The following is a 54,127-nucleotide window of genomic DNA, read 5'->3' as shown; positions in this document are numbered from 1 at the left end:
ACCTACAAACCACACAAAATGCTTCATTCAAACTTTATTATAGCGTACAAAGTATTTTGTCATTGCACACAGCAGGCCCCTCCCCTTACCCCCCCCCCCCCCACTAAAGATATATATGCACATATTCTTGTGCATAGAAATGTCCATCATGTACATATCAATCTAAAAAATTGATTATGAAACTCATTAATGTAAGATAATTGTAAGGATGTTTTAACAATGTTTATCCCACTTGGAATTGTCACAAGATTTTGCATGGTTGAAGAATAATCCATCCCAGCATTGTGTGTTTAATCTTACTGCAATACATCTCAGAGTTCATAAAGGTGAAAAGAGAAACTACTGGTAACCTCATATCACTTTGAAATACACTCCCCTTTTGTACCAAGAATAATGGTTGGTATTCTTTTTTGGGTCCAAATGATTTTCCTGCAAATCTATAGTATCTATTCCCTTCCATCATAAAGAAGTTTGCAGTTTCATTAATCTCAGGAAAGGTCTGAATTACCTACGTCTTAAAAAAAACACAGCTTGTGAATGGAATCTAATATTCAGGGATGCAAATGGGATGCACAAATTTTAAGGACTGTCCGCCACTTCTCTGCGAACAAATGAAAAAGGGCTCTAAGACTTGTGCGATGTATGTATACTTCCTAGGTCCCTTCTGCCAGGCAAGCGACAAAATTAACAACTGTCCAGTTTGTCAAGTTACAAGAGGCAGATTTTGTTCATCTCCTATATGTCTGATACAAAGATGTAACAGTAATGAGGAACCATGACATGGTGATGATGATGATGATAACAAATTGTACTACAGCCATGCTGTTGTTGTTGTTGCAGTTCTTCTTCCTCTTCTCCTTCTTTCACTTCTTCTTCTTTCCCCTCTCTGCCGTCTCCTTCTTGTCCTTCTTCTTCCTCTTCTCTGCCTCTTTTTTCCCTTCTTTTCCTTTTCCCTCTACTTCTCTTCCTTCTTCTTGCTTTCATTACATGTTAATACCGAGATCATTAGCAATAGAAATGACAGCATCGCTGACCTGTTTTAATCAGTAGCCCAATCTAGCAACCAAGACTAGGTACAACTTATGTCACTGTTGTCATCCAAGTAGCAGTTTGAAAAGACTTTGTATGAAATCATGAATAGGACAAAAAAGAAGAGTTTAGAGCAGAATAGAAGAGGAGCAGTAACATTCCACATTTTGTTGTCAGTTGGTGAATTTATATTCTTATGTATTTTCATATGCTCCAATGAGCATATTTGTTTCAGGTGTTGCTGTCTGATGGAAGTCGTGTCTTCAGTGTTAAAGATGTAATTGGATATCCATGTCTTTCAGTACTTGTGTTCATGATTATAGACTTAAAGGTACTAGTCAGCTCTCCTTCATCTTTTCTGTGATAGTGATTAAAATCATAACTACATTTATATTGTCTCACTTGGATCTGTGTACTGAGTGAAGCAAGTGCAACATTAGTCTCTATGGCATTGGAATCCATAATCTATTACAGGGGAACCTTTTAATGAAGAGGTTGGATATAACAACACCCTCTTACAAGGTGATTTTTTTCAGGTCCCAGCTCTTTGCAATTTTCTGTGTATGTACCCTGAGATAGTGGGAAACCTGATGTGACAAAGGTGGTAATGTCAGGGTTTTTTAGGTCCTCATTACAAGGAGGTTTCCCTGTACTGGCTGACATGTTAAAGCAACAGTATTAGCATGAAAAAGCTACCATCATTATATTTCACAGTTTGTACTTATATGATACCATTAGGTGTGTCCATCCCTGAACTCAATATGGTGTACATCCAGTACTAGCCAAGAGAAAGGAGGCGGATCATGGCTTTTCTGAAACTTTATTGCATATTTTAGATTTTTCTTTTCTAATTACAGTAGCTGTGAGCTAGAGTAATTAAATAGAGGTGCTCTGTGGACAGCTTTAAAAGCTTGATGTTAAATTGAATTGTGGGTTAGTTTACTCTCTGTGACCTGATCCTGTAAAGCTCATTGTGCTAAGATGGGAAGAAGAATTGTTTTCCCTGAAATTAGTTAACCTTTGAAGTATGTTCTAAATTTAGAGTGCTCTTGATGAAAATGCCTTTGTTAAGACATAGAATTTGTATATGTCTGCTGTTTTCACACTTCAAAACGAGTGTTTTTGGAAGCAGCATATATAAGATCACATTTTTTATTCGATACTGAAGAAAGGTTTGCCTTTCCGAAAACCACAAAAACAAAACAAAAACAAAACAAAACTTTAGTGCAGGTTTAGAACATACCCAGTGAACAGCAGTATATGGAACAGTGCTAGTTGACTTCTGTTTAAGAATAAAATTCTTAACTTGGATAGCTTTTCATGCACAGTTGAGTAAGATTACTTTTGCATATTTTCTGTTTTGCTGACTGTAGTCTGTATACGTAATAGCATACACATATATTTACGCAAACTAAGTATTATTATAGCAAACAAATCGTTAGCAGCTCATTTTCACACAAGCGGTAGCACAAAATGTAGGAAATTTTCCAATCTACAAGATATTCCATGTATAAGATATAACAAAGTTCTTCAGCCTTAATACCTAGGAATATCTGTATGACGTGTTATATGGAACAGTCATAAGTAAGCATCAATTTGTTATCTCAGATCCAAATGGTTTGTATTCTCTGCGAAAATCCTTTGAATAACACTGATTAAAAATTTGTTAATTCTCTGTGGAAAAGCTAATATAAGCAGAAAGAAAGAATTACAGTGTATATTGCTGCTATCAGATGGAAAAGTGTTATACAATGAATGTGATTATAAAAAAAATGTTATTGAAACCAAAGGAATGGTTTTATGACATACTAAAGTGAACGTAGACCACAGTTTTGTTTGTTGTTTGATTGTGTTCTGGCAGAAATAACATCTTGAACAACTTCAAATGAAAAACAGAAATCTGCATTAAGCCAGCCTTTGTTGTGAGTGAATAAAGATGCTTTTTATGCCAGATTATTGATATGCTATGTAATCGGAAATGTGCAATAAGGCGTAACTACTGTTTTTGTCGAAATGCATATTAAATACTGTAAAGGTTGATATCTTTTGCGTGATTAATTTTTCGCGCTGAGCGACTCAAAAACATACTCGCAGATTGTTGAATTTGTGCTGCGCAATTGTAAACCCATTCACAATGTGCAGAGAAAATTGTGAAGATATATATTTTTTTTTATTTAGAATTCGCGCTAGCCAGAAGTAGTGCAAAATACATGAAAATTAATGTACATGTACTGTGAAAATATCTGTGTTTAACAGTAGTGCGACATTGTAATTGAAACCCACTGCATGATGAACGCAGTTTGTAAAAGGTGCCTTGGTTGTCAAGGACATTGCAGAGACAATTTTGCTATGTGTCTTGGATGTGGAGCCAAAGTAGCATTAATACCAGCTGAGAGAGCTAGTGCTATCAAAAAGAGATTTCAAGACTTTGCCAGATTAAAAAAAAAGAGAAAAACTTACATGTGACATGGCAACATTGTCACTTCCACTCAGAAACTTCTCTACTGACCTTTGCTTGTCTGTGTTTAAACATGTTCGGTTCCTGTGTTCTAATCTGGGAAACATGCATTGAAACCTTCTGATTGGTCCTTTGTGTCCAGTTGATTAGGGATAGGGAGAGTAAAATCAGTGTAGCTATGCCCTTCTACCAGACCCTCCATTTTTTTAAAATTTCCTTTTTGGTGTATTTCTTAACATAGGTACTCAACATTACAAAATACCGTACCTGGTGCTTTTCAGTGGGATGGTTCCTCATACTTACAGAGACATATGGCATATTGCTACTAATGCACAATGTTTAGTACATTCTGTTCAGTCATGAACAATGTTGGTACCCTGTATAATCATGTCATAATTAAATTCAGGTTGTTTGATGATGAGATTTGTTGGTTGTGACCCTTGTGTGGGATCTAGCTTCATCATCACTCATTAATTTTGTTGGGACTTGTATAGAAAGAGAATAAGCCAAAAATGAGTTTCACTTAGCCATGCCCTTCATTTATCAAAAATTCTTGTGTTTATCAATGGTACTTGCTACATACAGCTGTACATGTATTATCATGCTTTGCACTTTGAAGAGCCAGTTATACTATATATACCCATTTTGTGCTTTAATGCTTGCCTTTCACATGTTAATCTTGCACAGATGTTTGAGACCAGATTGTCGAATGTGAAATGGACAGTTGTCATTCGATGTAGATTGATCAATATGCTGCTATGTACAGTGGAACTTTGTGATAATGAGGCCAGATTAAGCAAGATATACCCGATATAACAAGGTTATAAAGGTCTCATTCCTTCACTATTCTTTTGGTTATTTTTTCTTATTCCTGATATATTCAAAGGTGATATCCGATGTAACAGGAAAATTTTAGTGGTACCAAGTATCATGTTATGAGGTTCCCCTGCATACGTACCATGTCATAATATCCTATCCATGGTATGACTCACGATTCAGTGCAGACTGTATTACATATACACATTTTCTTTATTCTCTCTCAGCTGTGCTTTATTTCTATCAATAATGAAATACTATCCAATCACGACAACAGTCAGTTATAAAGCAAATATCGCGAGAGTATGATTGTTTAAACAGGTACACTGTATTACCCATCAGTGGATTTCCACATTAAAATCAAGCTCTAGCTACATTGTACAAATAAAGTTGAATTTAAGATAATGTTCAAAGCCTCAGTACCTTCAGCATGTCATGCTTCAGGGTCTCCCTCATTTCCTGTGATTCTGAGACATCATTTGCAAAAAACAAACTTTACATGAACACCAACTGTTCTTTCCAGTGTTCCCAAAAGATGTAAAGAATACATGTACAATGTACATTTGTTTGTATCTGTATGTAGTGTCTCGCTTATTGTGTGTGTGTGTACACACAAATGTGGAAATGTGAATTTTTGTCTTGTTTTGTAAAAATACATTTGGGGTTTGACCGAGAAAGTCTTTTATCAGCATTCCACTGTCTTCGGGCCTAAGCCACTCTTTGTTGTAATTACTGGTACAGACTTAGTGATAGGTTTTTAAATGAATGTCCATCGCTGGTCTGTATGGATGTGAGACATAGATTGCACTCGTTGGATGGTACTACAGTTACCATGGATGTTAAAATTTTTCACTAGAAAGTGGTATGACATTGACGTTTGTGATATCCTTCCATTCCTATGAGACAATGTGGGGTAATCTCCACAAGTCATTAGAAAATGTTGATCTCATTGCACTGCAGTTTGCTAGATTACTTTAATAGAAGTCTGCACTGATGCCTGTTTGAGCTACCCTCCATCAAACATTGTAACCAAGACAGTACTGTAGATTACCACAGATGATGTAGAATTACAATGTATTGCATTTACTCACCAAGGCAGAGAAAATGAAATAAACAGTTTATAAACCACTGCTCACTGTTATAACTCATCTTTTAATTTTTCTGCATTTTGTTTATCGCATGGACAGAGTGTAAAAGGAATGAATTTCATCAACACAAGATACATTATGGATCATAAATACATTGACAGCAGAAAAATCTCTGCTTATCAAATCAGCACACACATTCAGAGCAATGAGGTATGGTCGAAAAATGTACTGGAAATTATCCACATGAACAAAGTGTCAAAAATTACTAAAGGTTGCAGAAAAGAGGTGTTTGCATAAAATTACAAAGAATTTATGTGTTAGTTTCTGCAAGCTGGATATCAAGAGTGGAGCTGCAGCTTTAAAGCATAGTACTGTAGTATCTGTTATTTTTGTGAGGATTTAATTTTCACAAATTTCATGAATCACAGTTGGGGCCAAGAATGTAACAATACACGAAAATATCGCTACCTGATCTTGATCGCCGTTAATTTGTGAAGTGGACAGGCTGGCTTGGTTAGTACACTTACGATAGCCTCTGAATCAAATTGTGAAAACAACATCTTGCGAAAATGTCCATGACCTCCTCATTCGCAAAAATATCTGTACGCAAAATTAACAGGTTTTACAGTATTTGGGTGTGCTTCTTTGCACAGAAGTACATCAACAATCGTGGCACATTAATGGACAAATTAACAAAACTTGTACATAACTTCCCAGCATAGTGCATTCTCGTTCAAAGTATAAGTCCTATGCTCACAATGTCCATGCGTGAGTGCATGTAACACTCACACATATGTCAACCCATGTGTCAAGCACAGGTCAATGGCTTAAGAATTAAAGCAACAAATTTTGTAAAGTATCCTCACATTTCATAACATATCGAGTACCGTATAATTACCACCACTCCATTCCTTCAGTATCACCCTTTGAGAATATCTCTTGTGCTACCCAAAGAGACAGACCTATCACACAGTAATCAAAGTGATACACAGGTTTTTGAGAGCCAGTAAAGTTCATTGTGATTTTTAATAATCTAGTAGGGCACAACATTGTATGTAAATGCACATATAATGGAGTCATACCTCAATTTATTAAGCTTTTATTTCGCTGTATAAAGATAAAAAAAAAAAAAAATCATAATGCAAGTTAGAGTTATCTAAAACTGCACTAGATTTTGAAAGAATGAATCCAGGCATGAAAATTCATCAGATTTGGGTTTTACCTGCCCAATAATAGAAGTAGGCATACCCTATGTTAATATAATCATTTATTGCCTTTTCAAGAATAATTTCATGAAAATCATATTTATGCTTCAATTCAGTATCTAACGTGTTCGAGTTACTGAATTTAGTCGAAGTACGTATGTGGTATTTTAAGCCCTTTATTATACCTCTCATTGTCTCACATAATTATCATTTAAAATCACTTTGATATTTTATAAAATTATTTGACTTATAATGTTTTTCTTCTTACTTCTTAGTCACAGTATGTGGTACTTGATGCACTACATCACACCTGCCAAATTTATCTCATAATTATCATGTTTTATACATATGATTTTTTTTTTTTGGTCACCAAATTTAATTGGCCACCCACCAAAAAAAAAAAACAAATTTGATGGTTTTTGGAGGCCCAAATGGGTCATCTAAAGAAAAGGTTAATGTCACGCCTTTGAATAAGTATGACTTCCACTGAATGGCTTTGATCACAGTGGGAATAGATATATTAACCCCATAGCTTACATTCCCATATTAGCACTTGACATAATGCACTGCAGTGGTTAAAGTATAGTAACAAATCTTCTCTTGATAATTGCACGACTTTTCAGTGATTGACACATTTGGCAAACTATAAATCAAGTACCCAAACAACGAAATATCACATATCTGCATATTCACAAAATAAACAGCAAATTATTATTTTTAAGTATGAAACTAAAAATAAATACTGCTGCTTCTACCTTTACAAAGCACTCTGCACAAATCCATTCACTCTCTTTTTGTAGCCATTTTCACATCAGCAACTTTCATCTTATACTACAGTATCCATACATACCAGTTCTCAAATACTCATAAATAGTTCTCAAATTGTCCACATGGTCACTTTACAGCAGTTTTCTATGAAAACCCCAAAACAAAACAGACCACCAAGGATTTGCCTAAAGCTTGCACTATCAATCAACAACTCTGTGTTTGTCTCATAGAATCAACTTGAACAATATGTTGCTAGCTTTCTGCTCTTTTGATTAGTAAGGACACTTTATTACAGAGTTATGTCTGGAGACAACAGACAGGCAAGGGTGGCATGGTACAATGTACACTTTATAAAATAGCTGTATCATTCCAAGCATCATGACAGGTCAAAACATATCCAATTACACGCAACCTATTTTTTTTTTTTCACTGTCTGCACTAGAGTGCAGAAGGTGCGCAATGAAAGTGATATTGTATGCTTTCCAGTGTAAAGAGGAGGAAACTTAGTTTGCCAAAAAAAAATCATAACAAAAAACAACAACAAAATAAAAACTGAAAGCATTGCATCCATGGAAATGAATAACGACTGGAAGCAAAGCTGGAGCAGCTGAAATTGGGAAAATGGCAAAAAGTATGTAATTTTATGTCCCAGACAAAGAACTCGCTGACAAGGTGTAGAGAACCAAACTCCTCCTCCAAACTAAATATAGTGAAGTTTGCGAGGTACAATGTGTGGCAGAAAGTATACAAATGCATCTAGACTGAAACTGCAAAGGTCAAACTTGTTCATCCACGAGGACCTCACACGGAAAGGAGCACATTTGTCCCCAAAGCATGGAATTGTGACAAGGTCAAAAAACCTGGACCAATGATGGACGCATCTCTGTCTCGACCAAGACTGGCAAAAAGGTAAAGATCAGAATTAACAGAGACCTTGAGGAACTGCAAAAACTATTGATGGAATAGCAAAATATGTTTCTATTTCAATATTTCAATCTATGGGTCTTAAAATACCCATGTATTTCGTTGTGGGAAATCCATGATAAAAAACTTCGTCTTTGGACTTTGTGAAAATATAATACACTGGTTTGATAGCTTTTGTAGTCAGAGCGAGCAATTAATGATTATCAATGAAAATGACTCACAGGAAAGCGAGGTCATCTCTAGTGTCCTACAAGGTAGAATTTTGGCATCTTTTTTATTTATCGTGTACATGAACGACCTGCCTAGTGTCATTCTAAATTGTCAAGGAGTAATACATACGGTTGACACGTAATATATGCATACTTTGCATCTGATAATCTCACTGAGCTTGAGAAAGTTGTAAACACCAACTTCATATTTTAGAGCAATACACTGCATGTAACTGGGTCCCACCGAACAAACTTATGCTAAATGTTGATAAATGTCACTTTGTTATTAGGTTCAAAAAGCACTTGAAAAAAGTTTGGGGATGTTAACATTAAAATCAGCAATACCTCTCTTGAAAAAGTTAATTGGTGCAAGTACCCCGCAGTTACTAGAAACTAAAACTTACATGGAAACATCATGTCAATAATGTAAAAAGAACAGTTTTATGCAACCTTCATGTTTTAAAGAGGCCAACACATTTTCCTTGACCCACATTGTAGCTACAGCATTGACTCTTTATAACACAATGGTCTGATCCCACTTTAATCATTGCAGCACAATATGGAAGAAACCAATAATTCTAACCTTGTAATCTTGCAATCCTTGTCATCCCTAGGTTTCACACAAAGTGGGGGGAATGCACTTTTACTTACACCACATCTTCTTTATGGAACTCACTCACTCAATTCATTAAGAATAGTAATTCTGTTGAAGTATTTAAGAATAATCTTAAGAATTATTTGCTTAATTTTACTTATTATAATTGATCATCATTATTTCATATGTCCTGTAGGCCTACTATTTCACTTTGTCATTTTATTTCTCTCTTTGTACCTGTATGTAATTTTCATCTTGCACTTATGGTTGCATTGAGAGCATTAATTATTAGATAGATTTGGTGCCTTATAAGTCCTATCTTATCATCATTATTATTATAATTATTATCATTATCATCATCATTATTATCATTATTATTACTACTATTATTATCATTATTATTATCATTATTATTATTATTATTATTATCATTATTATTATTATTAGCATCATTATCATTATTATCATTATCATCATCGTCATCATTATTATTATTATCATTATTATCATTATTATTATTAGTAGTAGTAGTATCATTATCATTATTATCATTATCATCATCATCATTATTAACATTATTATAGATCATTATTATAATTACTCCTTCACTGAGTTGTCAGCCTGGTCTCGAAGAAAGAAGACCTCTACAAGATGGTTAAACTGAACTCGCATCAAGAAACAATTATGTGTCATGCAGGAACAGCTGGACCTCATGCAGATAGAGGTGCAGCTGCATCGCATGAGATGGAGAGAACAGAAGAGGAGGGTCAGAAAATCATGGACCTGGGCTTGGCCGAGTCCCGAGAGACGCCGTTGCTTTGGCTTATACGACCAGCTCATGGTGGAGTTACGACAGAAGAATGAGGGACCATTCGTGAATTTCATGCGAATGCCCCAACCTGGTTGGCACTGCTAAGACATTTCTACTTTCACAAATCATTTACGCCATTGCTCTCTAAAATACCATAATGCTTGCTATATGTCATACGCCACTTAATCCAAGAAAGAAATGATGGTTTCTCCATCCACTCAACCAGTACTACCCAGGCTCGCACCTCGTAGGCAACTCCCACGCAGTTGTGTTCGCGTACATATAGGCACATATGAGACACTATTATAGTGCTTGATGTGATATCGATAAAGAAGGAGGTAATGCAAATTCCTAAATGCATGTCATACTCTGGGTTCGTTGACTGCAGTAACTTCATGCCAACAAGTGAAGACCACCTAGCCACAGAAGCACTGGTGTTTATGGTGGTAGGTCTTACTGGACACTGGAAATATCCAGCGGCATAATTGTCTCGTGAACCATTTGATTGGAAACATCCAGGCTGAGATCATCAAGAATCTGATTAGTGCCTTGACCAATTTAGGCATGTAAGTTCATGGTGTTTGTTGAGATGGCTCATATGCCAATCAAGCTACAGTGGCTAGTCTAAGATGTGTATTGGATCCAGTAACCATTAGCGCAAGCTTCAAGCATCCTCAAGAAGAGCAAGTGCATTTCATCTTTGACGCTTGTCACTTGATTAAGTTGGTTAGGAATTGCTTCGCTACCTTGGGGGTGGCGTACCATGAAAGGAACATAATATCATGAGAGTACACTGAAAAGCTGCAGAATTACAAGAAACAGACAGTCTTCACCTAGCCAACAAGTTGATGATTAAGCATGTCAAATGGCAGCAATATAACATGAACGTGAAGCTTGCAATCCAGGTACTAAGCACCTTCGTAACTGATGCCATTGATTTTTGCTGGGAGGACCGACATTATCCTGACTTTGCAGGGAGTGAGTCTACCACAGATTTCATTATCAGGATGGATTTAAAGCTGTTTGACCTGGTGAACTCTAGGAACAATGCTGAAAATAGTGTAAGAAAAATAATTCAATGCTGAGAATTATGAAAGCCGAGAAGACTGGCTTCTGGAGACCAAAGAGTACATTGTGAAATTGAAAGACACAACAGGAACAACCCCTCTGCTATGGCAAAGAGAAAGACTGCATGGGCAGACTTCTTGGCGACCATTGAGTTAGTGCCCAGTATAAAAAAAGAAAAAGAAAAAAAAAGAAGAAACTTCTGGGTGGCCATCATTGTTTCAGGTATTTTCTTACTTACAAAATGTCCTAAGATCATCAATCAACCTTTTGACAATATAATGAAACAGCACATACGGACAATTATTCATGTGGCAATATTACAAGAACACATAATGAGGCATGGTCAAACAATTTAGTGTTCAGAAGCCAAATAAAAATGTTTACATTCTTTAGAGGTCCAGACTTGCAACCTTTAATTTTTTCATCACTCATCTGAGCAGCAGTTAGGGATGTACCTCGTCTTGTCAGATATGACCCACATGGACTAACTCTCTTCCTCCTATCTGAAATTCCAGCACAAACCAACTGACTTTGCAGCAGTGAAGATGACACCAAGTGTCAGGGATTGGATTGACACATATGAACATATCACTTGCATCAATCTGACCTGCTGTGTTGAAGCTCGAGTTCATGCACCTGTTTGGGAGATAACACCAGCATACCAGCACCAGCACCACACTTGAAATCATTCCATGACCCCTGTGTGATCCTCAACACCTTGGTTGCTCCTCCTGTATTCCCTGGATGACCTGCTCAGCCTGGGCGTGGCTCACACTGTGGACATCCATGTAGATCTTGGCCATGGCCTCTGGTAGGAGAACCTTGGAGATGTAGTCCATGTACTGGGGTCAATGTTTGGAGAGAGATAGAGAGAAAATAGGGGTAGAAATGTCACTATTAAAGAGAATGATGTCTATAATGACCATAATACTATTGGTTATTTGTACAGCGCACAGGTCCACCTTTCGATGGTCATGGCACTTTGCTACACACAATTAACTACACATGACATGACACATAGCAAAGAGAGGAGCAACTGAATAACTAGAAATACATGTAGGGTATGGATGATCAATGGTTGAATAGGTATTCATAGAATTCTACTGTAAAGCAAGATATTTGTGCAGCATGAAATTTTTCACAAAAATTGGAGCCAATGGCCTATTTTGTGGCTCGAAATGTTTTGTGAATTGCCACTGGAATCCAATGCATATACTTGTAGTGTAGACAAGAACTTTCACACATGCATTCTAATTTTGCCAATCTTGGCTCTTGCAAAATTAAAATGCATGCAAACACTTCTGGTTTTACAGTATCTAAATCTCTCTGTTATAATTTTCACATAAACTGCTGTTACCTTTTCTGTCTTCTTCAAGGAGGGTTAATGAACACTTATATAAGACACGCTCAACAATGCCATCAATGAAGGAGTGAACATGCATTCCTTTTTGTACAACATGCACTCTGTAAAGTTATTACGCGGCATACTCGCAGATCAATTAAAGGCTGTACACCAAGTGCCAGTGACAAGAGCGGCACCTGTCATTGACGTCGTCTCACAAACTGCTTAAAAGGTACACTCTGCTGGGATGATTGGAATATGTCCTGTCGTGTATTCACACGATAATGGTTAAACGTGTGTTTGTTTTGAGTGAGATTCGGCAGTGAAAATACACGAAAACATAAAACAAAAATGTCAGCCAGTCGATGTTTGAATGACAGAGAATCTGGATAATCGATGGCCGGATAATTGAGGTCCTACTGTACCTTAAAATGTCTCTTGCAGTATATTTTGACCAGTTCCCCCATGACTGCATCCATCTGCTCATCTCGGAATGGTCCAAGCCTCACTTGGTGTTTAAGCGCCACTGTCGTACCATGGTTAAACAAATTCAGCATACACATGAAAATGGGAGAGATGTATATCTGTTTTTCCATTCCACACCATACAAGAGCATAAAAATGCTTGCTTTATAAAAGAATGATGATCAATGTGGCTAGGTGGACTTTGCCACATTACATACATGTATTTTGAGGTATGTTCTGAACTGCACTTTCAAATATTTTGCAAATAAAAGACTCACTTCAATACTCAACACCACTCTGTCTACTTTTTATTGTATATGGATCCAGCTGAGAATACACAAAATATTTTTATGTGATTGTATACAATGTAAAATTATATACTTTTACCCTTGGTTTCAGACCTTACATCACATTTTCAGCTCAAAATAACAATTTAGAAATTGCGCTATTAGACATCAGTTTGGACTGTACATTGTTGTTGTTGTTTTCTTGAAGGTGCGGCATATTTAACTTCATGAGTTATTGCACAATCTGTGTAAAGTGCTGAATTCATCCATTCTCTTTGACCCCTGACCTTTCCCAGATTGTATTTCCCCAAACCTAATCAGTGGATAAAGTCCCGATGCCTATCAGCATCTAGTATAAATTACCATTTGTTGATCTTAATTAACAAAGCTTCTTAGTGATACAGGAACACAGCTGCAAAACTTTTTTTTTTTCTTCAGTTCACATAAGCATGCAGGGATGCCAACCATGTAAACAGCAGTGCTGTACTCTGAGAGCTGGAAAGGCATACAGTATATTGGGTCACAAAAGCTGCACATTTTTGGGAAACAAAAAGTACAAAATACTGAGAATAAAAAAAAAAACAGAACAGTTGGCATCACAAAGCATACAGCCCTAGAAATGAACATAATTAACTCACTTCTGTCAGAGGGCTTTTTCTTGTACAGCTGATGTCTCTCACAGGATATCTATAAACAAGAGAAAGGTCATAGAAAATGTAACATGTAAATACTGTTCAACTACTCTGATGCAATTCAACACATTTCAACCCACTCAATCCGCATTTATATTTAGGCTATGGTTTCCCGTGAAGTGACTATGGCTTGGCTAAATATGGAATGCGTTGCACATCATGTATTACCTCTGGGCGTGGCTCACCTTGCCAGTGAAGATGCGTCTGAGATACAGCTTGTTCCTGAGAGTGAGACTTGCGATGTCATCTTCAGTCAGCTCTCTCACATACCTATTTGGTTGGCAAATAAAGGGGAATCTGCTCCCTGAAACTCCTTTATTAGCATATGCAACTACTATATAAAACATGGCATTCTAAATATGGTGGTTGTCAAAAGATGAAATAATTTATTAAACAAGTCTACAAGGAAGGGACTACTTATTGCTACATGAACAAACTAATCAAGTACATATTATTTGAATTGATTGAGTCATTTGATGAATGAATAATCAAATCAACTTAGCAATTTATCTGATGCACATGCAAAGTGTAATGCAGTAAATGCTGTGAAGTCTTGTCATTCTAGAAACCTGATGAAAGTGTACTTGAAGGAATGTAAAAACCACAAAGAATACCAGTACAGTGACCAGAGTACATTGTTTGTTACCTCACCATACACTATAGGTAAAAAGCCGAAGTCATTACAGGTTAATGATACAGATAATCGTGATAGTAATAATCACATACTGTAGAAATTGCTTTGAAATTATTTTCTTCTAGAAACTTAGCCACCAAACTGTAATCTCCTTTGAAAGGAGTCACTACACAACATGATGTCAACGCAGAAAAATTTTCATTTACTCATTATGGAATCATTTATACCTTTTATCACCAAACATGGTTTCAAACCAGCTGCCACTGTCTGCATGGTCACCCCCTTGGCTGAGATCAATGACATCATCCTCAGGGTTGCTCCCATTTCCTTTCTTAGGACTCTCTTTGCCTCCAGTGCTGCTGCCCTGATCTTTCTTCACCCCATCCTCATCAACTCCCGTGTCAATTTCTTCTCCATCGCTGCTGTCATCCCCTGGAATGTAAAATGGCATCTCGTCTTCTGTTTGTTTCTGGCATTTGGATGATCTGCCAGATTCCTTCTGTTCTAGGTCTGCACATATCCCATCAATATCTCTTTTCTTCCTCTTTGTCCCTCTCAGGCACATATCTTGTGTCTTCATCCCATCAGTGTCATTATGGGTACTACCTTCACTACAGTTTTCTGAGAGTATTTCATTTTGTTTCTGTGGTGTTGTGCTCTTATTAGTACTTACTAGATCCAATTCACCCTGATCCATCTTTTGAGTCTTTTTGTTCTCAGCGTTGGCTCTGAGGGTGGTAGTATTTACTGACTGCAGTGTTTGCTGAGACCATCCTCCCGCACTGCTGGTTGGCAGCGCATCCTGCACCTTTCTGTGAGACAGTGCCAACTTGCTCTGCTTAAATCTCTTGGGTAGCGTCCGAAGAGCACGTGTATGGGCAAATTCTGGCTCGTCAACTACACACATCTCCTGACGGTCACTGGCATGAGATCTACCAGATGTCATCGAATGAGAGGTTTGATCTTCCTTGAGACTGCCAGGTACAGCCTTAGAATGTAAAACAGGAGCGGTCATGTGCTCAACTCCATGGGGCACCCTGCCATTTGGCACGCTATCTTGAAGGAAGCTGACTGCCACCAGGTCGTCATCTGAAGAAGAGCTGGAAATGGCTGCAGGCGTCCCTCTCGGCAACAAAGAATCCCTTTTCATGGAGAGATCATCACAGATTCCTTGAGCTTGTTTACTGCTGGTCCTTGTTCCAACTTCTGGTGAAGCAAACTCTTTGTGACCATTACCAGCAGATCTAGATTGCAATCCCTGACAATCGCTAAGCCTGACCGAGCAGTTAACAACTCCCTTGATGGCTTCTGGAGGGAGACCAGCATCCATCCCTATCTCGGCAGCCGGCACTGCTTCCCTTCTGGCTGATTCTGCAGCAGTCTTGTACACGCAATGAGAGGTCTGTTCCACTCCAGAGTCTTCTGATTCCCCAAGAATTGGATTGCGCTTCACAGATTCTGTGGACTGTTGGTCACTTTTTGTCTGCTTCTTCAGAGAAAGCTTACTCCTCACTCTTCCCCTCTGTTTCAAACGAGGACTGGCACGACAAACTCCTATCACTGCACTTCGAGTGTTTGTCATATCTCCCAAAGCATCTGGAGGCAACATCTTATTGTCAGCACTATCATCACGTTCCTTCTTTCCACACACAGTTTGCCCATTAGTCTGGGTAAGGGTAACTTGAACTTCCTCTGAAGGAGTGCAATCTCCACCGTTTGAGTTTATTTTGTCAGAAGAAGTGCGCCTAAATCTTTTGGGTGTTCTTGATCTTTGACGATTATCGCCCACTTTGCTACTTTCCATTGATTGGACAGATTCTGTATCATTTTTGAGGGTGGGATCCCTTTGTTGGGTTGATTGCTCCAATTTCCTTGTACTTGTGGTATTGCACTGCCTTCGAACATTAGCCCTCTTGCATACTCTGACATCCAGATCATCCCACGAGTCATCAGCTGACCGAACTTCCCCAGTGTTTTTGGGTAGTGTACTACATCCATCAGAGCTGCTTCCAACACTGACCGCTGACTTCATTTGTACAGTGGATGGCCCCGACTCTGATTGGGATCCTTGTAGCTCCGGGTGTGGATGTGTGCCTTCAAGCTGCAGAGGACCGTGAAAAAACTCTTCTCCTTCAAGTTGAGCTCTCTGATTTGCTGCACTACTAGTTCCTGCGTTCTTCATCCCACTGACACTATATGAAGTGTATACAGAATGCAAATCAAGGAATCAATATGAACTTCATTTCTGAACATGCTCTATATGTCCACAAAAATAAATGTCTGGAGAACCAAGAATATAACATTGAACAAAGACAGCAATATCACAGAACACATATCTCAGAGCTGAAGAAATTCTTTTGCAAAATCTTCCAATATTTAGAACACGTCACATGAATTTGGCATTTGACATTGTATCAAAATGTGCCCGAGGAAATGCGTGAGTAATTAATGCATTTCCTACCATGAGTACTTTCCTTCACGTCAACTGAACATCACACAAAGCATCCTCCAATGGCACCTGATGTTAAACACAAATTTTCACTCTACAAAATGATGAAATACAGCATCTTTACAAAATGTTTCATTTAAAAAAAAAAGTTTCCTGGAATAAGCTATATTAACACACAAATGTTGTTTTGGGCACAATATGCTCACATTCTCTTCAATTTGGAGTGCTTTCGGACTGCAGAATCTGTACACTGGAATACATCATGCTCTTCAGCATTCTTTTGGGCAAAGTAACTGCTGATTCCCAGGCTCTTGGATTGGGGAGTGTTGCCCATCGACTTTCGCAGCTGGCTGGTCACCGCACCAGCACTCCCAGCTTGATGATTGCACACGAAAACAACAAGCTTCCTTGGGAAGAGACGGGCATAGCTAAAACCACCACCTGAATGGAAATGCAGATGTGAAAAGTGCTCAATGTTAAGAAGTATTAAAGGTTAAAGTTGATAAGTAAAACTGCAGCATATGTGGCAACACAGAAACTTTCTAGTCTTTTTAAAATTGTTCGGTATATTTCTTTGGAGTGATAATCAATTCGCTTTACATGACACCTACTATCTTGAGAATTGTAATGACTTTGCTCCTCTCACAAGTCATTCAAATTTTTACTTCAGGCAACCAGCAATGAAAATGTGTATTTCTAACTATTAAACTTACAAGCCAACCATGATAAACAACCTGCACCACCTAAAAAAAGAAATGAATAAAAAAAAAATGCAACAACATTTTGAGTACCGGTAAGTGCTTTGTATATACAATGTATTTACATAACTGGTAATAGGTACTGTAGGTAGTTGCTTTCACTGTATGAAAAGAGATGCATCCATCCACAAAAACAAAACAAATCTACAAAACCCATAACCAAATGAAGCAAAAAATATAAAATGTAATCTGGGCAACAAAACAGTACAGAATTGCTTTTTCTGCATACCACCAAATATAGTTTAAACTGCTCTTATTGACCTTTCCTACACACATCATCTTCTGCTAGGCAGCCTCAAGGTTAAATCTGTTAAATCTAGTGGATCATTGGTCTAATTTGGCAAAATATCATGAAAGTTTCAATAAAACAAATGCAGAAAAGTGGTTATTATAATTATAATTATGACAAATGCATTTGTACTTGAAATAAATAATAGATATCATTAACAATCAACTGAACAAGGTACATAGTTGGATGGTGATGTGCCTCTTCAGTTGAATAAACAGGGGGACATTTTAATTTCACTGGATTTGCTAGGCTACCTCCATATCTTGACCCGTCCTCCCTCCAGACTGGTGATCCAATCTCACTTGGCAGCACACACAATCGGTAGTGTATGTTGGAGTTGGTAAAGTAGTAACCAATCTTTACTGATTGGCCTGTATATGAACAGGAAAAAAACAACAACAAAACAAAACACCATTTTGAGGCATCTTACACAAAGGCATCAAAGACTCCATGAAATTAACCTACATCAATCTTTTTCTATCTAAAGAAACATGATTTTCCATGAGTGGTTAATTGGTACCTGTTCATTTTCCTGATTCATCTGTCAAATGAAATGCAAATTGCAATCTTTCAAAGACAAACCTTTTACATCTAAAGCTATCGTAACTCAAACGTAAATTGTATGTGTATGTGTATGTGTATGTCATATTGATGTTTTGTCACTGTGTAAACTACCTTAATTCTGTCTGTGGGTGTCTTTTAAACCATTAATGAATAAAACAAAATAGAATAAAAAATAAAAATGCTTACTTCTCTACCTGTCTTATTAATCCTACCTCATAACAAATCCCCAGGTGTATTTGGAAATCACTTCAAGATGCCATGCTCCAAATAGAGAGAACTATACAGTACTTGTATTGTATTTTGATAAGAGGTACCCGTACACAAGCAAACAAAAAAAGTCTACGGTATTTCTTGCTGTTGCTCCATCTATTAATAATATTCCATTCACCTACTCACCTGTTAGAATGGTGGAGTCTTCTTTCTCCTTCTGTTTCTTTGGATCAGCCTTTTCTGTCTTGTCTCTCCTACGTCTCTTGAGTTGTTCGTAGTAGGACACAACTTTCACTTTGATTGGGTCTCTCAGAAGGATGACAATTTCCTACAAAAATATCAATTGAACACAGTACTGTGCTGCTAAAGATCAGCAGTATGAAGAATGGAAAATAAGTGAAAAATGTAAAAGGAATATTTTTCATTTAGTAGTTATATTGAGTAAAAATTGGATATTCACCTTTATGCACTAGTTTCAAGAATGTCATATTTTATCGCAAAATCTAAGGATGCATTTCACCAGTGGAACCAAGTAGATGTAGTATTGACAAGCATTGCTTTTAGTACGTATATTCGAATTTCATAGCTCCTCTCATAATGGACTTCATGTTTCGGTTCCAGAATTCATTCAAAAATGTGCTTTGTGTTACTGCAATGCAACAGCTCACCTGCAGGTGTCTATCTCCGAACCAAGTTTCATCCGGATGCCCTTCATCTCGAATAATGTGCAATTCAGTCAGCAGCTGACAGTTTTCACTCACCTAGCCAGTGAATAAGAAAAAAAAAATGAATCATTAATATGAATTATCTCTCTGGCATTACAATCTATCTTCCTTATATCTCCCATTGTGTCTACATTATGTTGTGGTCATTACTCTTAATCTTAAATGGAGCTTTTGACCATGATGACCTTCTTCCCCATAAAGTACTGACCTCTGGGCAAGGAAGAGTATCTACCAGTATTTTCATACTTTATCCAGTGCTGAATCTAGTGTGTCATGCTGCACTGCTTGATCCTGTTTGGTTACAGGTGTATGTAGTTGTATAAAACTTATAAAAGATAAAGAGTGCTCCTTGTGTATGTAAAGTTAGCTTCCTTTCCAACTAGGTTTGATGCAGTGTCATCCAAACCACCTGCCTCATAAACTGTTCAGGTCTAGGGAAGTGGCTGTCAAAATGGTAGGGAGCTGGTTCCAATAGAATATGACACTTGGAAAGAAGGAGTTTTCAAACTCAGCCAGAGTTCCTGCAGCTTTGTCAATTATGCAATGTCTCCATTGGTTTTGCATGATTGCTGCAGAACTTGGCCTGAACATATTGTGCTAGCTCTGTATCTATCTCATCATGCTCATTACGACATTAGACAGAAAAATCCCTCTGCCTGTAGGATTTTTATCTCTCTCTTTTTTTTTTCACTTCTACAGCCCTCAACCATAGACAAAAGGGGATTCCTTGAGGCCAGACATAGTCTCCGCTGAACATATCCCCGACAAGATACAGACTGCTCTTTCGGTCAACATGCTCATCTGCTACATTGTACAATCTTCAACTGGCAGGTGATGAGGAATTTCATCAGACCCAATAGGTGCGGATAGTAGAATTTTCAGTCTCGTACGGGGTAGTTCCACGCATAAAATCCAACTTAAATACTTGAATTTGCTCAAATTTGAATACATACAGATGTAGTTCAGTTGTACGTTGACAACATGCGTCGTGGAACATTTGGTTCCTCAAATAGTCCCTTTCTGTCCAAATTTATGATTTTTGTTGATTCGGTTAAGTAGAATCTGTGAGAACGACACCTGTCGACACTGCGCGACATCGTGTGGCGCCTGGTCGCTCGATGCTGGGCACATTTCACCCAAACACATTTGCTCGCCACAACACAGTGAAAGGGCCTTGTCAAAGGCGAAAATCATCACAACTTTATACATATTCATATCGCCAATGCGCAAAGGTTGTTTTGAAAATGAAGGAATGGGGGAATTTTATTCTAGATCTATATGGAGATGTAACAAGTTACTCAGAGAAAAACACCTTTTTGACAGGTATGACAATTAGGTAAGAAACATATGCATTGACCATTGTATAAAAACTAAGCCTTTTGCTGGTGAAAGAGGGCACTTTTAGACTTAGAGGTGCGTAAATTTCTGTTTCTGTTTTCATCGTACAGAGACACCACTCTGCTGCTAACTCAGGGAGGGTATTCCCACGGGACACAGTCGGTGTAACCCCGGCGCGGGGCGCTGTAACGGTACGTATATGGGGTCGCTGCTGCGGTTAGGCACAGTGATAACTCACTGTGACTGTGTGCAGCTGTGTAACGTCAAATTACAACGGAGCGCCCCGGGGTTACTTACCTACAGACCTACGCTATATGCTTTTTGTTTAATTGGATGGATTTAATTGACGAAGCTGCTTCGCAGACAAAATCGTATTTGATAAAACACATTATCAACTAATTTAGTGACCCGTTAACCGTTTACTGCGTTGTCTTCACAATCACAGACTTTCGCCCCACACGCAGAATGCAAAGAATGGGACTGAAGGCGCGAGAACGGAGAACAGAATACTCAATATTTGCTCTATAGGCAGTAAATGCAGAATGATATGGCAATTTCAATACAAACAAAACCCAGGATTGCCAAAACTGAATCCAACCACATACCCGAAGAAAGTGTAGCTGTTTCTGATGCTTCGGAGCCAGCATTATGATATATATATACTTGTTCAACAGCCCGAGCTCGAGGAGGGTACGTAGAGCAGGCGCCAGTGCCGTAGAGTCTGTCCAAAACTTACCAGCGTAAAGTGCGCTTATAGTTTTGGTACAAGTACAATAATTATCTTTTGGTTAGCGTGTACGCGCATGCGTCCCAAAGGCACGGTGTTGCTTGACTTTTAGAGAGAGAGGGAGAGAGAGAAAGGGGGTAGGTTGGGGGAGGGACATTCTTTCATTCCAACCATGTTGAACGAAGCAAACAATCAATCATTTCTACACATTCAAATAGACACAAGCACACAGGTATACCGTATAAATAATAGGGAAGCTGTCTAAAGGACATAATTCCTGAATATATGATAAATTATTGCTGTAAAAATAAAAGATGAATTGTAAGTCGTATCGTAAACTTTCACTAGACTGTATGCTATTCCTATATTGTATTTAGCAAGTTGTCCAGGGAACAAAATATTGTATATAACAACATGATAATATAAATATACAATTCTAGCTGCGCACAGAGGATAGACGAATTCCACAGTTATTAATGTTTTGCACGTAAATAATAATCAATTACCATCCTGTTTATGTTTAATCCCATATATGTATGAAACTGACATAAAGGTCTACTAATATGTAATTTAAAAGGAATACGTTCTCATACAAATACATTCTCATACAAATACGTGAATTGTTGTGCACGTTCTCATACTAATGCGTTGTTTGCCTCTAACAAGCTCTTAAAAATTAAAGATCTGTATTTGTAAAATTTAGGGCAATCTATGTACAAGTATAGCAACAATTAATTTAACAAATTATTGGAATTCTTTGAATCATGATACACAAAAAAAAAACCGCCCCATCTTCCAAAAACCTAATCCACCAAGTGGAAATGGTCCAGAGAAGAGCTGCGTGATTCACTTTAAATCGCGACCATAACACCTCAAGTGCAGGGGCGTCACCAGCTTTTTTTCATGGGGGGTGCGTTTTGACACTAAATGTAACGAGATTTTTTGGACAGACATTTGGAATATAGGAAGCTCTCAATCCCTAGACTTTTACGGGTTTTTTTTTTAAGGGAAGCCAGGCGGGGAAAGGGCACCGGCGTATCTAGGATTGATCATCTTGGGGGGGGGGGGGGGGTGTTAGTATGCGAGGGAGCGAGCAAGGGGGAGGGGGAGGATGTGGAAGTGCCTGTTGTCCCCCCCCCCCCTCCTCCCACGATGAGAACTTTTTGCATTTTGATGTTGTAAATGGTGCAATTTGATGCAGGCTTTTTGCGTGTTTTCATTGACTTGAAACAGTCCCTGCACTTTTAAGGTAGCAGTACATTTTGATGGAAATTGTTGTTGAACAATGTGCCTATAAACTATATCATTTCAATAAATTTCTTGCATTGATTCTTACACTGATGTCATGAACGCGACCGAGCCCGAGCAGGCGGAGCAAGCGAAGGGGGAGGATGTGGGAGGGGGCCAACCCCCTCCCACAGTTAGAACTGAAATTGCATTTTGATGTTGTAAATGGTGCAATTTGATGCATGTTTTGCTTGTTTTATCGACTTGAAACAGTCCCACTTGTTTGAGGTAGCACTATATTTTGATGTAGATTATCATTGAACAATTTGCCTATAAAATAGTATAATCCAAATAAACTTCCTATTTTAATATTTACACTGAATATCATGAACGCGGCCAAGCAAGAGCGAGAGGAGTGAGCGAGGGGGAGGATGTGGGAGGAAGTGTCCCCCTCCCACGGTGAGCACTTTTTGCATTTTGATGTTGTAAATAGTGCGATTTGATGCAAGTTTTTTTGCGTGTTTTATCGACTTGAAACAGTCCCACTTGTTTAAGGTATCAGTACATTTTGAAGTAAATTGTTATTAAACAATTTGCCTATAAATGGTAAATAAATTTCTAGTAATAATTCTTACACTGATGTCATGAACGCGACCGAGCCCGAGCAAGCGGAACGAGCAAGGGGGGAGGTTGTGGGAGGGAGTTGTCGGTGTGAAACGACAGGTTTATAACACTGGCAGCAATATCAGGAGAATGGCATAACAACTACATGCGAGCGAGCGGAGCGAGCGAGCGTGAAAATTTTGACATTTTACAGTCCAAAAACTGCCGTTTGTAGCCATATTTTTTTATTTGGAAATTCGGGGGGGGGGGGGGCGCACCGGGCGCAACTGCTGGCAGTTACAGACAGCAACATCAGGTGAATGGCATAACAATTATATGCGAGCGAGCGAAGAGAGCGAGCTTGAAAATTTTGACACTTTACAGTCCCAAAACTGCCATTTGGAGCCATATTTTGCGCAACTGCCGGCAATTACTGGCAGCAACATCAGGAGAATTGCATAACAATTAAATGCGAGCGAGCTCGAAAATTTTGACATTTTACAGTAAAAAAAAACTGCCGTTTGTAGCTATATTTTTTTGCTTTGGAATTTAAGGGGGGCACATCGGGCGCAACTGCTGGCAATTACTGGCAGCAATATCAGGAGAGCATAACGAATACATGCGAGCGAGCGGAACGAGCGAGCTTGAAAATTTTACATTTTACAGTCTAAAAACTGCCGTTCTTAGCCATATTTTTTCGCTTTGGAAATTAAGGGGGGGGGGGGCACCGGGCGGAACTGCTGGCAATTACTGGCAGCAACATCACACTGTAAAAACATCGGTGTTAGATTTAACTCCATGGGTGTTAATTCTAACACCGATCAAACTTCAAAAGAGGACGACACTCACAGGTTTAGAAAATGTATTGTGACGGTGTTAAAAAGTATTCACCTGGCACTTCGTGGTGTTAATTTGACACTGTGGCTGGTGATATTTTTGACACTGCGCTAGAGTTAATTCAATAATGACACCGCATGGTGTTGATTTGATATTGGTGGTGTTAATTTCAATGGTATAACACCCGTCCAGCTTCAATAGGGGACCACACCAACTGGTGTTACTGTGGTGTAAATCAAAAATCAAGTACTTTATCAGAAGATTCTTTATCGTCTTGTTGAAGTTCAAAATTAGCAAGACGTGCAGTAACTAAGAAACTATTAAAAAAAACAATTTTAAATTTTGAAAGGACACCCGAAGGTGTTAATCTAACACCATGAATGAGCACCGGAAATTTAACACCAGCTCGGTGTTTCATATTTAACACCGGACTTTTTGCAGTGCAGGTGAATTGCATGACGATTAAATGCAAGCGAGCGAAGAGAGCGAGCTTGAAAATTTTACATTTTACAGTCCCAAAACTGCCTTTCTTAGCCATATTGTTTCACTTTGGAAATCAAGGGGGGGGGGGGGGTACACCGGGCGCAACTGCTGGCAATTACTGGCAGCAACATCAGGTGAACTGCATAACGATTCAATGCGAGCGAGCGAAGAGAGCGAGCTTGAAAATTTTGACATTTTACAGTAAAATCCTGCCGTTTGTCGCTATATTTTTTCGCTTTGGAAGTTAAGGGGGCGAATCGGGCGCAACTGCTGACAATTACTGGCAGTAACATCAGAAGAATTGCATAAAGATTAAATGCGAGCGAGCCTGAAAAATTTGACATTTTAAGGGCTGTTTACACTTGTAAAATTTTGCTTAGCCCCGGACCAACGGTGGGGCTAAGGGGGGCCTTAGCCCCACCGTTGGTACGGGACTATCCTCAGCCCACTTTCTGTTTACACTCGTTTTTGCCAAAGTGGGCTAGCCCCACCGATAGTACGGTACTATCTGGCCCTGCAAAATAGCAGTAGTTAGCACCGCAATTGCGGTGCCAAGCAAGTGAGTGTAAACAGAACGAAAAAATAATCCTGGGCTAAGCGACGGAGACGAAGTCCGACCCTCACTGACCAATCAGAAACGAGGTAATCAAGTGCTGCCGGTGCGTGCGTGTACGTGTACAGTACACAGCGTAATTATGAATATTCATGTGGTTTGGAAAGTCCGGGGCTAAGAAATACGAGTGTAAAAAGGTCAGTTTTCTCCTTAGCCCCGGACAAGAGATAGTACGGGACTAATTGGCGAGTGTAAAAAGCCCTCTACAGTCCCAAAACTGCTCTTCGAAGCTATCTCTGTTTTTTGCTTTAGAAATTAAGGGGGGCGCACCGGGCGCAACTGTTGGCAAGTACTGGCAGCAATATCAGGAGAATTTAAATGCGAGCAAGCGGAGCGAGCGAGCTTGAAAATTGTGACATTTTACAGTCCCCAAACTGCCGTTTGTAGGCATATTTTTCGCTTTGGAAATTATGGGGGGGGGGGGGGGGCGCACCGGGCGCAACTGCCGGTAATTACTAGCAGCAACTTCAGGAGAATGGCATTACGACTAAATGCGAGCGAGCGGAACGAGCGAGCTTGAAAATTTTGACACTTTACAGTCCAAAAACTGCCGTTTGAAGCTATATTTTTTCGCTTTGGAAATTAAGAGGGGGGGGGGGGGGGGACGCCCGGTGCGCCCCTCCCCCTGGATCCGCCACTGGTAGTCAAGGGTGTCGGTTTATGTCCGTGACTGGGAGATGTATGACCAGCGAGGTAGCGTCGAAGTGACCAAGCGGAGGAAGGATGTCCAAAATCTGCACTTTAGAGCATCCCCTGCTCAGTATCGTACGGATGTACAGTACGGTCGATAAATAGTAAACACTGTATAGAATACTAGTAGATATGAATAAAATCATTGCTGCCAGAACCAGGGGTGCGAATTGTTTTTGCCCACGTTTTGTTTTTTGTTTTTTGTTTTTGTTTTTGTTTTTGTTTTTGTTTTTGTTTTTTTGTGGGGGGGGGGGGGTCCCTGGTGCAAAATATTAAAAAAAAATAGAAAAGAATAATTATTCCGGCGTTGAGGTCGCTCGCAGACTGATTTTTTTTTTTTTTTTTTTTTTTTTTAAGGATCTGAAGGGGGGTGCGTTCGCACCCAACGCACCCCCCCTGGTGACGCCCATGAAGTGTCACCAAAATGCTACAAGAACTTGATTGGACCACTCTGGAACAACGCAGAAAAAAATGACAGGCTAATTATGATGTACAAAATACACAATAATCTTACTCCTCTTTCAGCACAGGACTATATTATTAAACAGGCTACTCAGTTGACGAGAGCCTCGCAACCACACTCCTATCAGGTACCATACTCGAGAACTGAATCGCATCGCCATTATTCGTTCTTTCCAAGAACTGTAAGGAACTGGAATTCCCTGTCGTCAGAAATTGTTTCAGCGCCATCTGTGGGATCATTTCGAAACCGTCTAACGGTTGATCACAGTGGCTAGTTATTTTCGTCAAATTTTATATATGCTTGTAAATATCTGTAAATAAATTGTATTATAATGTAAATAGCACAGTCTGCAAGAATTTTCAGTCTATTGAAGGAGGCAGACTTAATCGGAAGAAAAAGAAGAAGAAGAAGAAGAAAGTCCTTTCTATTGCAATCGTATGACTTTACAGTACTGAACTAGCCATTTGGCCTTCTTTCTCACATACTGACTTACTCACTTTTCCTACTCTTTGAAGAATTAATTGTAATCTTTTGGATGTTTGTTGTCATCAGCTATGTGATTGCCCAAAGCGTCCAAGAGTTGAATTTCCTTCTGTTACTCCTGTTCATACGTCCCTCTATTTCCTTGTTTTTCTCTTTTCAGGGGTTACAATATCACTTTTTCTCCACAACTATCCTCTGTTTCTCTTGACATGCTTCTGCCGAAGATCGCAGTCTCCGTTGTGTTCTTTTTTCTTTCTTTTTTTTGCTATTTTTTCCTTTTGTTTGATAGTCTTGTCCATTCCGTTTTGTCCCGTACAGCCTTTTCTTCAGTAGTTGTTTTGTTGTCTAGTCTTGTTTCATGTTTGTTCGCGTTTGTTAGTCTTGTCCATTCCGTTTTTGTCCCGAACAGCCTTTTCTTCAGTAGTTGTTTTGTTGTCTAGTCTTGTTTCATGTTTGTTCGCGTCTATGAAAGTAAGTATTTATCTGTGAATCTAATTGTCAGTGAGCTTCCAGACTTCTTCCTCTTCTTCGTTTTTTTTGTATTTATGATGCTTCAATTAATCTTCCCATCGATGTTCTTTTCCAGAGGGGCCCACATTCTACAAGCTCTGTCTTTTTAGTGGGTCTCTCCATTTTTCGCACTCTAAGAAAGGTTATACATGTACTTCATTTCGACCACTTCTGTTTCTTTTTTACTACAATGTATAATTACTGTAAGGTCCTCAATTATTGTACAGTCTTTTCATTACACAATGTTCTGTTTACCTTATTCTCTGTTATCAAAGGAAGTGAAACATGCATGTTTTGTCATCGGTATTAAGGTTTGTAAAATGATCTAAAATTGTTTAAAAACAATATTTTAAAAAGACATGTAATTGAACGAAAGCACAAGTACCTGCATAACATAATATGAGGGATATCCTCAGTGACATAATGTCCTAATGACGTTGTTAAGACATTGTTAAGAGAACAATATGGCGGAAGTCTATACCAGTCGCCATTATCTTGTATAGGACATTTTCATTAGTTTTTTTTTTTACTTACTTCATATCTATTCAATGATCATGGCAATATAGTTCTAATTTGGTGCGGATGCCACCGAGGATATCCCTCATAACGTAATCCAGGTACTGTCTTGTGCTTAGTTCAATTTCAGATCTTTCTCTTTAAATTATTTTTAAACAATTTGAGATAATTTTACATACCTTAATACGCACTTATCGATGACGTTGTCATTTTGTACATTGTACATAGGTGTATTCCTTTTGAATTACCAGTAGGCCTTCATGCCAGTTTCATACATATAGGAGTAAATAGGATGGTAATTGATGGTTATGTACGTGCGAATTGTGGAATTCGTCTATCGTCTGTGCACAGCTAGAATTGTAAATTTATATATCATTTTGTTATACAACAATCTTGTTACCTGGACAACGTGCTAAATACAATATATAGCATACAGTCTGGTGACAGATAATGACACCGCTCACTGTAACTTCTTTTTTTTTACAGTAATTTATCATAATATTCCTATAAAGGAATTATGCCTATTATTTATCATGTTTATGTACCTCTGTGTTTGTGTCTACTTGAATGTGTAAGAATGATTGCCATGATAGTTGGCTTTGTTCAACATGGTTGGAATGAAAGAATGTCCCCCCCCCCCCCCCCCCAACCTAACCCCTTTCTCTCTCTCCCTCTCTGAGAAAAACAAAAGTCAAGCATTGCAGACAGTGGGTGATTTCAAGTTCGGTGCTAGCGTTAGTGCTAGTGCTATCTCAGCACTAACACCGGCGATAAAACCGAACTTGAAATCACGTCGGTGTTGGGAGTTGACCTCAAAATTATGACGTATTTCCGGTAGTTGGTGCTGGGCTCGGTGTTGAATGTCGTCTGCTGAACCGAGCTCCGCCGTTTGTGTTAGCGATTTACGTGCTTTTTCGCCGTTGACTAACACTAGCCCCTAGGGATTATCATTTTCGTCATTTCAAGTTCGGTGCTGGTGTTAGCGTTGCCGTACGAGACTCTTATGTACGTCCATAAGTAGTTGCACGTTTTACGTGCAAAGTCTATGCTAATGCAGTGGTCGCCCACGTAACGTACACGAACACTCTCGACATGGCTTTCTAAATCCGAGCCTGGGAGCAAATTTAAGCTAGTTGTATTTAGGGGAGTGGATGAAATTTGTGGAATTTTAATCTGTCTTCCTCACTATGTCTCTAAAACTAAGCAATTTTGTCTACATCTTTTAATATTTTACTGTAATCACGCGCAATCACTTTTTTCGTCGCGCAATTACCGCGGAGCTCGCGGTGCTGTGATTCCAACACCTAGTGCTGGTGATCGATAATTTTGATCGGTATCGCCTCGTTAATCTGACCGTCGGTGTTGGAGCTCGATTTAACGCTGTTATTCGGGGGCTAGCACTAGCACTAGCACTAGCACCGAACTTGAAATCACCCAGTATGTCCCTTGCGCCTTTGGGACGCCTGCGCGTACACGCTAGTCCCCATAGAGATGTATACTAATAATATACTAGAGCGCGGACTGCGTGTGGCGCGTACGCAGTGTTCGTGTGCCGAGATGAAGAGGCCGCGCGCCATCTTTGTCCGGGCAAAAACAAGCATCGGTCCGGGCAGCGTGTTTTTTTTAGACGGCACAGATTGGGGAAACTACAAATTTATCGGGGACCCTATGCCTAAACCTAACCCTAATCCTAATCCTAACCCAAACCATCAAACCCTAACCCTAACCCTAACCCCAACCCTAACCCTAACCCTAACCCTAACCCTAACCCTAACCATAACCAAAAACCCTAACCCAACGTTTTTCCCATAGGTTTAACACGCGCCATGCCCCAATCTGTGCCGTCTTTAAAAAAAAACGCGTCCGGGCAGCGCAGTAGTGGTGGACACGTGAACACGTATACAACAAGCGCTCAAACACGTATTGCCTTTCAGCAAAAAGATGAGGGGGTCGGAGATGAGAGAAGGAAACAACTCAAAAATTAAGTTGCTAGCAATCTCTTACTATGAGTGGTAAAGAAAATGAAAAAAAAATCACTTTATTCTCAACGAGGTAATACTTTCAAGCCGACCAACACGACCATGGTCCATGCAATACAAAGGGTTCTCTTGGTCTCTAGACTGCCGGATGCCCCTTGTGATACAGTATACTGCGTCAATTTTTGTATTTTTTTTTTTTTTGCAGTTATATTTTTTTTCTGTATGAGGGGACTGCATTCTATAGTCCTATCTGTGTATACGAGTGTTTCATTGTATTTCTTTTTTTTTTTTTCTGGTGGTGGTGGAAATGAAATAAATCATTTTTATAAGTACGTGTAGGCATATTGGTTCCATGACATATTGATGTTCAAGCTCGAAATGCTAATGTTGAAGCTTACATAAGCCCTAACCCAAATCATAACACCCACGGTGACCCTAATCCTAATCCTCACCCTGCCTTTCTTACAAGAACCAAAAGCCCAATCAGACCCATGATGGTAATTCTACTTTCAGAAAGATATCAATGCCGGAGCATGTATGTCCTGTCACCAGGCATATATTACGTATTCTGAGCTTTTCTCACACTATCTTAGTGAAATTAACTGCTGGTATAGCAAAGGGTGGAGGAACGATTTTTTTTTTTTTTTTTTTTTTTTTTTGGGGGGGGGGGGGCTCAAGGGCCAAATAGGGCACTTAGAAATGAGCACTTTTTTAACTTAAAAAGGGGAGTTTTTTTGTTTTTTTTTAATGGGGCAAATGTCCCCTCCCCCGTTCCGCCGACCTTGCATATAGTTATGTACTGTATTAGCTATCTATATTATAGTAGCAATAGATCGAGAATAGCTGAGGGAGGGCGGAGTGCCCCTGACGAATTTTGCAAGACCTTTTCTTTTCTTTTTCCTTCTTTTTTTTTTTGCCTTGAATCAATCTGTTTAACACACACTATAAATGTAATTTTAGTTACTTGTGAAAGTAATCTCCGCTCCCCTTCTTTTCTCCTGTTTCTACATCCAAAAGCAGCACATGAACCAGGCATTTTGCAACATAGATCTATGCTACTTGAAGTAGAATTTGCGAATTTAAGAACATTTTTCGATTTCCAAACTCCGATGGAGACCTTGGCATAGATGCCAGCCTACTGCCGTTGCATCCCGTCGTCGATCTCCCTGCATGCTCCGTAGCGCTACACGTTATCGGTACGGTCGCTAGTCGAAATTTGCCCGGACCAAAATGGCGAACGCCTCCTTCTATCGGTCACAGGGATTTTACGGAGTCCGCCCTCTAGTGTTCTTAGTATACATCTCTATGCTAGTCCCCCAAGCGCACGCGCTAAAACTTAAAGCGCACTGTCCGCTGGGTAACGACATGGCGTCCAATTCATGAGTTGGTCAGACTCTCTTTATATACGGCACTGATGGAGACGATGTAGGCGCTCACAAAATGGGTGATTTCAAGTTCGGTGCTAGTGCTAGTGCTAGTGCTATCTCAGCACTAGCACCGGCGATAAAACCGAACTTGAAATCACGTCGGTGTTGGGAGTTGACCTCAAAATTATGACGTATTTCCGGTAGTTGGTGCTGGGCTCGGTGAATAACGAATGTCGTCTGCTGAACCGAGCTCCGCCGTTTGTGTTAGCGATTTACGTGCTTTTTCGCCATTGACTAACACTAGCCCCTAGGGATTAACATTTTCGTCATTTCAAGTTCGGTGCTGGTGTTAGCGTTGCCGTGCGAGACTCATATTCACGTCCATAATTGGTGCACGTTTTACGTGCAAAGTCCATGCTAATGCAGTGGTCGCCCACGTAACGTACACGAACACTCTCGACATGGCTTTATAAATCCGAGCCTGGGAGCAAATTTAAGATAGTTGTATTTAGGGGAGTGGATGAAATCTGTAGCATTTTAATCTGTCTTCCTCACTATGTCTCTAAAACTAAGCAATTTTGTCTACATCTTTTAATATTTTACTGTAATCGCGCGCAGTCACTTTTTTCGTCGCGCAATTACCGCGGAGCTCGCGGCGCTGTGTGATTCCAACACCTAGTGCTGGTGATCGATAATTTTGATCGGTATCGCCTCGTTAATCTGACCGTCGGTGTTGTTTGGAGCGCGAGCTCGATTTAACGCTGTTATTTGGGGGCTAGCACTAGTATACAAATATTGACTGCTCATGAGGATAATTTCCTCCACCATCCGAATACAGAGCAGTTAATATTTGTTTTATATACCTCATCGTTTAAGACTTAAGCAAGATCTAGGGCTAGACAAATACGAAGTAGTTGTAAATGAGGCCTAAACGTTAGCCCTAGAATCAGGCCACAGCCTGCGCTTGCTTGCATGGTTTTCGTGCATTTCGTAGACTACCCTGTACGCACGGTACATTGTACACTCACTCACACGGCCTTCGGCGAGCTCCTGCATAAAATCGTGGCAGTAGATTACAGTATACATCCAGTTTCCCGTCGCTCGTGTTTTAATTTGATATTTCCAACATGCTGAGATTTGTCTCTGCTTCGGGATCCTAAGAAATCCTAATTGCAAAGTGTACGATCTTTGATCCAGCTCACTTCAAATCACGGAGGAGCGCTCGATCACCATGCCAAGTTGAAACATGCCTGCTGTGCGATGATTTTGCATGTGTACGTACTTGTACGTACGTTTATACGATGCGCGTAGTGAACGTCTTTGGCCATCATTTGGGTACCGGGTGGAGGGGTTGCGGACACCGCGCGCGAAGTCTAGTGTACATAATTATGTGTACAAAAGTCGCGGAGGGTTTACGAATTCTATCACGAGGGTTTTGCCTTTCTATCACGAGGGTTTTGCCTTTCTATCACTTACATGAAAACCCCGAGGCAAGATAGACGGGACTACACCTTGTCACGTGATATACTTTTGACCAATCAGTGATACGAATCTCACTTATGAGGTATATAACACTGTCTAGCACTAGCACCGAACTTGAAATCACCCAGTGTGCTGTGAGTTGGATCGCACATATGGCAAGCCAAATTACTTTTTAAAATGATTTTCTGATATCACGAATTCCCTTTCGTGATATCAAAAATTCGAATTTCTGGTATCACAAATTCAATTTTTGATATCACAAATACCCATTGGTTTATCACGTAAAACCAATTTTTGATATCACGAAATCGAATTAGTGATAATCACGAATTCACATTCTTGATATCAAGAAATACATTTTGTGATATCACTAATTCCAATATGTGATATCATTAATTTACATGGAATTTCAGCACATATCTTTCGCAAAGAAATCATTTGATTTCGAGCATTAGTTTTGCGCTGAAATTTAACAGTAAATTCTAGCCTTAATTGAGCGCAGAAATACACAGGGAATTCGAGCTTTAGTTCAGTGCAGAAAACCAACGGGAATTTGAGTGTTAGTTGAGCGCAGAAATACACGCGGAATTCGAGCATTAGTTTTGCGCTGAAATTCAACTGTGAATTCGAGCGTTAGTTGAGCGCAGAAATACACAGGGAATTCGAGCATTAGTTTTGCACTGAAATTCAACTGTGAGTTGGAGCGTAAGTTGAGCGCAGAAAAACACAGGGAATTCGAGCATTAGTTTTGCGCTGAAATTCAGCTGTGAATTCGAGCGTTAGTTGAGCGCAGAAATACACAGGGAATTCGAGCATTGGTTTGGCGCTGAAATTTAAACTGTGAATTCGAGCGTTAGTTGAGAGCAGAAATACACAGGGAATTCGAACATTAGTTTGGCGCTGAAATTTAATTGTGAATTAGAGCGTTAGTTGAGCGCAGAAATACACAGGGAATTCGAGCATTAGTTTTGCGCTGAAATTCAACTGTGAATTCGAGCGTTAGTTAAGCGCGGAAATACACTGTGAATTCGAGCATTAGGTTAGCGCAGAAATTCCTAGAATTTCTATGGAATTCCTATGGAATTCCTATGGAATTTCTATGGAATTCCTATGGAATTTCTATGGAATTCCTATGGAATTTCTATGGAATTTCTATGGAATTTCAGGTGTTATTACATAGTATATAACGATAGTTACAAAAAAACAACAACACCTAAATGAAGAGTTTTGGCAACTCGTCTTCATTGAAAGTGATTAGGAATTGGTTTTAAAAGAATCCATAAAAATAAATCGTTTAGCAACATTTCTAAAATGCCATTATTGATAATTATGTTGCCAATTACTTCAAAGTCACATATTATTATATTCTTTTTCTTCTCCATTTCTCGCCACTGATTTGGCAGAGACTGGTTGACTTTGGGGAACTTTTGTTTGCGTTTCTCCTTACTCTGTCATGTGAAAGATACTCTCTCCCGACCTCCCCCTGTTACTCCTCCGAGTTAATAAGAGAAATTTCTCATTGGGCAGATTAACAAAATTGAAGTCCCTCGTACCACTGCTTTTTTCTTACTACAAATTCTGACTGTTTGTTTGCCATGCATACTGCTGCATAAACTCCTCAGAAGATCTGGATATCTTCACTCTTCTTGCTCTGGTCTGAAGACTTTTGGGCGTGTGCATTCCAGTTTTGTTCTCCCCGGTTTTGGTTCTTGAATGAATTTGCCTATAATAGATGACACTTTAAATTATTTTACAAAATCATAAACATATTGGGGCAGGCAAACTGTACACCCAACACTATTGGTCTTAATGGATACACCCCATTGTTCTGGAGGAGTATTTTTGAGGAGTGAGAAAATGTCTTAGGAGAAACACGTTTATGTGACCACTAGCCGACACCAGTGGTGGACATTTGGCAGGTTTACGACTCCCTCTCCGCACCCTGCATGACACTCTCCGCTGCTGACATACACAGACCAGAGGGGTGATTGCCCTCGGTCGGTCCTCCGCAATACAAACACGTGGTATGCTTTTATAACACACATACACATACAACCACACGCATTGTCATAATTATCATCGATTTGATGGAAGAGTCTTACTGTAAGGGGGATTACCACATGAAAAATGTATCATAATTAACAATAATGTAGTAATAGATGACAATTTGAGGACCAAAACGATGAATTAAATGTAGGCCCTAAGTGAACATAGTATCATTGAATTCATGACAAACAACATGTTGCAAAACAATCGATTTGTGTCAATAATTCATCGAATATACCTTGATGATCATTTAGGGAATGATGGATGTGTAAATCTCTCATATATATATTTGTATTTTGAACACTGTTCAAAAAAAAGTTAGCAGTAGTATACATTCCATCTGAATATCAGCTCAAAACTAATGTTCCAATTCCCTGTGTATTTTTGCGCTAAAAAAACCCGCTCGAATTCACAGTTGAATTCCAGCGCAAAACTAAAGCTCGAATTCCCTTTGTATTTCTGCGCTAAACTAATGCTCGAATTCACAGCGATTTTCTGCACTGAACTGACGCTGGAACTCCCTGTGTATTTCAGCGCTCAACTAACGCTCGAATTCACAAGTGAATTTCAGCGCAAAACTTACGCTCGAAGTCACTTTGTATTTCTGCGCTAAACTAATGCTCGAATTCACAGCGATTTTCCGCACTGAACTAACGATCGAAATCCCTGTGTACTTCTGCGCTCAACTAACGCTCGAATTCACAGTTGAATTTCAGCGCAAAACTAACGCTCGAATTCCCTGTGAATTACTGATATCACATATTCAAATTTGTGATATCAATAATTCAATTAGTGATATCACAAAATGGAATTTGTGATATCAGAAATTCGTATTTTTGATATCACAAATAAGAATTCTTGATGTCACAAATTCAAATTAGTGACATCACAAATTTATTTCGTGATATCACAAATTCGAATTTGTGATATCAAAAATTCATTTTGTGATATCACGAATTACCATTGGTTTTTTTTACGTGAAACCTATTTTTGATATCAAGAATTCGAATTTCTGATATCACAAATTCATTCAGTGATATCACAAATTGAATTTTTGATATCACAAATTCGAATTTCTGATATCACAAATTGAATTTGTGATATCAAGAATGAATTTTGTGATATCACAAATTCGATTTCTTGATATCACAAATTAAGTTCATGTGCTACACTTATACGTGAATTTGTGATATCACAAATTTGATTCTTGATATCACAAATTGAATTCTTGATATCAAAAATTTGATTTTTTGATATCACAAAATGGAATCCGTGATATCAGAAATTAACTTTAAATGTAAAAAAGGCTTGCCATACGCACACCGCATTAGAGAGAAGACTAGCGAATGTCGTACTAGTAACCTTTTTTGCCGTTTCTCGATGCGATGATGCGAGGAACTACTATGCTCGAATACTTCAACGACCAGACAAATACTTGACTGGATAGATTGGGATGAACAACTTTTATAAAGGTGAAGGGGGGGGGGGGGGGGAGTCGATTACGCAATCATCATGGAATAGAAGTTATAAGATTTATACGTAGACTTCTATCATAGTACACTGTATATTCAATGTATAAACATAATATACATACTGAGTATATCAACATGTAGGCCTACTATAGGAGGAGGATTGATGGGTAAAACTACTTTTGTGCGTTTTGTGTCTAATGTTGGCCCCTTTTTGATACAATAAGGACTCACAGGCCTACTATATAGCATCTTCCATTGATAGTTTCAAAAAGAATCTCAAGACGTATATTTTTGATTTGAATTGACAATATTGTATGCCTGTATGTAATGTATGTGTACGTATATATTGTTTGTTGGTTTATTGTCTTATTATTTTCTGTGATACTGTTGTAACGTGACACAATATGTACTCTGTTCTATAGCGCCTTGAGTATCTTTTTTTAGGTAGAAATGTGCGCTCTACAAGAGTCTCACTATTATTATTATTATTATATGCACGCATTGGGGACAGGTTCGCTTGTGTACATCTCTGCCTTATGAGCATCCTATATAACCTTCGGATTATTCGACTGCAAGAGATCGTATACAGGGAACAGCAAATTAAGAAAAGGTTGTCCAGTGCCCGCAGTATAGCGTGAGTAATGAATGTCACGGGAAAGTGAGTGGGACATGTGAGTAGGTAAGAGATCATCAATTACCGAAGACAAACAGAGGTTGTGTGGTAGTCTGTCAATGGTATGGTAAGACTACACGGTGAACTCCCTTGTCCTGTTCAGTTTCATGTGCTCTGAGTGTAGTGAATGCTTGTAAGATCAGCTGTTGAACCCATACACCCTTTCATCAATGGTGTAGTTCGGGGGAGGATGGGGAGGCACCCCCGATTCGACTTGTCTCAAACACATCTCCAGTGGATCTTCAAGGTGACTTGCACTGGATAGAATGGTAATATCAAGTTAGTAGAACTGTGGAAGTTTTATGAGAATCGGATTTAAATAATGAGAGCGCTCATGAAAATCTATAAGCCGCACATGTTACTTTTTTTGCAGAAACTTTACTGTATTCCATGATAAATGTTAACATTATTATAGTTCTTGTGATGTAAACAACAAAGTAATTAGGCGGTAATTAAGTTTAATAACACAACGTCCTACAAAATAATAGTGTTCAATACAAAACCTTGTTTGATAGGATAGATAACAGAGGGTGAGATTATCATAAGCACTTGCTTAAATCGATAGTAGGCCCCAAAATACATACATATTTTTATGATTGTGGAGGATTCAGTAAAAGAATGTCCTGATAATAATAAGTTGTCATTTTTTATTATTTCAAAGGATATTGCATTCCTTTGTGCAGTGCATGCAAAGTGTCCTGGCGCAGTGTGCATATTGCTCCAAATTTTCGTTTTGGGAAGTAATCATTGTCATCATTCAGAAGGGAATTTTGTTTGGTTATGAGAAGAAAAGAAGAGAAATCAGGCCTTGACATTCAAATCAATCACTCATGGTTTTATTTCAACACTGATTGTTTTTCATTAGGGCCCTAAAAGAAAACAGGAGCGGCAGCTTTTATTACATTTGGGGAGTGAATCCCGTACATCAGAATCATCGTGTCTTACAGTGTTTTTTTTTTTTCGCTTGAGTAGTCCTGGGAATTGTTCAGAAGAATATCAAGAGAATGACAGGTTGAAACGAGAGGACATTATATCCATAGGTATGATTTTATGGAAAATAAGTGCATAAATAATACCATAAAACTACAATGCAACCAATGCACAATGAACGAAATCTATGAGGTCATTATGAGGTTATCATTTTGAGTATAGGAACATGTTAGAAATGGGAGGGGACAATATTGTTCCGCTGCCCCTGATGGGTGTCCGTGTTCCATGAAAAACCTATGTTATGAAACATGAGTATTCCTCTTAACTGCAATTTTGACCAAATAAAAATTGATTTATTTCTTTATTTAGGTCGATTTGAATACAGCATTGAGTAATTGCAGTAAATCTTAAATGCTTCATAGAACAAGAGCGCATGCAAGAAGACGACTTCTCAAAGCCTTCTCACCTAATCGCTTTGTTCAGGATAAGAAGAGAAGATGCAAAATTATCTCAGAACTCACTTAATAACTGACTTCTTAGAACTAGCTTAATCGCCTTGTTCAGGATGAGAAAGCGAGAAGACAACTCCCCAGAACTCACTTAATCGCCTTGTGAAAGATAATGAAGGCGAGAAGGTGACATCCCAAAATTCATTTAATCGCCTTATTCAAGAAAAGAGGAGAAAGGTGTCTTCTCATAACTCACTTAATCACCTTGTTCAGGATGAGAAGGAGAGAAGACAACTCCCTGGAACTCACTTAATCGCCTTGTTAAAGATAATAAAGGCGAGAAGGTGACATCCCCAAACTCACTTAATCGCCTCATTCAGGAAAGGAGGAGAAAAGGTGTCTTCTCATCACTCACTTAATCACCTTGTTCAGGATGAGAAAGCGAGAAGACAACTCCCTAGAACTCATGATCGCCTTGTTAAAGATAATAAAGGCGAGAAGGTGACATCCCCAAACTCACTTAATCGCCTCATTCAGGAAAGGAGGAGAAAAGGTGTCTTCTCATAACTCACTTAATCACCTTGTTCAGGATGAGAAGGAGAGAAGACAACTCCCTGGAACTCACTTAATCGCCTTGTTAAAGATAATAAAGGCGAGAAGGTGACATCCCCAAACTCACTTAATCGCCTCATTCAGGAAAGGAGGAGAAAATGTGTCTTCTCATCACTCACTTAATCACCTTGTTCAGGATGAGAAAGCGAGAAGACAACTCCCTAGAACTCATGATCGCCTTGTTAAAGATATAAAGGCGAGAAGGTGACATCCCAAAACTCACTAACACTCTTAATCGCCTCATTCAGGAAGGAGAAAAGGTGTCTTCTCATAACTCACTTAATCACCTTGTTCAGGATGAGAAAGCGAGAAGACAACTCCCTAGAACTCATGATCGCCTTGTTAAAGATAATAAAGGCGAGAAGGTGACATCCCAAAACTCACTTAATCGCCTCATTCAGGAAAGGAGGAGAAAAGGTGTCTTCTCATAACTCACTTAATCACCTTGTTCAGGATGAGAAGGAGAGAAGACAACTCCCTGGAACTCACTTAATCGCCTTGTTAAAGATAATAAAGGCGAGAAGGTGACATCCCCAAACTCACTTAATCGCCTCATTCAGGAAAGGAGGAGAAAAGGTGTCTTCTCATCACTCACTTAATCACCTTGTTCAGGATGAGAAAGCGAGAAGACAACTCCCTAGAACTCATGATCGCCTTGTTAAAGATATAAAGGCGAGAAGGTGACATCCCAAAACTCACTTAATCGCCTCATTCAGGAAAGGAGGAGAAAAGGTGTCTTCTCATCACTCACTTAATCACCTTGTTCAGGATGAGAAGGCGAGAAGACAACTTCTCAGAACTCACTTATAATCAGTATGTTCGAAAACAAAAATAAACCCTAAAACTTGACCTTTTGAAAAATGAGACGTTTAATCAGGCTCATTTTCCTGTTCATGATGAGAAAGACAGAAGACGACTTCTCAAAACTCATTTAATCGCCTTGTTCAGGCTGAAGAGGCGACAAGGTGTCTTATAAAAACTCACCTACTTACCTTGTTCAGGATGAGAATGCGAGAAGGTGACCTGTCAAAACTCACCTAGTCACCTTTTCAAAACTCACTCAATCGCCTTGTTCAGAATGAGAAGGCGAAAGGGAGACTTCTCTAAACTCACTCAATCGCCTTGTTCATGACGAGAAGGAGAGAGGACGCCTTAATCGCTTCAATCGTTAAGGATTCGAAGGCGAGAAGGTAATTTCTCAAAACTCACTTAATCGCCTTGTTCAAGATGAGCCTGAAGACGACTTTTCAAAACTCACCTCCTCGCCTAGTTCAGGATGAAAACGCACAAACATAGTTCTTAAAACTCACTTAATCCCTTTGTTCAGGTTGAAAACGGGACAAGGTGTCTTCTCAAAACTCACCTACTTGCTTTAGGATGAGAAGGAAAGAAGGTGACCTTTCAAAACTCACCAAATCGCCTTTCTCAAACTCACTTAATCGCTTTGTCCTGGATGAAAAGGTGACAACGTGGCTTCTCACAACACACCCAATCACCTCTTTCAGATGAGAAGGAGAGAAGACGACTTCTCTAAATTCACCTACACGCCTCATTAGGATAAGAAGGCGAGAAGGTGACTTCTCAGATGTCATTTAATCGCCTTGTTCAGGATGAGAAGAGGAGAAGACGACTTCCCTAAACTCAACTAATCGTCTCGTTCTGGATGAGGAGAGAAGATGACATCTCAAAGCTCACCTAATCGCCTTGTTTAGGATTAGAAAGCGAGGAGACTTCTCAAAACTCGTCTAATCGCCTTGTTCAGATGTAGCAGACTACAGAAGGTGACTACCCTTGTTTAACCCTATAAAAGCCCAAGATGGGGGGGGGGGGGGGGGGGGGGGGCTGCCATATTTTCATCTGCCACTCCTACGCGCTTTTTGCCCATAGGCCCTAATATCCACACTATAATGTTGGTATAGTGCATGCATTTGAACCACAAAATAATGCAACGAAGTCCACCCTTAAATGTAATAGGTCCTTATACATGCATTGCCAATACATGTAAATTTGATATCAACCCTAAATGTTATGCCTACATTACCCTCAATGTCAACAGGAGGACAAGGTTCCATCATAATGATTTTTTAAAATTCACTTTGTCTTTCATTGCAGGTAACTGGTTTTATGTGTAAACATGAATAATGCAGGTCGCAGCCTCACCGTAAATCAACGGTTTGGATAATACATCATACATGCAGGCTTTGGTGCGTGTTAAAAATGAGACTATGTGAGAGTTTATACACTAAGTTTCTGAATATTATACATTCAATGTTAAAATGCATTACATTATAGGTCCTATAGGGGGGATCACCACAGTAAGAGGAAAATGTAGGCCTTTACTATTTTTAGGATGTTATAATACATTGAGTTCCCCGTACTCGCACTCGTACTCGCACTATTTTTGCAAAGAAAACAATTATATTTACTGGACCCAGATATTGGAATGACCTCCATCAAGATAATACTTCTTCTTTGTCTTTATTCACCTTCAAACGCAAATTAAAACAGTTATTACTTAGTGGATACACACTTCCAAGTGTTTAGCAACTTTTTTTATACTCCCAGTCTTTTGTCCTTGTCCGCAGCACCAAGTTATTAAAGTTATTTAATGGTACCGATACATCTTTTAATACATAGCATTCTTTTTCAAACACCGCGAGATCCGTATACAGTCTGGTTTGTGCGATATCTATGTGGTTCATTACTTTATTCTTTATCGATTTTTGTACTGATATAATTTTAGTTGGTCAAGACAAACATATCCGTTCTCCGTATAACTATATGCCTATGAATTTGGGAACCTACAGTTTTACAAGCGTTAAAGCTTTTATGTAGGCCCCATTATTTCTGATACTTATTTGTGACATCTTCATATGATATGACCATGTACATTTGTGTCAAGAATGTTTTTTTTTTCTTCTTCTTCAATCAAAAGACATGATTGTATATATTTTGTATTCTTGTTTTATTGTCAATAATTTTGTAATCTCATCATTGAGAAAATGGAAATATGAAATAAATTTGAACTGAACTGAACTGAACTGAACTGATCTGAGTTGGATGTTACATTGAGGGTGAAAATGTTACATCTAAATAGGGTCAAGATGTATCAAATTAAGGTTGATATGATATTCAGGGTCATGTAGTTAAGTTTAATGTGTCTCATTTAGGGTCTCTATTACATTAAAATTTTTCATTACATTATAATTTACGGGTGATACACCATTGTCCTGTATGTAGCATGTTCTTTACATTGTATCCATGTACACTGATGTGCATAATAATACTGTACATTGTACATGCACTGGAGGGTACTTTATTAAGCTGTGTTAAATACACCGCTGCCAAACAGTAGTCTAGTATGCAACACAGCTTAATTAGCCGCATGACATTCTCTGGCTCCAAGTCAACAGATGACATCCTGCTCATGATAATGATGCTGGCATGTACAGTTAAATCGACAGTGGAAAAAATCCTTCCCCGAACGGGAATCCCCATCTAGGGCATCATTAGGTGTGGTCGGGAAAGGGGGAATCCCCAATGAAAAAGGCACGATTGCTTAATGTGGTCAAGTGAAGGTGAAGGGGGTTGGGGTGTGGGTAGGTAAAAAGGGTTGAGACGCTTTGATGAGCGAGGAGTAAGAGGGAGGGTTGTTTCCAGTTAGTTTCGAAGGGGCTTATGTAGTATAGACTTGGAAATAAAAGTTAAGATCATAACCGCTTTTTCTCAAGACCAGAAAATCCATCTCAACATTACGAATAAAGCGAGAAAAGTGTTAACATAACTTGAACATGAAACTGCCACTAGTCCAATCCAAACAAAAGTGGTTTGCGTGCTCCATCATATTCAACATGTCTTTCTTGATCATATTTCGGATTAAATTTCATTTCATTAAATTAAAGGCATTATTTACCATTTGCAGATGAAACAAAACCCAGCTGCAGTGCTTCAAAATAATTCTAAATTGTGAGTTGTGGATAGAAACAACCAATGTAAAAATTTGAATCATTATAATCATTATCAAGTATTGTTAAATATACAAAATGTGAACAATAGTTATAATAAAATTGTCTCTAGACAAAACCGTCTACAGTTATGGTTTATTATATGTGAGAAAAATAGTGATATCTCCTTTTATTTTAGGCTTTATTGCGATTTTTTTTGTTGCGATGTTTTGTGATACAACTGACCTACACATATGCATCAAGTGAGATATCAGTCTAACATTTTTCAAAGCACTGCTCCCAATGGTATACTGTACCTTTAAATCAAAAGAAAACCACACACCCACACACACACACACACACACACACACAAAATCGAATGCAATCGAATCCCGCACCAGTCCTTATCAGATGAATCTAAGTTTCCTCAATAAGATACCGACATACCGGATAGATTTCTGTCTGTAATATACACTGCTGTCAAATCCCCTCCCCCTCCTTCTCCCCCTTTCCGACTAGCATGCAGTTCACCGCCACTCATTTCATGGGTTGATGACGGTGTCTACGTGAGCGACACGGGATGTGCATGCAGTGGACTACTAGTATACGTTGTAGAGAGGACTATTATACTGTGCCTGAGATGGATATTTTTTCTGGAGGGCATAATTAGCTGGTTTAGTGTCATATTCGACTTCGTCGTGAAACACCGTAATAAGCAGTAAGTCATCACAATTTTCTTTTACATTATTTCCCTGTGCTATACGTTGAAAGAACGTTTGAGAACTGGTGTTCACGAACCGTGTATGAATGAATGTGCGTTGTAGTTAATAATGCAAGGTTGTGGAGTAATGTTGATCAGCGTTGATCCGCGGTGAAAATGTCACGACATCAATGGGAGTATCTTCATATCACAAGCTTGCAGCGTATTGTGGGTACGATAGTCTTACAACAGCTCCAGAAACGCAACTCATAGACATGACCAGATCTTGCCTATAGCTTGTCTCATTTTGGATTTGAACTTTCCCACAACCTGCCGTAGTAAAAGCAATCGTGCTATAATTCCATTCAAAGAGAGATAGAACAGGAGCAAATTGAATGATATCACCGCACCTCAAATTGGATTGATTTCAAGTCCATGGCGGAATAGGTCGGAGGGAACTTAAAGCCGCTGAGTGTAGCTTGCTCCTCTTAATAATCATATAACTGCTTTCATTATAGTGGCCACATGAAACAAATCCGAAACCGACAAACGAATGAACACACCCTGGAATTTTAAATCAGGGAGCACTCTGCTTTTACCCTGCATGGGCACATCGGCGGGAAGAGGCCTGAAGAAAAGTATGTAGATTAGAGGGATGGTATAGGCCTCTAAAATAGTTTTGGTTGACATGGGGATTTAGGTTCTAAATTTTTTGTGAGATAATCATAAACAACTTCTATGAAATTTTAATGAGCATGCAATTCTAAGAGAAATTACAAATTTGATTTTATTCGATGAAAATAAATGTTTAAGTGGCTGAGATATTCTAAGTACAAAACCAAACTAAACAAAGTGGTCCTGATAAAAGGTGGGAGGAGTCCTATAAATTATTGGAAGAAGCAAAGCAGTTGCAACTACGATCACTTAACTCTTAGCCATAGTCATATAGTTGTTGTCGATAGTTTGAGAACCCTAAATAGTGACATTTTACACTTATATACTGACTTGCGAAATAATATCACAACGATCACGCTTCCTCTGCCCGTTCCTTTGCAGTCGTGCTGATTTTACACAGTTTCATGCGATAATATACCTAATATACCCTACCTATTGCTTTCCCTCTTTATAAATTTCTCTCGTTTTCTGCCGTGGTAAATGAATGATACTAAGTATGATATGTTGATAAAAACTGTAGATAATGATATTACATGCTTTCAAATTGAAGATGTGTAAAAAAAAATCTCAACGACATGTTCAGAGCTCCATGATTTACTTGATACTCTGAGCCAGATCATTTTTCGTGTTCGTTGAAAGGAAACGGCTTCATCAAAATGGCAGATGCGGAAGGGAACAACGATGCTAATACCTCGGGGACAGCTATGCTTGATACCACTCAGGATTCATCTAGGATGACGACAACCCACCCGAAAAAGTGGAAAAAGTAAGGAAAACTTGACATGAAACAACCCCTTGTTTGCACGTGGTAGTGAATACAAAAATAACTACGATGAGACAAAAAGTGGAAAAGACTTCAAAATCTAAAGTGAACGCAATATAAATTCATTATATCATGGTGAGTCACAGTCTACACAGCAAAATAAGAACATTATTGTTGCCGAGGTTGCAGTTTGCTCTGTAAAGTTTAGATACGAGTACGAATAAAAGTGTCATCTTGGTGGTACATGCAGTAAGGATGAACAGATGTGTGAGCAGTGTACTTGATATTATGCAATAATCTTGTATCATCAATATAATTTAGGGGAGATTGGCAGGGATGCAAAATATAATTATACAACTCATATCTAATAATTATATATATATATATATATATGTATATATATATATATACATATATGTGTATATATATATACATATATGTGTATATATATGATCATATATACATAGCAATGATAATGAGAGGAATACATTAAATGCCAATTGCCTTGATTTTGAATTAAAATCAAGGCAATTGGCATTAGTAATGCATTCCCCTATTATTGTGACGTTATTGCTATATCTAGTACTGCCATTACGCGGAGCAATTATATATATATATATATATATATATATAATAATAATAATAATATTTATATAAATGTATATACATATGTATATATATATTTTTTTCTTTCAATCACATTCATAGATGGAAAGCGTTTAGTTCACTATAGGAAGTTTAGAAGATAACACATCATTTACTGTTTAATATCATCGAAGCTCGAGTGACGTGTGTAAATGCGGGAGTTTGATCGCTTTCCGTGTCTCAATCTGTAAAATGGCCGTTTACCGCTCTCAAATCATTCGTAACACAGAAGTGTTTATCATATTCCTGGAGATATGTAACGATTCGTGGCTTTTTATTTCATATGCAATCAACAGGAACATTATTTCAAGGATTCGTCATTACGTTGTGGTCTGCGCATTGGATGAGTGCGTTCGTGCATGCGATATAGTATGTGTTTTCATTACATGTTCTTGTCCCGTCATTTTGTTCACAGATCTCTTGTGCAATGTATTTTCGCTCTGTTTGGCATCGGTACTCTCTTTCCTTGGAACAGTTTCATTACAGCTGCACCGGTATGTTGTGGTTTTTAACTGAAACCTCTGCATGTAAGTCCTACAAAGTTATTTTTGATAATTATTATAGGCACTTTCATAATTATGCATGTATTTATGTTGTTTTTACGTTAAGTTCTTGTTTTAAAAGACAAGTTCACCTTCATAAACATAAGGATTTAGAGAATGTAGCAATATTAGTAGAACACATCATTGAAAGTTTGAGGAAAATCAGACAATCCGTTCAAAAGTTATGAATTTTTGAAGTTTTTGTGCAGTACCCGCTGGATGAGAAGACTACTGCAGTGTATGAATAACTTAGATGTCACATGCGTACAACAATATAAGGAAAATATAAAGAAAATTTCACAAAATTCCATCTTTTGAAAAAAGTACACATTCCCCTGACTCGTTACCGACAAATGTTATGGGTAATATCATTCCCCCTGCCTTTAGAAAGAGGCAAGTCAAGTGCTCTTTTATTATGCGAAAAAAGTGAAAATATGTTGAATTTTCTTTTACATTTTATTTATACTGTTGTATGCATATGACTCACAAGCTGTAGTAGTCTCCTCATCCAGCGGTTCCAACACAAAAATTCAAAAAATTCATAACTTTTGCATCGATTGTCCAATTTTCCTCAAACTTTCACTGATGTGTTCTACTAATATTGTTGCATTTTCTCAATCCTTATGTTTATGAAGGTGAACTTGTCCTTTAATGAACAATTACATTATTTGACAATTTCAGATGGAAAACGGAGAAAATGTCATTAACGTAAGTTATTTCAGTGATAATAAATGATGGTGATGATGACAACATAAGCACACGCACACACACACACACACACACACATATATATATACAACACATAGGCCCCATGTATGTATATGATAAATACAGTCCCCAAAAGAGCTTGGAAATCTGAGTTTCATCGATTACTTCTCTCTTATCTCAGTAATAATCTTCCACATCTTTTTGATTGGCGCATCCTTGGATTTACCCTTTTGACCGGGCCTTTTGAAAATTACTTACACACGGCATGATGAACAGCCAAAAACAAAATGAGCTGTCAACATTGCCTGGCATGGCATCACTATATGCTTGAATGTTAAATTCAGAATAGCTTATTGAAATTTGCATTCATGGCTGACCACCTGAGAGCAAAAGACATAACTCATAAAAAAATATTATGTTCTTTATCGAATCTTTATGGTCACTGGTGTGCATTTTCCAACTTTTCAATTCAGACCCTATCACATTCTTTTTTAATACTGGCTTTTCCCAGTTATATAGTTTATTGTCAAGATAATTAGATGATCTTTCTGAAAGCACCACATGCACGCACCGATTATTACCAAGAGAAGGGAGAAATAATATTCCGTTCATCAAATATTATGCATTGTATATTGTGGTATATGTATAATGACATAATGATAACAATTTACATTGTCGATTAAAGACGAAACGTCTCATGAACATAGTCATAGTACACAAGAAATAACAGCTAGGACAAAAGCAAACGTGATGCTGAGATATCGACTGTCACCTACTAGTACGTCGAAGATGATAGTAATAAATGCCGGAGTTCATAATTACAATTTTCTAACTCTTCGTAGTGCTCAAATTACTTAAGATATTGCATATGAGAGAATTCGACAGAGTCATCGTGTAAAAGCAGATCAAACCAGTCGATTAATTCAGCGTAATATATTAAGTAAAAGTATTTCAGTCAACCTGACAGCTCCTAATTGAGAATACCATTTGCTATTCTCTTTATACTGAAATCAAACATCTTCGAATGTTAAATTGATTTTCATTGTGGAGCCTAGAGATTAACTGGATTAGAGATAACAAAAGCAATTAAATCATTTTAATTTGTACAGTACTTTAAGGACTACAAATTCGCCAACGTGAGCGATGACGTGGACTACAAAAACAAGTTCACTGTGTACGTCGGATATGCAAATTACATTCCGTATATCATTGCTCTCTTCATGGCTCTCTACATCCCCAAAAAGTAAGTATACTTTTCAGTTGTTCCCGGTTCTCCTTGCAGTTGTAGACACTTATTGTCGCAATTCAGTATGACATAACTTACAATGAAGACTTTACTGCGTCTTACGAACCCAAGTAAGTCAGGTGTTTCAGGAAGATCGAAATAGAATTTGAGTTATTCTGCTTTTGTTTTCACTGCTTTATATTTAAAAAAATCAGATTTCGCCAGAGGAGTTTTCCGCATAACACTCGATATATCGATCGCCAATTGCAGACGAAGTTTTTAGGTTAAACATTGAGTGGGTCAGCTGTAGAGAGTTTTCAAAGCACTTGAAGAATTTTCTTTGAGCTGCACTCTCCTTGTCACTCAAATATGACTACTTTCTTACTCATGACACAGTAAATCAGGCGACGATATATCATTTTATATATCTGTAATGATTTATTTAATATATGAGTTCATATTCCCCAAATGGGGAAAATTTATTGCAAGACTTTTAGCCACAGATCTACATAAAGTTATGGAAATAAGTTGAATGTAATGAATAGATAGATAAGTAGATAGATAAATAAATTGATAAATATAGGCCAATATAACATGTATTTATATATTAAACATTATATGAATCATTATTATCATATGCATGCGTATAATGTATAATGTCTTTGACATAAACATGCACGACTTGATGACTTGTAAACACCATAATTCTCATTGACGGTGCCGTGTGTTACGAAGGCAAAGCGAATTATTCATTTCGTAATAAATTGTTATGATTTCGTAATCAACTGTTATGATTCATTTAAAGGCATTCACAGATGGCAACATTGACGAGTGCAGTAGTCATGGGCGTGAGCTTTCTCATCACTGTGATTCTAGCAGTAGTTGATTCTTCGCAATGTGAGTAAGACGGTGATCCGATGATACCATCACCTTATGTAATATGCGTTTTTTGTCATATCAAAATATCTTTCTCGAATGCGTTCGGAAATTTCGATCACTTTCTTATCTTATCCTTTGTCTTTGATTCTACTTTATTCATTTTTAGCATTGAACAAATAACCTACTGGTTAATTGTATATATATGCTTCATTTCAAACCTCTCAGATGCATAATATTTCGTTCTTGCACGAGGTTTTTTTTTAACGCACAAAGTTTACAAGTGTAAAATACAGTTTTAGTAAAAAAAAATACTACAGTAAAAAGTTTTGATCATAATTATGTTCAGATTTCAGTATTGAATTTTTCTTAATGACGTGTGCGACTTCAGTGGTAGAAGCGTTGTAAGTCAATCCTTGTATATATATATATATATATATATATATATATATATGTATTTGTATATTTTCCTATTGACCCATGCCTTTCCGAGCTCGTTATTGTATCGTGACTTACCATTATTTAAAGAAGAAATCCAATCCATCTTTTTTTTTCAAATTCATAAGAAAGAGAGAAAAAAAATCCCTGTAGAGCAATGCAAAAATGACAAAACTCGTACAAAAAAAGAAGAAAGTTATGACATTTTAAATTTCATTTTTTTTTTTGGGGGGGGGGGGGGGGAAACACGTCTTGACCACTCCATATGAATATTTAAATCAGCAAATTGATGGCATCATGCTCTCAAAAAGTAATATACAAAATTGACAAAAATCTAATATTTTAGCTGTATGAACTAGCTTTACAACCACACAAAGATTGTAACAAATTGTAACTCTGATATATTTTGGTATGCGAATGTGGTTTTACATTTTTCCGAATTTCGTAATCTATACAGGAATGAGGACATGAGATAATCAACTTAATCATTTGAATATTCATAAGGACTATGTCATAACTTCCTTTATTCTTGTCAATTTGTTTTTATATTTGAAATGTTCTGTAGGGAATTTTTCTCTTCTTTTAGACTTTACTCATTTTTGGGTGGATTTCCTCTTTAATGGGATAACTCTCTCCTATGTTGTCTTTCTCACAGGGCCAGGAACATTTTTCGTGATTACCATGTTCACCATATTCGTCTTCAGTGGTAAGAACTTACTTAATGTGATTTATATCATATATATGTATATATGTATATAGTGTATACAGTATGTCCAAAAAAAAAATTACAACGGGGCCCTCCGCAATGATATCTTTAAAAATAGTGAATCAATCTAAAAATCAATCTACAAATTCAGGGTATGAAACTAAAACTCATTGCCCACAGAAAATCCCATTCAATTTGCTTCAGTGGTCAAAGAGAAATGAGGAATTTTGTAGAGGATGTCGGGAATCTCTTCTGTCTAAATTCTGTCTATTATTCACACACAAGAGCATTGAATTGCTAAAATGGGAAGAATGAGACTTATGACATGCTTTAGAACAATCCACATTTCTCTGTGACCGCTTAACCAAATTGAATGGGATTTTCTGCTAAGTAGAGCTAAGATGTTATATTTTAAGACCCTGAAGTAGCACCTAGACAGGTTGATCATATATATTGGGTGCTATCAATTCGAAAATCTGATTGTAATTTTTGGGGCGACTTACTGCAGTATGTCCCCCCCCCCCAAAAAAAAAAAAAAAAAATACAATCAGATTTTCGCATTGATAATGCCCAATATGATTAAATTTCTAAATGCTACTTCAGGGTCTTAAGATATAACATTTTAGCTCTATTTTGCAGAAATCCCCATTCGATTTGATTAAGCGGTCACAGAGAAATGTGGATTGTTGTAAAGCATGTCATGAATCGGATTCTTCCGAGTTTAGCATTTTGATGATCTCGTGTGTGAATAATAGACAGAACTTGGACAGAAGAGATTCCCGACATCCTCTACAAAATTCCGTATTTCTCTTTGACCACTGAAGCAAATCGAGTGGGGTTTTCTGTAAGATGTGGGCAAGGAGTTATAGTTTCATACCCTGAATTTTGTATTTAGATTGATTCACCATTTTTAAAGATATCATTGCGGAGGCTTCCGTTGTAATTATTTTTGGGACATACTGTACATATGTATACACACATATTAAGAATACTGTTTTTCTCTGTTGTCGTTCTGGCCAAATTGGCTCAATTTAAAAGAAGCATTACAATGCACTTTGAAACTTAGCCTCCCGATCAGAAATGGAAATGTCATTTATAAACTTTAAAAGAGTGTTACAGACATTATTTATCTAATCTTACATCAAATAGTACATAAATCCATGGTACAAAAACACCCATGGCAAAACATAATACACTGAACAAGGTTGATAACATTGGAAGCTCACACATTCCAGTAATGTAGCTATGTAATTCCATCACAATACCACTTCCCGAACAAGTCCACTTATGTACAAGTTTTGCATGCTTTCTCCTTTTGTTCTACTTCCTTTAGCACCGATATAGTCATGTATTCTTAGGTTTCTTGCTCATTGTTATTTGTTACGAATTTTGAAAACATTCTGGTTGTTCACCCCAGTTACTATAAATTCTGAAACCCTGCACTCACTACTGTATAACCAAGTTTTAGACAACTCTATAAATTCATTGGTCATACCGGGTACAGAGTTTGTACTCAAGTGATTGAGATTAGGAATTGCTGTAAAGGCATTGGATTAAATATATTATAGGAGATACTGGAAATTAAAAATCCCTTTCCATTTAAGAAATCACTTATCTTATTTTGTCTCTTTGAACTGAAGAAACTACTGTTCTTTTTTCCAGGATAGTAACGTTAGCAAGAAAAAAAAAACTCCCTAAAATTCAAACCAGAAATAAATGAATGCTATATAGGCTACTACTAAGATGATTTGAGAGTCACTTGACAATTGAAAGACTCAACTTGATTTCCCGATTTCTAACGGTCGCAACGATTTAGCAACACGTCGTTGATAACTTGTTGACTTTTTAAAACAACTTTTATGAAAAGAATATATATATATATATATATATATATATATATATATATATCGTCGAATTAGTGATGACTATTTCTAAATCTGCTTCGTATACAGTTTCTTCCGCTGTGTTCCAATCTGGAATCCTGGCGATGGCTGGTCGGCTTCAAGACGACCTTCAGGGCCCTTCTATTCAAAGTTATTTCGTGGGACAGGTAAATGAACTGTCTTTGATTAATGGTGTAAAATCTTGTAGATTATTAAGGTAAAAATGCACGTGGTTTGACTTCGACATGACGGCTCCCATAATTGCTATTCAGTCTAGATGTATTGCTAAAGTGCTGTGGAAGTTCTGTCTTGACCTCATAAAAGTTTCTTATAGTTGATCCAACTGCTCTTCCATTTTCGAGCATAAAATAATATATCGATGAATCTTTGCCACTTGCGCTTTTATTATCCAAATGTAATTTCGTTTAAGTTTTGAAAAAGTTTTGTTACATACTTGCCATATTAATACGATAAGGCATTACGACAAGAGATTGCTAGAATACTATGTTGTTGATGTTGTTTTTATTTCACTTTTTTCCTATTTTGTCATATTCCCTAGGCGGCTGGGGGAACCGTTGTAGCTATCGCATCCATGTTGTCTCTGAAAGCAGGTAAGTGTATGAATGCAAACCATGGTAAGGACACCTGAGTTTGAGATTCACAGGTGCACCATTACCCTCTCTTGAATTTTTGAGGTGGCCCTAGCTGATTCGGACCTATCTGTTATACTACGCTTATGTCTTCGATATAAGAGGTTGTGACTGGGCACCGCAGGAGAACCTCCAAGCCAAGTTCATTCTACTTTGAGACTTTGAGAAGGGTTTAATTAGCGACCAGACATCTCTCCTCTAACTCAGCTGGTCTTTTTTTCGCTTAAAGAAAAAGGGTAGAAAACAAATCTTTTCTAAATATGGTATACATGTAGGTAATCTGAATGAAAAACCATACCGTGGTGTCTGGATTGAATGAGAGACTGATTCAAATTATTGAAGAAATAGATAACACGTCCTTTATGCATGTACACAATATCATTTATACGAGGTTATTGTGTGCACGAGGATATGTGTGCGTGCATATGTAAATAATATGTTTCAATGAGTTGGTAGGTGTGTAAAAATTCTTGACTGTAAGGGGAAAACGAAATAAAATTAAAACAAAAAACAAATATATCGGCATGGGAGTATACGGGTGATGGATCGTACATGGTTCCCCTTGCAGCACAGAAGAAACTGGGCAATTTTAGTGATATCTGAATTAAATAAAATCATTTTTCTTTTTCCATGGTGCAGGTCAAGGAAGTTTGCGTGAAGCAGCTATTGGTCTCTTCGTGTGTGCAGTGATAGTTCTCTTTGGCTGCGTTGTTTCCTTTCTGTGGCTAGTCAGAATGGTAATGATACGTAGCACCAGCAAAAATATCACTCCTATCAAAAAGAATGATGTCGAAAAGATGTTTGACCAGTTGAAATGTGTCTACCTGTTGGAAAAGTGTTCATTTGTCGCTTCACCACAAATACGTTTCGTAAAGCAAAAGGTGAGGTGTGAGGTTCTTTCTGTATGCGGTCTTTTTTCATTCACAATAAAATAAGAATATCATAATATCTGTACAAGCCAATAATTCCAGAATCATTACTGGTTATTAGACTAGAGAGACTGAATTCCAGAATCGTTACTGGTTATTAGACTACAGAGACTGAATAATTAAAGAGATGGTCTACTCCTGTTTTAACACTTCTACAGACTATCCTGTTTAATAGAAAAGATACTGAGTACTTCCGTTTTGACAAATGACCTTTATCGTGATTTCAAATGAAAAAAAACCAAACAAACAAACTGGGGATTAACATGAAATTGATGTACCCCTTCTTCATACATGTTACGTAGTTTCTGTTTCCCGAGAAACCCCGTCTAGAAAAAAAAAAGAAATGATCAGGGTTAGGTTGAATACTGTCAAAGAACTCTCTAAAAAAAGTCGAGTGAAAATATTCACTCCTAAAAGAGTGAATACAAAAAAGAGTGAATTTAGAGTGAAATTGGAGTAAATTTTGAGTGAAAATGTTCATTTTCACTCGTTTTAGAGTGACCTCAGGGATCACTCCAAAATCTTCGAGTGATCCCTGAGGTCACTCCAAAATGAGTG

General features: G+C 38.1%; 2 protein-coding genes across 2 annotated transcripts; one reads left to right on the top strand and one right to left on the bottom strand.

The window, feature by feature from the left end:
- Nucleotides 1-11,475: 11,475 nt before the first annotated feature.
- Nucleotides 11,476-21,417, bottom strand: LOC139719355 (uncharacterized). Its single transcript, XM_071630770.1, has 10 exons — nucleotides 21,329-21,417; nucleotides 19,329-19,421; nucleotides 18,847-18,988; nucleotides 18,141-18,257; nucleotides 17,046-17,280; nucleotides 14,618-16,582; nucleotides 13,942-14,026; nucleotides 13,703-13,751; nucleotides 12,739-12,839; nucleotides 11,476-11,813 (listed from the first exon to the last, which is right to left on the bottom strand). The coding sequence occupies exons 1-10, from the start codon at nucleotides 21,368-21,370 to the stop codon at nucleotides 11,682-11,684; spliced, it is 2,961 nt and encodes a 986-aa protein (XP_071486871.1). The 5' UTR covers nucleotides 21,371-21,417; the 3' UTR covers nucleotides 11,476-11,681.
- A 22,023-nt stretch (nucleotides 21,418-43,440) lies between these two features.
- On the top strand, nucleotides 43,441-53,243 carry LOC139719354 (equilibrative nucleoside transporter 3-like). The gene is made up of 9 exons (XM_071630769.1): nucleotides 43,441-43,547; nucleotides 44,844-44,970; nucleotides 46,028-46,106; nucleotides 47,972-48,105; nucleotides 48,893-48,984; nucleotides 50,057-50,107; nucleotides 52,060-52,157; nucleotides 52,550-52,601; nucleotides 53,209-53,243. Exons 2-9 carry the CDS (start codon nucleotides 44,861-44,863, stop codon nucleotides 53,241-53,243), a joined length of 651 nt encoding a protein of 216 aa, XP_071486870.1. The 5' UTR covers nucleotides 43,441-43,547; nucleotides 44,844-44,860.
- Nucleotides 53,244-54,127: the final 884 nt, after the last annotated feature.

Source organism: Diadema antillarum, unplaced genomic scaffold (genome assembly GCF_040938485.1).
Source record: "Diadema antillarum isolate AM-2024a unplaced genomic scaffold, OU_Dant_1.0 scf00000109, whole genome shotgun sequence".
In the NCBI taxonomy this organism is placed as follows: Eukaryota; Metazoa; Echinodermata; class Echinoidea; order Diadematoida; family Diadematidae; genus Diadema; species Diadema antillarum.
This window is presented reverse-complemented; position numbering and strand designations above follow the sequence as displayed.

Coding starts and splice junctions, on each gene's coding strand:
- LOC139719354 (XM_071630769.1), top strand. CDS start 44,861: ATGGCAGATGCGGAAGGGAACAACGATGCTAATACCTCGGGGACAGCT. Junction 48,985..50,056: donor AGTAGTTGATTCTTCGCAAT/GTGAGTAAGACG, acceptor TCTTTCTCACAG/GGCCAGGAACATTTTTCGTG. Junction 52,602..53,208: donor CATGTTGTCTCTGAAAGCAG/GTAAGTGTATGA, acceptor TTCCCCTTGCAG/CACAGAAGAAACTGGGCAAT.
- LOC139719355 (XM_071630770.1), bottom strand. CDS start 21,370: ATGCTGGCTCCGAAGCATCAGAAACAGCTACACTTTCTTCGG. Junction 18,989..19,328: donor TCGGAGATAGACACCTGCAG/GTGAGCTGTTGC, acceptor ATATTTTTGTAG/GAAATTGTCATCCTTCTGAG. Junction 13,752..13,941: donor GACGCATCTTCACTGGCAAG/GTGAGCCACGCC, acceptor TCTTGTTTATAG/ATATCCTGTGAGAGACATCA.